The following is a 68675-nucleotide window of genomic DNA, read 5'->3' as shown; positions in this document are numbered from 1 at the left end:
CTCTAAATTAATTCATACATTCTTATTTCAACACCAGTCAAAATTCCAATCAGTTTTCCCCCCACAGGGCGAGGGAGAACTGAACCAAATTATTCTAAAGTTCATGTGGCAGAAAACACACTTGGGAGTTGACGGGATTTTTGAAATCCTTTTTTTTTTAGATTTTATTTATTTATTGGACAGACAGAGATCACAAGCAGACAGAGAGGCAGACAGAGAGAGAGAGGGGGAAGCAGGCTCCCTGCCGAGCAGAGAGCCCGATGCGGGGCTCGATCCCAGGACCCTGGGATCAGGACCTGAGCCGAAGGCAGAGGCTTAACCCACCGAGCCACCCAGGCGCCCTGAGTTGACGGGATTTTAAGAGCCATGTGATGTTGGGGGCAATATTTTCTGCAGAAAACAAAGAAGAAGAAAATATTGTGAAATTGCAATAACCACAGAGCCACACTCCGACCTAACAGCAAAGCAAAGCGTGCGTCAGTCTCACGGGAACTGGGGGGTCTTCTCGCTGTCCGTGGCGAGGCCACACGGGGAGGGCGCGCGTGGAGAGAACGAGGCGGAGGTCTGTTTCCTTCATGACGCGGAAGAAAACCCATTCCCGAGGGTGTGGAAGTCTCTCGCGACCGTACACTGCTGTCAGATGTTCTTAAAGAGTACAAGCCTCTGCGCCCCTTAGGGTCTCCACCCCAGCAAGCCGGCCGGAGAACAGGCGTGACCTTCGGATTCTGTTTTGAGAGAGCTTTGTGGGGACAGGGACGGCTGCTGGCCCGCCCCTGGGCTCCGCTCCCTGCTCCTCCTGCCTACCCACCTCCTCCCAGTTCCTGTTGGCAGAGTTCAGTTCCTTGCGGCCGCGGGAGCCCCCACAGAGGGCTTCTTCAAACCCAGCAACCAGGACAGAATCTCAGTCTGGGATTTAAGGAACACCTGGACCCTCTTTGCAGTCTGGCTCCTGATTAGGTCAGGCCCGCCCAGGGTAATCTTCCATTTCATTAATTAAGTCAACTGAGTGGGGACCTTCAGGACGTCTGCCTTTTCCACATTCTGTGTGTGGAAAGCCCGTCCCAGGTCATGGTGCATTCAAGGGGAGGGATCTAGACAAGGCCAGGACTCCCGGGGAACCAGCCTAGGGTGTGTCTGCCCCAGCAGGCCACCTCTGGTTTCAGGAGCCGGCCGTACCGTCACCCCAGTCCGTCCCGTCTGTGGCAGCTGACAGCACAGAGGAGCTCCACAAACCAAGCAGTCTCGTGAGCAGTGCACGTCATGTACATCAGTGTAGTGCACACACAGACCTGTGCACGGAGGCCCGTGTCATGTGGCATCATTAAGGCTCCTGAGGACCAGCAGGTCCTGCCCCGAGCGTCTCTGCTCGGGGGAGATGCCGCACACACACGAAGAAATGGAGGCACGTTCACTAGGGATCACTGTTGTTCAGTCCTTGCGTTTTACAAAGGTTTGGGTGACGTGAGAAGCCACGAGGGTCCATCCTTGAACTCCTCCTTCCACCCCCCAATCTCCTGCAAGAGCTCCTTGATGGCCAAACCCCTCACGGGAACCAGGGAGCGTGAAGGCACGTGGCTCAGCCTCGCAGGGCGCAGAGTGGGAGGGCAGGGGAGCGCAGGAGGAGACGTTACCTGTCGAGGAGGACATCTGCCATCAAAATGGCTGCGCTCCCAGGAGGGCATCCGCTTGCACATGCACACGCACACGCACACGCACACGGACTATTCTAGAGTCTCTGAGAAGAGTGGGGCTGCCTTACCTATGCCTGGACCTAGGAAGCTGCCTGGGATCGGCTGCCACGGGAACAAAGCAGGATGTGAAGCCGCGTGTGTGTGAGGCTCCTACGCGTGTGACGTCCTGCACATCCATATCCTCTCCTTAGCTGGGGGTAGGAGTGAGCGTGGACGGACGGAAAGCTCGGCACGGCCCACCTGGGGTCAGTGCCCAGCGCCCTGCGAACCGGCTGTGTGAGCTCCCGCACACTGTGCCTCGACGTGCAGATGGGCAAGTTCCTGAGCCCCGGCCAGGGCGTCGCTGGGAGGATGACAGGACATGCTCCGGCTCCGCAGCGGGGCGCGCAGTCCTGCGAGCTTCCTGCTTACCGAATGCACTTCTTTCTGTGTTGTTTGGATTCTTTGATGAGAAGCACGCAAGAGACAACGATGGGAGATAAGTAAATCCCAGGCGGAGTCAAATTTCAGACCTATGTCGTGAAAGCACTGCCACCCAGAGAGGACAGGCGGTGGTTTGAGGGTAACCGAATGTCAGTGATTTGCGGGTGGAGGGAGACTTTGATAGCAGGAGACCGAAGGCAGACAGTTTCAAGCGGAAAATTAAAAATTCCGTGACAGATTTAAGCAAAAAATAGCAGCGAATGATAAACCAAAAAAATGATAAAAGATACGTGTTTAAAACTCAATGGCCAAGTTCATATCCTCAAAAACAAAGAGATTCTCTACAATAAGAAAAAAACAAAGCACCCCCGATGAAAAATGGGCAAAACATCAGCACAAGCAATTCACAAAGGCACTGACGAGTGGCCCCGATGAGATAAGATGATAAAGCTGAGGACAAGGTCCGCAGAACGGAACAGAGTAACGACACCCATGCACTGGTGTCGCCTGAGCTTGGGTGAGCGGGGGAACCCACAGCCCCGGGAGCCGCTTTGGAACCCATTCTCAGAAGACCTCTTCTCACTCGCCGACGCGGTAATTTGCAGCCGTCAGAGGAGATGTAGTACAAGGATGTTCATCCGGGCGCTCCACTCAGTGAGAAAACCGTGGGGACTTCCATGATAGCTGCCTGCACATGGCACCCGGGACGTTCGGTTAACCAGAGAGTCACCGTCTGGCCGGCAAACCCACACGGAGGCGTAGACCCCAAGTCATCGAAAACAGATTCCACACAAGTATGTGCATGCACATACTCATAGACGCAGGACTCCCAAGAGTCAAAACGCGGAAGGGACCCAATTCCCCTCCACAGCTGGACGGAGACCCACGGCGTGGCCCACGCACGCAGCGGAGCACTCGATGGCTGCAGGCAGGAGTGAGGCTCTGACATGTGCTCATGTGTACACACGACGCGCAGGGAGGGAACCAGACGCAGGAGGCCACGCGGGGTGTGGGTCGACGCGTGTGACCCGCCCAGGCCAGGCTCCTCCAGGGACAGGAAGGGGCTGGAGAGAGAGTAGGGAGAGACTGCCGACCGGCACAGAGCATTTTTCTGGGGTTTGATGATGGACACGACTGCATGACTTTGTGACTTTGATAGAAACCATTTAATGGCACACTGTATTTATTTTTAGATTTTATTTATTTATTTGACAGACGGAGATCACAAGCAGGCACAGAGGTAGGCAGAGAGAGAGAGGGGGAAGCAGGCTCCCGGCTGAGCAGAGAGCCCAATGCAGGGCTCGATCCTGAGCCGAAGGCAGAGGCTTAACCCACTGAGCACCCCCGGCGCCCCTATGGCACACTTTAAAAAGCTTAATTTTGGGGTGCCTGGGTGACTCAGTGGATTAAGCCGCTGCCTTCGGCTCCGGTCATGATCTCAGGGTCCTGGGATCGAGCCCCGCATCGGGCTCTCTGCTCAGCGGGGAGGCTGCTTCCCTCTCTCTCTCTCTCTCTGCCTGCTTCTCTGTCTGCTTGTGATCTCTCTGTCTAATAAATGAATAAAATCTTTTAAAAAAATCTTCCTTTAAAAAAATAAAGTTTAATTTTATGATATGTGAATTTCACCTCAATCTTTAAAAAAAAAAAGGAAAAGAGAAATAAATAAACTGGGTTATATTGGCAGACACAGTACAGCTATCGGAAGCTGTGAGAAAGATGTTTGCCTACTGGCCTAAAGATGTTCACAATATTACACTAATTAGAAAAAAAAAAAGAGGTCGCAAAACAGCATTTCGATGACCTATTTACAAGATGGACACATTCATACCCCCGCGTGTACCTGCATGAGAAAAGCCCTACCCATCCCGGTGCAGTGCCCTGTGGCGTCCTGCACGGGTTCTGAGAAACCTGGCAAAATGGAGACCAACTTGTTGCCCCTGTGGCTGACTCGCCGAGGGTCGTGGGTCGTGGAGACCCTCGCGCCAGGGGAGGCTGGGCGGGGCGGGGCTCTGCCTTGTCCTCGAACCTTTTCCGTACGCCTGGAATTACTCCAGAATACAACGTTTATTGGAGGAAAACCCAGAACGGCCGGCCCCAAGAAACGAAATGATCACTGATCGCATTTTTTCCGTGAAACTTTTCGGTATTTGCCGACCGTTGCTGATGCCGGTGATGTGTTTTTAATCAGAAAGACCTGCCAACCTCTGACACGGGTCGGGCTGTGTGAAGCCATGTTTGTAATGTCCTTTAACATCCAAGTACAGTTGCGCGACACCAACGTGCACGCCTGCGGGAGAGAGGTCCCAGGGTTTCTCCCCGGAACGGCAGGACGGATTTTCTGCGTGTTCACTGGTTCCTTATCAACATTTTTGCTACAGCGTTGGTGCCGTGGACCGGCAGTGTTTATGGAATAAAAACTAATAACGAGATTTATTTCTTCTAACCCCGAAACGTCCCCCACGGCCTGGTGGGGGATTTGGCCAATGACCTTTCCCGATACCCGCAATAATTGATCCTTAATCAAATATGCAAATGGGCGCTTCAGGGAAAGACAGTGATTCGGCAACTTTGCTGATAAATAATATTTCTCGGCCTCGCTCCCTGCCCCCACCCGCTGTCCCCCCCCCAAACCCCCCCTTCTGTAGTCCGGCCTGACATGCCCCCCCCCGCCCCACTGGACTCCTGCAAATATCTTTGGGCTTTAAGAGCTCCCCGGGGAAGCCTTGTTCTAAATGAGGAGTAAAAATCTAAGCGGCACAAAAAAAATAGCGTGAGGCTGGAATCAATATTCTGTTCACAGTTCCATCGATTAACAACCATATTCTTCATTTATTAATTATGAAAGGGGGTTTCAGAGCCGCCGCCTCCTTCTTTCCCTGTGACATGGCAGCTGCCCCCCATCCCCGCTTCCCCCTGGCTGCGTCCCGGCTCTGGGGCCTGGGGGACCCCGGGTTCAGCATCCTCCAGGGCCGGGAGAGGACGAAGTGGGCCGGCACCCGTCCCCAGGTGCCCGTCCACCGGGAGCAGAGGCCTCTGGGATCCGCCTGGCGGCAAGTTATTCTATTCCTTTGCTTCCTTGCTGGCTTCTGCCGCCGCCCCGGCTAGAGCACAAGCTCCTTGTGGGGCCTCACCTGCCTTCCCCTGCGGAGTCTGAGCGCAGACCTACTGGGGGCGAGGGCAGGCAGAGACAAAGGAGCGGGGCAGCCCCGGGGAGGCACCGCAGAGAGGCAGAGCCAGAGAGTGAGCTTTGGCCAAGGTCAGGTCTTGTGGGGTGGCCCCAGAAGCCTTGCTGTGACCCCCACAAAGGTGGTAGCTGGCATCCCCCTCCCTGCCCGGGCAGGTTTCCATGGGCTCAGCTGTAAAACGGGGCCTCCTTCCACTGAGGGGATGGGTCATGTCAGCCCTCGTTGGGGGGGAACCTGGTTCTCCAGGTGTGGGTGCAATGACCTTGGTCTGGGAATACAGGGGTGGAACCAGGTCACACGCACCTTGACCCCCAGAGAGCAGTATCCGGACGGCCCGGAAATGGGCACGGAAAATGCTCGTGGCAGGCGTGAATGGACAGGCGAGTGTGAAGCAGGTGGGCGGGTGGCTGGGTGGACGGATGGGCTACCGGACGGACAGGCGGAAGGACAGATGGACGGACGGTGAATGACTCAGTAGATGTATCCGAGGGCGGCCGGCTGGGTGGTTGAGAAGCCGGGGTGAGAGGGAAAGGGGCGTGCGGAGGAGCGGGCCCCGAGCTGGTGCGCGGACACGGACACGCGGGGGGCGGGGACAACGGACGGGTGGACGGATGAGGGATCGGACGGACGGACGCACTTGTGGCTGAGCCCCGGGGTGTCGGCGGATGCAGGCTGGCGGCTGTGGGGGTGACGGCTGAGGGGACGAACTCATGGAGGCATGAACCGTGGGTGTTGGTGAGGGCGGGGGTCGCTGCGTGACGGCCGGTGGGTGTCGGGACGGTGGGGGCGGGCGGGGAGCTGAGTGCGGCAGGAGAGTGGACGGCTGTGCGCGGGAACGGACGTGCCGATCGCTGTGTGGGACCGACGGACCGACGGACGGTAAGAGTTTGGAAGCGCGAATCAATGCATGAGTGGACGGACGGACGGATGGACGGATGGGTAGTTGGCCAAAAGGCCACGTGAACAGGGAGGTGAACGGGTTGGAGGGACGGAGAACCGGGAGTAGGCGAGTGACGACCACGGCTGAGTCGTGGCCCGCGGTGCTGAGCGCGCCTCCGTGGGCCTGTGTGGGCGATGGCGACACGATGGCCGAACAGGTGCGTCCCGGCGACGAGGCAGGTGTACGGGCCGCGCGGGAGCCGGTGGGCAGGTGGGCGGACGGGTGAAGGCCCGGAGGGACGCGTTGGTGAACGGGGCGCGTGCGGGTCGGAGGCGGAGGGACAAAGCCGCTTCGGGGGATTATTCTGCCCAGGTTCCTGGGCAACCCCCACGCGCTGTGGGAACCCCCTCGCAGGCTGGGGGCGGAAATCTCGTGCTGGCTCAGGAGCGGCCAGTGCTGTCGGCAGACAACGGCGCTCGGTCCAAGAGGACGGGGAGACCTCGAGGCCAGAACCACAAGAAGCAGAAACAGCCCCGGGTTTGGAGCTGCAGCCAGGCCTGGTCCGGGGGGACCAAGAGTGGGGTTCCAGGCAGGGAGCGCGCCTCTACCCAGAGACCCAGCCTCTGCCCTCTCCCAGCCCGGCCTCCTTCCTGAGGGACCCTCTGACACCTCGGGCTGGCCACGGCCCCCTGCCCCCACCTTCCGCCTCCCCCACCCCATGCCTGCCCGGCTCTGCCTGCACTGACCCTCCCCCGCTTTGGCCAGTGCACACCCCCCCAGTCTTTCTCTCTGTGTGGGGTGCTGGGGCGCAGGCGGGGCAGCCGGAGCTGTCAGCGCCAGATCGCAAGGAGGGGCGCCTCCGCCCGAGGTCGATGGGAGAGGGGGCCCAGGCTGCGGTTTACACTGAATCCACGAAAATCACCGAAGCTTGAAAAGTGCTCAATACGCCATCGATCGCTCTGTGCTGATCAGGCGCCGCCGAGCGAGCCTGGAGGAAGGGCGGGCGGCTGCCCGGGCCCCACGCGGGACCGCGCCGTGCACCTGCCCCACACCCGCAGGCTCCAGCCTCAGCGCCCCACTGTGCGCCTGCAGAGCTGCTCCCCCCGCTCCGTGCCCCTCCACCGCCCTCGGAGCCGCTCGGACCCCCCCCCCCTGCCGGCCCAGTGTGTAGCTGTCCGGACTGCAAACCCTGCTCCAGGGGTTTGGGGTGACACGGAATGAAGACAGGAACCCCGCTCCTCCACTTCAGGCTGTGTGACCCGCAGTGCGTTTCTTAGCCTCTCTGGGCCTCGGTTGCGTTCTCTGTAAAATGGGCCCCGTAGCCGGGCCGGTGGGGAAGCCGGGCACCTTAGCGCTGACCGCTTCTGCCTCTCCTTTGACCCTTTCCCTCTCAGCCGGGGCAAGGGTCCCAGGCGGAGGGCAAAGCCTGCTCAGGCTTGCAGGCCGGACGCACCCTGGGGCACTCAGGAGACCCCGAGGACGGCGGGCAGTGACCAGTCCTTGAATGGGAGGTGAGTGGGCATGAGTGAGGTCTGGTTTTCAATGCCGGAGTAACGCAAGCCTCGGGGCAGGGAGTGGCAGCGGTGACTTAGCATCCTTCCCTCCCAGCTCTGCCTGGTGCGGACCCCCACATGGCCTGGCCTCTTCTGCCCCCCCCTCCCCCCGTGCCCACCGACCCCCTTCCTCAGGAGGCCCTCCCGGCTGACCGCACCCTGGCTCCCCAGGGACCTTTCTCTTCTTTTTTCTTGTTTCTTCTCCCCCTAGGGACATTTCAAGTCCAATCTGAACCACCCCTCCCTGCCCGAAGTCCCCCCATAGCTCCCTATCCCCCATGGCCCCTCCAGCTGCAAATCTAGCCTCACCAGCCATCCCACCGAGCCCTGCCCCAGACTCCAGCACCGCGCGGCTGTCCTCGCTGCGCTCTGTCCTCCTGCCAGGGGTCTGTCCCCACCCTACACGCCCGAACCCTTCAGACCCAGGTGTGTCTGCGGGCATGTCCCCCAGGCCAGGACTGGGGGCCTCCCGGGGGGCTTTGGCACGGGGGAGGGTCTGCCGCGGGCTGTAAAGAAGAAGGAGGTAGGAGGTGAGGAGTGAGACATTTGTGGCCGAGACCAGGGTGCTCTGGAGGGGACGGCGGGAGGCCGAGGCAGAATCTGCCTCCAGCAGCTCGGAAACTGAAGCTGGGGGTCCTGCCCCCCCCAGATCCCTCACCCACGTGCTGCATGACCCTGCACCCCTCTGGCCCCTAAGAGGGAAGGAGGAAAGGGAAGTTAGAGCCTCTCCAGCTCCCTTCTCCAGACCCTGGAGTCTCAGGCCACAGCCCAGGACCCCATGGGACCTCTGCTGGAGCAGGGGCTGCCCCTTCCCCACCCCTGTGTCCTTCCCCCCAAAGGTCAGGGAGCTAATTTCATTCCTCGGTATCTCTCACACCTCGATGATTAATAATTGAAGAAAATGTATTTCTTCGGGGGCCCGGGATAAATCAGAAACAACGACAGCATTCGTGTGCTGTCTGCCGCGGGAGGCTGGAGCTGCCCGAAGGGAGGCGAGAGGCAGGAGAGGGCACGCAGGCTTGCCAGGGCCCGGCGGTCAGAATACCACGCTGTTTTGTTTCAAAAACATCATGATGGCAGCGGCAGCAAAAATCCTTTACTGAGGATGGCCTCGGCGTCGCGGAGAGACTGTGCCGGGGTTTTCGAGGTAAAGGATCTCGCGCCTTCCGTCTTATAGATGAGGAAACTGGGGCCCAAACCACGGGAACTGGTTTGCCCCGGCCGCGTGGCTGGGGCTCAGAGTCAGGAGGTCCTTCCGCACACCCGGGACCCTGCCCAGGACCCCCGCCGGCATCTTCCCTTCAACTGGGGTCTCCAGGCTCAGTCCCATGTGGGGTGGGGTGTCCGACCCCACGTGGAAGCTGTTCGCCCCCGCACCTGCAGCATAGAGGCTCGCTGAGACACATCGTGTTCCCAGCAGCACGATTCACAACGGCTAAATGGTGAAAACACTCCAGTGTCCATCCACGGATGGAGGGTACACACCATCCATCCCCACGTGGGAACACGGTCCAGCCTCAGGAGGGAGGGACCCCGAGGACACGGGGCTCAGCGAGAGGAGCCAGACCCAGAAGGACCCGTCCCGCAGGTCCCCACTCCCAGGAGGGCCCAGAGGAGTCTCGTCCGCACACACAGAGGGGAGAGCGTGGGAGCCGGGGCTGGGGCAGGCATGGGGAGTCCGTGCTTCGTAGGGACAGAGTCTCCGTGTGAGAGGAGGTGGGGGTGGCCGCAGGACAGGGTGAGCGTGCTTCCCACCGCTGAGCCGTGTGCTTAGAGACGGCTAAAAGGTGAATTTAGATTTAAAAAAAAATGTTTTTTTAAATTTATCTAACAGAGAGAGCGAGATCACAAGCAGGCAGAGAGGCGGGGAAGCAGGCTCCCCGCTGAGCAGAGAGCCCGATGCGGGGCTCGATCCCAGGACCCTGGGACCATGACCGGAGCCGAAGGCAGAGGCTTTAACCCACTGAGCCACCCAGGCTCCCCTAAAAGGTGAATTTAATGTTACGTATACTTTACCACAATTAAAAAATTCTTTTCTTAAAGATCGAGGTTTTATTTTCAAGTGCTCTCTGCATTCAGTGTGGGGCTCGAACGCACAGCCCTGGGATCAACGGTCGCTCGGCCGACCAAGCCAGCCAGGCGCCCCCAAACATAGCTGCAGTTCCGCTACGAGCCTGGGGTGCGTGGGCCGTGAGAACAGGCGCGCTCAGGGAGGGAACCCAACACAGAAGGCCGCCCGGCGAGTGACTCCACGTGCGCGACACGTCCACGCTCGTCCACAGAAAGTGGGGCAGCGGTCGCCAGGAGCCAGGGGCCCGGGCGGGGATGGCTCGCGAGGGGAACAGTTTGGTCTGGGGGGGATGAGACGTTGGGTCATGGTGACGCCTGTAGCTCCTGCGAACATCCCGGGCTCCGCCAAATCGTGCCCTGGAGAAGGGCCAGTTCCCTGCGGTGTGTTTTCACCCGAACCGAAGAGAAAACCAGACACGGGGGAAGCAGCCCATCCCCCCCCCCCCCGGGCCTGCCTGAGGTAGGGCGAGGCTGGCTCCCCACGGCGCAGGCACCCCCCCGTGCTGGATCCCCAGTCTGAGACGCCCAGGTCCGGGGGTCTCGAATCCCCACGCGCTCCCCCCACGCGAGGTCAACCTGCTTTGCTCAGCGGACGCCATTTCGCCATTTCCCATGGCGAAGGGCGCTGGGCCTGGCCTTGCTGCCCCGGGGCGGTGGACAAGCAGCCATGCCTCTTGCGCGGCTGGGATGCTGGTGCCTGTCGAAGACAGCGGGGGAGAAATACCCGGGTAAAGAGCCAGGCACAGGCCACGTGACCGCTGGAGGTCACCCGAGCCCCCGGCCTGCCGGCGTCCTCCCCGCGTCCCCGCCCAGACCCAGGTGTGCCCAAGAGCTTCTGGGACCCTGGAGAGGACCACCCCGGCGGCCCCCTCCCCCGGGGCCCACCTGCAGCGAGCTGAATCACGTGTCCCCCAAACTCACATCCACCTGGAGCCTGAGAACATGGATTTAGTTGGAAACACCGTCAGCACCTGTAACCAAGTCCAGAGGGCGTCATCCGCGCCAGGGGGACCCCAAAGTCCAGCGAGTGATGTCATTACAGGAAGAGGAGAGACGCACAGCGACACGGACGGAGGACGACCATGGATGGTGGAGAAAGGGCTCCGGTGAGTCTCGACAAGCCGACGGCTGCTCAGAGCTGCCAAGGACCCCGAGAAGCGGGAAGAGGCTGGAAGGAGCCTTCCCTGGGCGGGGTGGGGGGGGGTGGGGGTGTCCCAGCCCTGGGTCTCAGCCAGATACATCTCCGCTGGGCAAGCCACTGAGACTGCGACACCTCACGGCAGCCGCCCCAAGAAAACCCCACGGACCTCGGGAGAGGGAAGAGAAGGTGGACGGTGCGGGGAAGGGCTGTGGTGGCCCAGGGGCTCGGAGCGCCGGGAGCTGGGTGCCCCGGGTGCTGGGTGCCGGCCTCCTTGTGCTTCCACCACACTCATGCCTCCCGGAACTCTTCATTCAACACCATGACGGACCTGCCTTTAAAGATAGAGGCCAGGGGGCCTGGGTGGCTCAGTGGGTTAAAGCCTCTGCCTTTGGCTCTGGTCATGATCCCAGGGTCCTGGGATCGAGCCCCGCATGGGGCTCTCTGCTCAGCGGGGAGCCTGCCTCCCCCTCTCTGTGCCTGCCTCTCTGCCTCCTTTTTATCTTAAAAAAAAAATAATAATAAAGATAGAAGCCAAATGGTGAATCGTAAGGGGCAGATCAGCAGCTCCACGCACCACCGAAGGCCTGCAGGCCAGTTTGGAGGACCTCTGTCACGGGAGAGGACGTGCGGGCTTGGGACAGTAAGGCCCTAGGGCCCTCGGCTGACCCTGTACTTCCTCCCCAGCCTCAGCCCCACTCATGCGAGGGCGCGTGGAGTCTGGCAATGGATTCGAAGACCCTCTTTTATGCCCGTGTCCAGAAGCCCTCGGAAGACTGGGAAGGAGAAAGGCAGGCGGAGGAGGAGGGGAAGGAAGCGCCTCGGCTGTCCCCACACGCTGGCCTCGTCTTTCCTGTTTCTCGTCTGTGAAATGGGCATGCCTTGCCCGACGCATGGGGTGTGCGAGACCCAACACGGTCAACACGCGCAAAGCGCTGAGCCGCATGCGCAGGTCCGCCAACACCCGGCAGAAGGCGAATCCGAGGCGGAGAGGAGGGAGCGCGGACCCGTTCTGCGGCAGCCGCTGTCCCTGAGCCAGCGACTCCCCCTCGCTGGGCCTCGGCCTCCCCACCGGATGTCCACTGAGTCCCCACGGAGCCCCCCAGGGCGACCCCACGCAGGGTGAACCGGGAGGCCCGAGCCACTCAGCTGGTGGGCGGGGGGGACAGGATGCCGGCGCGGGCGACCTCCGGGGTGAAGCCGGGCGCCGAGGGACCCCCCGGATGGGCTGTTGGGACGGGGGAGGGTCCAGCAGGCGGCGGGCGCGGGGTGGGGGGAGCCGCCCTCGCTGTTGTTGTTATTATTACTGACGGCGGCGGGAGGGGAGGCGGTGGCGGCCGGCGGGGGCACCCGGGCCCCTCCCTGAAGCCCTTCTCCGAGCTTATTAAGCGCCTCGGGCCGCGGCGATCGATGGCCACTGGGCGCCGGCTGCAGGCCCCCTCCCGGCCGCGGGCCGCGCATGCGCGCGGGCGCCCGATTGATCGCGGCCGCCCCGGCTCCCTCGCCGCGCCGGCCCCGCCCCTCCTCCCGCGTTGCCCGGCAACCGCGGCTCGGCGCGCTCCCATTGGCCGGCGGCGCGCCGGGCTCCCGGGCGGCGCGTGGTCAGTCGGTCAGCGCGGCCGCGGCGTGGCCGGGGGCCCGGCTGCGGGCGCGGGTCGATGCCGCCTCCCGTCTGACCTTTCCCGGCGCGCGGAGGGGGCTGCGGGCGGGAAGGGGGCCGGGGAGGACGCCGCGGCCCGGCCGCCTCGGAAAGAAAGTTTATTGACCCGTTTCTTATCTCGGGGCCGCACGGCCTCCCGCGGTGGGGGCGAGGCGGGGGCCGAGGCGGGGCGAGGACCCCCGCCCGGACATCTCCCCGCGCCGGCCGGCCCCTGCCGGAGCTGGCCTAGGCGCTGGTCCCTGTCCCCGCGACCCGAGGCCGGGGGTGGACAGTCCCCGAGAAGAGTGGCCGGGCCTCGGAGCCCCCGCCCAGCCCGCGCCCCCAGAAAGCCAGCACGCGAGTCCACGCACTCGCCGCCCCGCGGCCCCGTGCGGGGGGACGGCGGCCTCCAGCCCAGCGTGGCCTGGCGGTCAAAGGGCACCAGCCCCGCTCGGAAGTCCGGGAGGGCGAGGCCCAAGCTCCCCGCTGCAGACTTCAGGGAAGACCTTGGTTTGGGGCGGGGGTGCCCTAAACCTTCCAGCTCCGTCCCAACACAAAATCCCAAAGCCTCCAGCCCCTAGCTGGGTTTTCCAAAAATGAACACGGGACTGTGGCCCAAGGAAAGTCTATCGCAAAGATGAAGATGCCGTTTTTAAAACACCAGGGTTTCCTGTGTGGGGGAAACAGTGCTTCTTTCCTCGGGGCGGAAGGAGACCGAATTACTCGCCATGAATGGGTGTCGTTGTTTTAATCAGTGCACACAGCGGTTTGGATGCCGCGGAGAGATGCACTTACCGGGCCCCAGTTCCCCCCACTCACACACCGCGCACACCTGTGGGTTTCGCGGAGGGGCACCTCGCGGGGCATGGCTGGCACCGCACCGAAGGCCAAGGCCGCCGGCTGAACTCAGCGGGGCTCCTTCCGTTCCGGGCGGGGTGTCCCCTGGCCTTGGTGCCCCCTTGCAAACTGTGCAGAGCTGGAGCCCCCAGGTCACCCCCGCCAGCATTCTGCACTTCCCCTGTTTTATTTCCATGCAAGCGGCACCGGAGGAGCGTGCAGCGGCCTTCGGCGGCCTTCGCATTTCTAATTCTTAACAGCTGAGGAAGGCTGCATTGACCGGTGGATGGGGGGGGGGGGATTTTTGAAAGCAGATGCTGGAATTCAATTTTTATTTTAACCTGGTTATTGAGTGGGGAGGGGGAGGGAGGCGGAGGTTAGCCAATTCGTGTGCAAGAGGGAAACGCTGAGATTTATCAAAGGACGAGCCGTTTTGAAAATGGCCGCTTGGGTCTGTAACATGGGAAGGGCTCGACGTGGGTCTGAGCGAACGTGAGTGAGTGTGTCCGAGCGGGACTGTGACTCCGTGTGCGTCTCCGTGTAGGACTGCGCCAGCGGACTGCGAGTGTGAGGGGTGCACATGTGCGTGCGTGCGCGGGAGTGGGGGCCTGCGTGCGTGTGGGCAAACGGGCCCGAGTGGGGGTGCATGCATTGTGTCTGGGAGTGGGGGGGGAGCGGAAGCTGCATGCACCTGTGTGTGTGTTAGGTGTGTGTGCGTGTTTGTGCGTGTGTAACGTGTAAGTGTAAGGTGTGACTGGGTGCGTGTGTGTGGCCCGGATGCCTCCGTATTTATCTTTGGTGTTCGCAGGTGTGTGTGTGTGTGCGTGAACATGGAAGGGTGTGTGTGAGTGTGGCACAAACGTGAGAGAGCATGGGTGGGGCACACGCTGGTGTAGACATCTGTGTGCGTGCGTGTGCACGTATGTGAGAACACGTGTGTGTTTGCACATGTGTGTGAGTGTGCCTGAGCTCCCCACTTCCTGCAGCTGCTGTCCCCACCGGGGGGACTGTGGCCCTTCCCTGCCCACCTCACCTGCCCACCTGCCCTCGGACCCCAGCTTCAGCTTCGCGGGTCCCCCGGCGCCTCTCCTGGAGAACTCTCCGCGGTTCTGCTCCGACGTTCATGTGGTGAATGCTGCCTGAGGAAGCCCGGGACAGGACAGCGGGACAGGCGTCCCCGGGCCGTGAGCTACCCGCCCAGGCCGCCTGTGCCCAGCACCCTGACACCATTACCAGTGTGGAGGCCCCCTTGGTGGAAGGAGCCGAGGCCTAGACAGCAGGCGCCCCCACCCCAGGGTGTGTCTCTCAAACCATCACCATGCCAGCCAAGATGGGGGGTCAGCTGCCCTCGGACGCTGTCCCCGTTGGACACGGCTGGGCGCATGGATTTCCGAAGTCATCTCCCCATCTGGCTGCTTTATTAACCCAATTCGACGGATCGAGTGATTGACATGTTTGTTGATTGGCTTCTCCTGTCCCTCCAGGGACCTGGGCCCGGTGCCCCCACCCCTACCTCCATCAGTCGAGGAGGAGAGGGGACCCTGGGACCCCCTCAGAGCCCTGTGTCTCACACACACAGTCACAATTACAACGATACGCTTTTGGTGACTGTGTCAGTAGGAGTGGAACTTTCCGGGAGGCACATGTGCCAACACCTCACACACCTCACGGGCACATGCAAGACGCCAGGTTGGTGAGGACAAGAGCATTCCCTCCTCCGCCTTCCCCATGGGGCCCCGAGTCCCTTAGAACCGGCCGAGCACACAGTAGGTGCTCAAGAAAAGGTAAATGAATTCCCCCGGCCCGTGTGTTCCACTAGAAATTATCCCACGGGTACACGCACGGAAGAGCACGTCCCCGCGGTGTTCGCGGTCCAGCAACCGTCTGGAACACCCCGAAGCGCCAGCAACAGGGCGTCGGGGAGGGCAGCCACAGGCCGGGCACAGCACAGAGGCGAAGCCCTATATATTCCAAAGCCTACCTGGTGAAAAGCCCACCAGTCCCAAAGGAGTCCCTGCAAACCTGCCCCAGAGGCTTAGAGCGGCACTTATTGACTTGGCTGCCCGCAAAGGAGAGGTTGAAGCAACAGAAACCCCCTCTCCCAGCTCTGCGGTCGTGAGTCCCGGGCCGGGCTCAGGTTCCTCCGAGGCCTGGGGGAGACTCCGTCCCAGGCTCGCCCAGCTTCTGGGGTTTGCTGGCCACCTTCGGTATCCCCCGGTCTGCGGACGCGTCCCCCAGTCTCTGTCCACATGGTCACATGGCTTCTCCCCAGGTGTGCATCTGCGTCCAAACATCCCCTTCTTACCAGGACACCAGGCCTGTCACATTAAGACCCACCCAAATGGCCTCGTCCTAACCCGGTCAGATACAAAGTCCTTCTTTCTAAATCAGGCTGCGTTGGCAGGTTCTGTGGGGGACACAATTCACACCATAACCATGAATAATGTCGTGTAATAGTGGTTCCTGAATTACGACAAGTGCGCCACACCGTTAGCAATGGAGGAAAGTGGGGGACAGCGTGAGAGAGCCCCCACACGCCGCCAGCCCGAAGCTGTTCTCAAAGGAAGAGTCTTTTAAAAAAATTAAAAAGAGGGGCGCCTGGGGGGCTCCGTGGGTCAAAGCCTCTGCCTTCGGCTCCGGTCATGATCCCAGGGTCCTGGGATCAAGCCCCATATCGGGCTCTCTGCTCAGCAGGGAGCCTGCTTCCCCCTCTCTCTCTGCCTGCCTCTCGGCCTACTTGCGATCTCTGTCTGTCAAATAAATAAAATCTTTAAAAAGAAAGAAAGAAAGAAATGGAGGAAGGAAGAAATGAAAGGAAAGAAACGAAACGAAACCAGGCACAGGTGCCCAAAAGCATGTGGAGAATGCCGGGATCTGAGAGTGGGCACAGCGGCCCGTGCGCTCGTCCTCCTCGCGGGAACGGGGTGGCCGAGGAGGGGGAGGCGCAGGGGAGGCTTCCTTCTCCCTGTGTGATTGTTGTCATGGTTTACATTTTGTCCCCCGTGCACCGATCACTTGCTCAAAAACAGAAGATGTAACCAAAGGTGCAGATCCCTATTTTGTGATTCGGCTTTCCTGACGGTGACAGGGAAGGCCGGTCATCACCCCATCTTGGCTTTGGGTGACCCTGTCGGAGGCTCTCCTGTCCCCTGAGACCCCTGACCACTGGCCTCCGCTCCTCTTAGTTCAACATCTTTGGGCGGGAAGGAGGCAGGGGCAGCTCATAGCTACAGCTTAGTTCCCCTCTGTCGGGGATGTGATCATCTGCTTCTCCTGAAAACAGTGCTTGTTTTCACTAGGAAATAATAGTAACTCACCCCTGTCCTGGCAGCCCCTCCCTCTCAATAGTGCAGCCCCTCTTAACCCCGAGCTCCTCCAACCACTGGGCCTTTGCACATGCTGTTGCCACCACCTAGAATGCTGTTTCCACTTCTCTTCACTTAATTAACGCCTGCTCCACCTGCGGATTTCAGGGCAAAGGTTGACTTCTTAGGGAACCCCCCCCACCTCTCCGGCCCCCAGCCCCACCCTTAGCCCCTGTTATTGTGGGTCGTGCTGTAAGCTCTGCCGCCGCAGTCTGTGAGCTCCCCTGTGCCCTGTGTGCACAGCAGGCGCAGCGAGGATCCTTGGAGCAATCTCGCAGAGGATGAAACCAAACGGAGGCTACAGCCGTCTGGAGCCCCCTCCCTGAGCCCCCAAGCCCGGGGAGGGGGAGCAGAGGCCCCACAAGCGCCCAGCGCCACCTTCTTTTCTCAGCCTCCCGGCACCCACCCACCTGAGTGAGGCTCAAGCAGCCCATTAAGCGATTTTTTCCCTCCACTTACAGCTACCGGCATCGACAGGGATACTCAATATCTGAGAGGCCACTGGCCTTGGAAGAGAGATCGCAGCCGCCTCGATAAAATATTCTCTCCCGTCGGTGCCTCCCCCCCCCCCGCCCCCGCCGGAGCTGCGCGCGACGTCCCTCCTCTAACGAGCTCCGCTCTTTCCTCCCCAGTGCGGATGAGACGCTGCCCCCTCCTCAGGCTTCCCAGCTCAGCTCAAGGGTGGGGGGTGGGGGGTGGAAGGTAAATCAGTCCCCCTTGCTCCCTGTCTAGGTTCCGGCGGGGCCACTTCTCTCAGGAAGTCCTCCCAGATGACTGGAGCCCCGGCTCTAGCTCCTCCAAAGCGTGAGGTTGGAGGTGGGGGACAGGAGTACACAGAGGGCCCGGGGGGCTGTGCGGGTCCCACGGTAATGTCCAGATGCAGAGACCCCCCTCTGTTTGCCCAGCTGGGGGAGAGGGAGAGATCGTCTCAGGGATCCCCAGCCCTGTGGGGCCAGGGCTGAGCCCGTGCGAGGGGCCGGGCAGGATCCGGTGAGGGCACAGAAGCCGTAGGGATGGGGTGGGACGAGCCTGCGTGCAGGGCTGGAGGGAGCCCCTCGGCATGCAGTAGGCATGACCTGGACTGCAGACAGGCCCCAAGTGACTGCACTGGGCCGTCCCGCCTGCCCAGGGAGGTGGCCATGCAGTCTGAGTCCCGTGGCGAGAGGGGGAACCTCCAACGTCCAGGCCCGGAGCCTCTGATTCTGGCTTCAGCACCAAGAACAGCTTCCCGCTCCTTCCGTCACTCTGGAGGGGTCCCCATTGGTCAGGGAGTCCACAACAGGACCCACCCCCTCAGTTGTCCCTTGGATAGACCCCACTGCTCCCTGCGGGGTCCGCAGGGTCCTCCTGGGCCTCAGTGTCCTCACTGAAGTCCAAACACTGCCTCGTCCCCAGGAGCTGGGGAGGATGCCGGAGCAGCCCAGATCAACGCTCTTTGTGAACGGAGTCTCCGGGTGTGGGCGGCGATTTTCCTCCGCGTGGCCAGCCCTGCAAAGTCTGCACGGGGAAGGGGCTCAGGCCCGGGCCGGCCGAAGGCACAAGGGCATGATGTTTCCAAAATGTCGAATCGGATCCCAACCTTCTGTTACAAAAGGGGAAACTAGACTGGAGAAGAATGCGGCCAGATTCCAGAACCTTCTCTCCAGGCCCGAGGGCCTCCTGGGCAGGGGGAGGCGGGGAGGGAAGAAGGCCTCTGGTGGGGCAGCACTGTCACCCGCGATGGTCCAAGGACTGACCCACCCTGCGGGGCAGAGGGGGGCAATGCCATGGTCCCAGAGCCCCAGCTCTGGCCCGGCTCTCGGAAGCCCCAGGCTGGGGGGGGGTCCCTGGAGGGGAGTGACGGCGCAGGGGTTGGGGTGGGACGGGCAGCAGGGGCCCCATCTGGGAGGGGAGGGGGAGGTACACAGAGGAAGGGCCGTGGGTCTGGGCTCTGCAGGTGGGGTAAGAGTCTCCTGGGGCAGGTGGGGGACGAGGGAACAGCAGCCGCCTGGACAGAGATGAAGAGCGTGGCCCACTTGGGAAGAGCCGGGAGGGCTCCCCGCTCCAGGGGAGGAAGGAGGTGCACGGAGGGCCAGGCTTGCGGCCGGGCTCAGCCATGAGGATGAGGAGTGGGCGGGGGTCGCCTGGGGGAAGGGCTGCACAGACGGACCCAGGCACCCGCTGGGGGGGGACCAAAGCGTCACCCTCCCTCCGTTCACCAGACATCAAACCCAGCCTCCCCCCTTCCAGGATATTAATTTTTCAGAGAAGAAAATGCTTTTTGTATTTTTTCCAGGCAAAATATTGATAATGGGCTTAATGTGCCTTTCCTGCTTTTGTGTGTCGAGAGGGCTTTTCCAGCCTGGCTGCTGTGCAAGCCGCACACCAGCCCCCCAGCCCCCAGCGCCAGACCCTGCAGAGAGTGGGGGGGCGTGGGCGCCGCCGAGCGGGTGGGCGCAGCCCCCGCCCCCCGCGAGCCCCCCACCTCCTCCTGCACAAAGCCAGACACTCGCTGCCCTCGGTGGGTCGATCCGCCCCGCGGGGGGAGCTGGTGTTGCCAGCGGCTCCAGGCTGAGATACATTTCAGGTGGTTTGAAACGGGCCTTCCTTTCTCTCCCGGAGACTGAGAGGCAGGGAGGTAGGGAGGCCCGTCCGTCTGTCCGTCCGTCCTCTCACTGTGCGTCACCCGGTGACGACACACACTACCACATACCAGGCCGGGTGCCATTCATCGGGGCCACTGCCACCACTTGTGCATACCCCAGCCTCTGTCCCCTTGGGGCTCACAGACTGGTGGGAGCGAAGGGTGCTGAGCAAAATACTGCCGGGACAAAAGTACAGCAGCACAAGTCGCGATAAGACCACTGTAGGAGAAACACGGAAGGCTGAGATCATAAAACAGCGAAGGGCTGGTTGACTAGGGGAGCCAGAGGGCTTCCCTGAGGTGGTGATGGCAAACGGGACCCAGAGGATCAGGGCAAGTGGCCTCTGCTAAGAGGGACAGTGAGGAGCTCAGCCTTCCTCTGGAAGGAGCAGCCTGTGCAAAGGTCCTGAGGCATGACAGAGCAGAATGTGCTCTCTCCGTGGTTCTCAAATGTAAGCATGTGGGGATCCCCTGGACGGCTCACGGAAGGCCATACAGCCAGTCCCCCACACCTGGACATACCCCACACGGAGGCGCACTGATTCAGCAGGTGGGGTTCTTACTCTGAGAGCCCCTGCGTCAAGGGAAGCTGGCCAATTGTCTGCTGAGATGCAGACATGACCCAAACCTCCAGGGGAGGGCCGCCGGGGGCTCGGGAGCCACACGAGTCCCCGCCCCACTTACTCTCTGTGCTCTGGGAAGGCTCCTTGAAACCTCCGCCTCAGTCTCTCCATCTGGATAATCAGCACGATAGACATCCCAGCTTCCTGCAGCTGGAGAGGAGTGAGCCGAGAAGACCCAGGTCAAAAGCTTGGTGCAGAGCCCAGCACACAGTAGGCACTCACTGAATGTAGGAGTCCATAAAGAACATCTGTGTGATTGACTGAGGAGCAGGAGGCCTTGGCTGGGCCACCGGCAGACCACACGCAGCCAGCAAGAACCGGGCCCATGTGCTCGCTAGCGCCTGCTGCATAAGAAACACATACGCCTCTCCCGGCGTCAAGCCACACGCACCTATCGTGGCTTAGTTTCCAGATGTCGGTGGTCTGGGCATGGTCTGGGGCTCCTCTGCTTGGCTCACCGTCCGCAGTCAGGTGCCAGTCCAGCGGAAACCCTTTCCAGAGCTCCAGGGCCTTGTCCACGCTCACATCGTGGCCGGCGGTGTTCAGCTCCCGTGGCTGTAGGATTGAAGTCGCCGTTTCCTTCCGGGCTGTTGTCTGGGAGTGGGGCGCTCTCGGTCACGGGGACGCGCCAGCCATCTCCCACCGTGTGGCTCCCTCCAGACCCCGAATACCACGGCAGCTTACCTCTGCAAGGCCAGCAAGAGAGATTCCGCTGGGAAGAACCCTACCTCGACACACGACACACGACCATGGGAGAGATACCTATCACCTTTGCCGTACTTGAGTGGCTACAGGAGGGCTTTCTTTATACAGGACACTACGATGCCATCAGTCGGAGATCTCGGGGACCATGCTAGCCTTCTGCTCACCACCCAGGACCATGACCGTGCCTTCTGAAGGCTACGAAAGTGTGATTGGCCATGGAAATGTACGCATTTGCAAGTGTTTCTCTTTTTGCTTTGCCCGCCGGGAAGCTCAGAGCCAATGCCGTGGCCCACCTGTGGCAAGGGTTTAACACCACCTGATGTGGGTTTAGTGGACTAACTTGTCTCCACCTGTGGCAAGGGTTTAACACCACCCGATGTGGGTTTAGCGGACTAACTTGTCTCCACCTGTGGCAAGGGTTTAACGCCACCCAATGTGGGTTTAGTGGACTAATTTGTCTCCCCATGTCTCGTCTCCTTTGTTTCTCAGGCTCCCTCGCCTCTCTGTGTCTCCACCTCAACTCTCCGGACCCCAAGCAGGCCGAGAAGGACGCTTGCTGAACCCTCCCTGGTGTGGACAGGGCGATGCCACCCAGAGCAGTTGTGAGAACAAGCCCAGGAACCCAGCAAATGCACGGAGTAGAGAACCAGGACAGAAGCCGGTCTGGACTCCAGATGACCGGGTTTGAGAGCTCGGGCTACGGGCACTGGACGCCTTCAGTGAAAACACCCGCGGAGACAAAGGGGCCCGGAGCAGGTTGCTGGGAGCAGCAGGAAGATGGCAGGGCAGCGGCCCCTCCCCTGTCCTGAACCCAGAGCTGGGTCGTGGGATGTGGCATGAATGACCGTCCACAACGGGCCTCTGCCCACACGCCGACCCGCGGCGGGGAGGGTGATGCCGCTTCAGGGAAACGCAGGATGAGAAGGCCTGGGAAGTCCACGCACCAGCCCGCCCAGGACGCTCGGCTGTGGAACCGGCTGGCTTGGCCCAGCAGCCCTCCCGAGTCCCGGGGGGAAAGGGACAGCCGCAGCCTGTGCTTTCTCACGCTGTGTGGTCAGCTGCCCTCGTGAACTGGATGGGCCCTGACCCAGCGCCCCGGGTGCAATTGAGCGGACCTCCCAGGCACATGCCCCCGCCATGTGGGGGACACCGGGGCACCCCAAACCCTCGGAGCCTGGTCCAGGGACTCCCAGGCTGGGGAGAGAAACCACAGGCCACTGGAGGGGAGCCGCAGTGCTGGGAGCAGAGGAGACCTCACGGGACAGGGTGGGGTCAGCACAGGGCCGACTTGGGGTGCTGTCCGCAGACTCCCCGAGCACCCCCTTCGGAGCACCCCCTTCGGAGCCTCTTTCCTGAGCTGCGTCTTTGTGGCCCAGCGCACCCTTCCACACTCAGACCCAGGTTTGCATCAGAACGACTAAGGCGTGTGAGCCCTTAGCATACCCCAGGGCCGGGTCCGTGCGCCTAATTGTAGGGTTCACAACAGTTCAACGTGATCCCCGTTTTCCAGATGGGGAAACTGAGGCACGACACTCTGAGTGCATAGCTCAGAGGCCATCAGCAGGAGGAGCTCCTCTGCCTGTCCCCGCCCCTGCCCACCGCCCAGGCCCAGGCCCAGCTGGTACCCCAGGCTCGGGCCCTGGTCCTTCGGGTCCCTCTGCCCTCACCGCCCACCTGGTTTCGCTCCCTCGGTCTGGGCCAAGGACACAGCTCGGTGGCTTGCCTGTCACAGGCGTTTTCTAATCATCCAGCAGGTGCGCTCGGGTTCACGCCATGTGGTTTATGCCCATTTCACAGCTAAACGGAGCCTCTGGACGGTCAGGCATGCGTGTAAGGGCTGCTGCTCCGGGACCCACAACGTGCCCCGGACTGTGCAGGGGCGAAGGCTGTGGAACCAAAAGGTGCTCGGCTACGCGCCCTTCATCCCCGGGCAACACGGCACCTGCAGGAGGATGGCACCCCCAAGGTTAGGGGTCAGCGGCCCCACAAAACAGCCGAGGTGGGACTCAGTCTCCCCACGCAGGAGATGGGGGAGGGAAGGAAGCCCCTGGCCAGCCGGGGGGCCGCGGGGCCAGGGCTCGGCCGACGCACACCCACCTGCACCCCACCTCTCCTTCCGCACCTGGGCTCCGACGGTCTTCGGTCTTCCCTGTTGTCCCGCGCAGCTGAGGGGCACCTGCTCTGAGAGGTTTTCCCACTGGATGGCGAGCGAGGGGTCCGCCAGGGGACCCTCGACCCTTCCCAGCCCCTCTCCTTCCAGCAGGTGCTGCGACCACCCCCCCCGCCCCGTCGCGGGACCCTCCTGACGGCCGGGCCTGTGCCCGAAGGATGCCCCCAGTTTCTCACTCCACTGGGTAATCCTGCTGTCTCTCCCCTCTGGGCAGGGGTGAGGGGGGCAGGGGCTGGAGGAAGTTCTCTCTGCCAGGTCCCCGGAGAGGCTGCTGAGAGAGGCCTGTCTTCACGCCTCTGAGGCCCCGCGAGTTCGATAATAACAGAATGTTGTGTTGTGTTTGTGTTTTTTAAAAGTGAGGGGGAGGAAGACAGGGAAGCCCCCTCCCCGTTCCTGCCACCGAAGTGCGGGATTTACTACGGAGGCAATTACAGAGGGAGGCCGCAGGACGGCTCTGGGGGGCCCGGTGCTCGTTAGGGAGGTGGGCGGCCCCACAGTTACAGCTGTCTGCCGCGGAGGGAGGGGGAGGGCGAGGAAGAAGGGGGGAGGCCAGAGAGGAGGCGAGAGTGGGGGAGGGGAGGGGCAAGGGAGGGAACAGGAGGAGCCTCAAGGCTCCCCCTCCCCTACCGGTGGGAGAAACTGAGGCCACCCTCGGCTTCTCCGCCGCCTGGGGCTCCCCCAAGGATCGGGCTGGAGCGTTCACGGTGTGGCGGGGGAGGTGGGGGTGGCCTTTTCCAGGAGGAAAAGGGGAGGGGAGGCTGACCCTTGCCTTTCTGGGTCCCTTCCACATGGCACTGGCTGGTGAGGGGCAGGGGAGGCTCCAGGACCTCCGCAGACCCCCCCCCACCTTCATCCGGGCAGGGGGCAGCCCAGTCCTGGAGAGGGGACCCCCGCAAGGTTGGGAGGGCTGTCCCTTCTGGTCTCTTGCTGTTGCCCCCCACACTTGTGGGGCATGGGGGTCTCTGAGATTGTCCAAAGGACTAGGTCAGAGGGATGTTCTGTGTAGCTGGAACCCACAAGGCCAGCCGGGACAGCAGCCGGGCCCCCCAGTCCTGCAGACTGTGCCTGGGTCATGGCTGGCGGGGGGGCTCAGGCGGATCCCAGAACCCCCAGGCTCCTGTTTCCTCATCTGGAAAGTGGGTATAATTAGAGTGGCTGCCGCAGAGCTCCAGCTCCCCCAGCCTGCAGAAGTCACAATGGGGAAGGGGCAGGCAGCGGACCTGGGGCTCTGCCGGGTGCGTTACTCCCCAGGGGAATCCGGGACACGCTCCAGCTCCTGGGCAGGAAGGAGCGCGGCAGCTGCGGTTGAAGGGAGAAGGGCCTCCTCCCCTCAGTGGGACGCACCTGCCGGGCTCAGGAGTAAACAGTTCGCCCCCCCAACCGCACCCCCTCATGGCATGAGGTCAGGTTCATTCTCTCCCCACCGCATCTATCATGAGCTCCATTTGTGCCAGCCGAGTGTGGAAGGAGCTGTTCTCAAGGCTTCCCGGCCCTCTTCTGCTTGGCCTCCCCTGGCTGGCACTGAAGGCTCGGTCCGACACCAGCCCCCACTCTGCTCCCGCTTTATCTCATTGACTCATTCAACAAATACTTCCTTAATGCAGGAAACCTGGCCTGTGAGGAACCGGGGGACGGGTAAGGCCAAGCTCCCAGCTCCAGCCACTTCTTCCCCAGATCCCAAGGGGGCTTTCGTTCCTTGACTCACCTACCTGACAGGACTCCTACACACCCCACAAAACCCAGCATCCAAGTCCTCCAGCTGGGAAGGCTGCTGCACTCCCCCCAGCCCTTACTCAGAAGGAAGGAGGGCCCTGTAGTCTGCCCCCTCCCCAAGCCCAGGAGATCCACAGGGTGGGTGGTGGGTCTGCACTGCCAGGTCTGCTCAGCAGGGAGCGGCCCAGTTGCCCGCCACCAGCTTGGACTCATAGGTTCTGCCTGGTGGGTGTGCCCCCCGGGACCCCAGTCTCAACTTCCCAGGATCCCTCTGAGAGGGATCCCCCAACACCCAGGGAGGCAGCAAGGGTGTTGGGGGCAGCCAGCCCTGCGGGGATGGTGGTGCGGAGTCCTGGCCTCCCCTGACTTCCTGGCCAAGCGGAAAGGTGCCATGTGTTCAGATAAATGGTGCGTTAATGGGGCGCCAGGTCAGGGCGAGGCTCCGCAGCCGGATGCCGCCCGGGGTTACCTGGGGCGGAGCCCCCCCCTCCTGGAGCAGGAAGGTGGGCGCTCTCCCAGGCCGGTCCTGCCGGCCTCCGCGTGGGGAGCCGGGGCGGGGTGGGGGGGTCCTGAGGCCGCATACTCCCGGGGTGTCGAAGACGGCCTGCTGGGGTCCGCAGAGCCAGCGCCGCGACCCCAGACAAGGCCACTCCTGAAAGCGTCCCGAGGGCGGCCCAGGCGCAGCCCGGCCTGAGCCCCCTCCGGCCCCCAGCCTCCGCCAACCCACCCGCCGCGCCCCGCGCGCCCCCGGCTCCGGGATCCGCGCACCCCTTTCTGCAAGGCAGAGAGCGTCGTGGATTAAGTCTACATACATATTTACATTTTTAATTGTTGAAGGAACCTCCCTTCCGGCAAGAACCGGAGGGCGCTGAGGGCTGCGAGGGGGCGGGGGTCTCCCTTAGGGGCCGAGGCCCGGAGCTTGGCGGCGGGGGTGGCGCGTGGGCCTCTCTGGAGCCGCGCGCCCGACGCGGGTTTCGTTGCGCCGGGGAAGTCCTCCGCCGGCCGAGCCCGGGCCCCCAGCGGTCGGCGCAGCGGGGCGGTGGGGCGCCCTCGAGCTCCCCGGCCCTCCCTGTCCCCTCCTTCTTCCTCCTGGAGGCCTCCACCCGCGTCCAGCGGGCCTGGCCTCAGTTTCCCCGACTGCTCAATGCTGGGCAGACCCGCAGACTCCTCTCTAGCTCCTGAAGAAGGAGGGGCGATCTCCACAGACCCGAGAGAAGCGGGGTCGGGGCCTGACGGCGGGTGGGGCGCGTTCGTCTCCCGGCCTCCTCTCCAACTGGGCCTTACCCTATCTACAAGGGAGGCGCCCCAGGCTCTGTCCCCCGGCCGGACTGGGGACCCGCGCGGCGCAGGCTGCGCTCGGAGGAAGCGAAAGCAAGTGGAGGCGGAGGGCAGAGAGCGGGCAGACCTCAGGCGCCCTGGGATCCCTGAGCCCCTGCGGGTCACTCTCCAGATGGGGAAACCGAGGCAGGGACGGAGGTCGGGGCGCCCTGCGGCTCCTCCGCGTCCGGGTCGACCGCCCACCCCAGAGTATAGTGTGATGCTGTGGGGGGAGGGAGTCCCTCCTCTAACTGTGTTCTTGTAACTCCTGGGCCGGCAGGGGAGGGGACGAGGACCCGGGGCCCCAGGGACACACACACGTCCCTGCGCCCCGCGAACGCCCAGCTCGGGGGCCCCCCCGCGCAAACAAGAGCGATGTTTGCCGAGAGCGCGGCGGGCGGTGCGGCCCGGGAGCAATGAGGATTCGATGGAGCCGCTGCTGCGGCGGGGGCAGCGGGCCGGGCCGGCGCGGGGATCGATCGAGCGCAGCTGTCCCTGACACGCCCGCGGGAGCATCCACCCCGGGGGCCAGCGCCCTCGGGCGCCGCCGGCTGCGGGCGAGAAGCTCGGGACGTCCGGCCCGCCAGGGGCGAAGCCCCAGCGTCGTGGCGCCCCAGGGCCGGCCCTCGGAATGTCCCCGCGCCCAGTGTCCGAAATTGGAACCTCCCCACGCCGGCGCGCACAGCCCCTCCAGGACCCCCGGCCAGGCCTGAAAAGCCCAGCACCCTCCCCCCAAAATCTAAATGAAGTCCAATGACCCCGCCCGAACGAAGGCGCCAAAGTCCGGCGGGAGGGTGCCGGCCTACAGGTGCGCCGGCCAGGAGTTGGGGGTGCCCGCAGGTTTGCGGGACTGGAACTAGGTGCGGGCACGGATGTCAGGCTCGGGCGCGGCTGGAGGGGGATATTCATAGCCTCTATTTATTAAGATCTTACTCTAATAAAAACAGGAGTGCGCCGATGACCTCCATTTCCGTGGGGACAAATCAAATCGCAAAATTAGCCTCGGACCATGGAGGGATCTAGGGGAGCCTCTGCAAGGGAAAATCTTGGGTACACCCCCCTCCAATTTGTGGCCTCAATGTTGAGCCAGAACCAGAGGAGAGGAGGTGGACGGAGTTTTGAGCTTGGGAGGGGGGTGTGGTTGGAGCCGCGACATGGCTGGGCTCTCCCGGTGGGGAGAAGGTCCGAACTGGGCACAGAGAGGGTGGCCGTCGGCGGGGGGGCAGCCCAGCGCCAGCACACGCGATGTCCCAGAGTCCATCTCCAATTTTCCCGGGGGGGGGGGGCGGATACTGAGAGCATCCCCGAGGTGGCTAAGGTCCCTGTAGGAGCGAGAACGGGGGTCTCCCCGCCCCCATCCGGCCCACCCCTCCCCCGCCGCAATTTGCCTAATGACCCAAGATCGATCAGGGCCCGAGCCACCCTCCTGCCCCGAAGCCGGCTCAATTCTATTTTACTAATTACTAAAAGGCCGCTGGTGGGGGACGCCGGTTCAGGGGTTCCAGGGGGCCTCCTCCCTCGCTGGATGCCGGCAAATTTTTGTTCAGTCTCCCGGTAGGAGCGCAGCCTCTGTGGGGAGCGAGATCCCTGTTCCCCGAGGGAGTCCAAGTCCAGGCCAGCGTGAAGGAGGCGGGCAGGGGTGGGGGGGCTGCCTGCGCGGGGTCCGCCGCCCTGCCCCTGGCCCTGCGGAGTCCTGGGTGTCCGGAGGCCGCAGAGCCGAGGGGGCTCAGTCTCCAAGCCACTGGCTGGCGTCTTTTCTTTCAAAATGGACGCTTTCTTCGTTACAAAAGCCACACATGCTTGTTATTAAGAAAAAAAAAAAAGCAGTGATCCTCGAGCCGGAGAAGGAAGCAAAAGGCCCCGCGGCCAGGCCCCCCGAGGAGCATCCCTGGGCGCGCCTTGGGGGCTCCTGCCTTCCACCTTTGTATTCCCCGCCCCGACTCCTCCGCCCGGCCTGGTCTGCCACTTGGGCCTGGGATGCGATCATTTTATGGAAGCTGATTGATTTTTAGATCCCACGATTATTTTTAATTATCTGTGATTGTTGGAGGGTAGGACTGGGGGGCTCAGGCTGGGGCTCAGCCCTGTGGAACCCGGCTCCTAGACTCCATCTGCGTGGGGTGGGGGATGTCAAGTTGTCTGGACCTGTCCCTCTCCCTGTCTTCCCACCCAGAAGATGGGTGTGACGATGTGTAACCTGGAATCCCACAGAAACCCCAGGATGGAGAAGCCCATGGACTTGGACCCCAGGCCATGCTAGCGCTTGCACAACACGGGGGAACCAAGGCCAATCCAGGCCATGGTGCTCTCTACCTCGGGCCTGAGGCACACGGAGAATGGTGGCTTGACACCGGCTCAGGGCGGATGAGGAAAGAGTGCGTGCCTGGTAAACAGTAGGTGGCTACTAAATGCTGAGTCCTAAGCGCGAAGCACTGATGGGTCCCCTTTAGCCCTATCCCACCCCAGGACGTGGATCAGGCCATCCCACTGTCTGATCCCTGCAATCTGGGTCGCAGTCACCCAGGCCCCCCAACACCCCTCCCTCCCCCACGATGGTGGCCAGGAGAGCCCTCTCCTCCCCATGGAGGAAGGAAAGTAGACACAGAAAGGGCTCTGCATTGGGGGGGGGACAAGCTCAGCGGCTGGTCCACATCCACAGGGGAGGGGTGGGGGAGGGTCGAGCGGGTTTTCTGGGTGGGGGGCTCCCTGCTGGGGTGTTCTTTCCCCTGGAAGCTTACAGCCCACATCCTTCCCACCAAAATGGGAGTGGGAGGTGCTCAGCAGAGGCCTCACTAGTCCCCCCCCAAGGTAACCAGGAGGTTACCTTGTGTGGCAGATGATCTGGGGAAGGAGGAAGGGGGGGTTGATTCGGGATTCCGTCCCCCACTCTGGCCTCGAGACAGGGGTGCCCTTTGGGGTCTGGCCTGGTCACAGGGATGCATCTTAGCCCAGCAGAGGGACCATGGAAGGGGACTTCTCTCTGAGTGTGGGAGGCTCCCTGTTCCCCCTGGTTCCCAGGGGTCCCTGGGTCTCAAGTGTCTCCAGGGGGTGAGGAAAAGGAGCGCCTTCGCCCCCCAACCACAAGAGAAAACCTGGCGTTGGAAGCTGGGGCTTCTTAAGAACTGGAGAGGACACATCCTCTGTCCACGGGCTCTGGAAGAGGACGCGGACCCTTTAAGGGTCACCCCCTGAGCTGCTGCCACACTGGGGATGGAGGAAACTAGAAGAACTTGGAAGCGGGAGGTGTCTCTGGCCCCCTGAGGACAGGTGCTCCAGTGTGCAGCTGGGCAAACTGAGGGCCAGGAGCCCACATCTGGACGCAGATCCGGACATGCAAACAGGGGGGACCCAGCCCCAGGACCCCGCTTTCCAGCCCCAGACCCCCCAGAGAGGTGGGAAGGGGCCTGTGGCTCCCGGAGAGTGTTCGGACAGGGGAGCTGAGCCTGCAGGGGCCCTGCCTTCGGGGGTCAGTGTGCTGGGGGGGGTTACAGGTGGACCCTGGGCCCTCACCCTGCCACATTCCTACGGGCTCCCTGGAGACGGACTGGGGGGCGTCAGGCAGGAAAGTAACCTTCCTGACCCTCTGGGGAGAGACACAGAAAAAGAGAGGCAGAGATGAGGGCCCCAGCCCACCTCGGGGGAGTCTGCCCTAGGAACCCCGCCTGCTGTGCCCGGTGCACGGCTGGCCCTGGGGAGGCACGGGCAGGCGCAGAGGCAGGGGAGCCCCAGAAGCCCGATTCCGGCCCACTCCGGCCAGCCGGGCGCTCGAGGGGGCCGGAGCGGGCGGAGAGCGAGGCGGCGGGAGGCGGCGGCCAGGGGAGCGGGTGGGCGGGGGTGCTGACGTCAGACCCGGGCCCGGGCGCCGGCGGCCGCTCCCCCGCCACATCCTGGTGGCCGCGCTCGCAGCCGGGCCGGGCGGTGCGCCGCGCAGCCGGGCAGCCTCGCGCGCAGCCACCGGGGAGCGGGCGGGGGCCATGCGGCGGCCTTGAGCGCGCCGGGCCGGCGCCGAGGAGCGCGCGCGGCAGGCGAGCGGCCGAGCATGGAGCTGAGCCTGGAGAGCCTGGGGGGCCTGCACGGCGTGGCCCACGCGCAGGCGGGCGAGCTGCTGAGCCCGGGCCACGCGCGCTCGGCGGCGGCGCAGCACCGCGGCCTGGTGGCGCCCGGGCGCCCGGGCCTGGTGGCGGGCATGGCGAGCCTCCTGGACGGCGGCGGCGGCGGCGGGGGCGCCGGGGGCGCGGGCGCCACGGGCGGCGCGAGCGGCGGCGCTGACTTCCGCGGGGAGCTGGCGGGTCCGCTCCACCCGGCCATGGGCATGGCCTGCGAGGCGCCCGGCCTGGGCGGCACCTACACGACGCTCACGCCCCTGCAGCACCTGCCGCCTCTCGCGGCCGTGGCTGACAAGTTCCACCAGCACGCGGCGGCCGCGGCGGTGGCCGGGGCGCACGGCGGCCACCCCCACGCCCACCCGCACCCGGCGGCTGCGCCGCCCCCCCGCCCCCCCGCCGCAGCGCCTGGCGGCCAGCGTGAGCGGCAGCTTCACCCTCATGCGCGACGAGCGCGCGGCGCTCGCCTCCGTGGGCCACCTCTACGGGCCCTACGGCAAGGAGCTGCCCGCCATGGGGTCACCGCTGTCGCCTCTGCCCAACGCGCTGCCGCCCGCCCTGCACGGCGCCCCGCAGCCCCCGCCGCCGCCGCCGCCGCCGCTGGCTGCCTACGGCGCGCCGGGCCACCTGGCCGGGGACAAGCTGCTGCCGCCCGCCGCCTTCGAACCGCACGCCGCGCTGCTGGGGCGCGCCGAGGACGCGCTGGCTCGCGGGCTGCCCGGAGGCGGCGGCGGCGGCGGCGGCGGGGGCGCGGGCGGCGGGGGCACCGCGGGGCTGCTGGCGCCGCTGGGCGGGCTGGCGGCCGCCGGGGCACACGGGTCCCACGCGGGCGGCGGCGGCCCGGGCGCGGGAGGCGGCGGCCCCGGGGCGGGCGCCGCGGCGGAGGAGATCAACACCAAGGAGGTGGCGCAGCGCATCACTGCCGAGCTGAAGCGCTACAGTATCCCGCAGGCCATCTTCGCGCAGCGCATCCTGTGCCGCTCCCAGGGCACGCTCTCCGACCTCCTGCGCAACCCCAAGCCCTGGAGCAAGCTCAAGTCTGGCCGGGAGACCTTCCGCAGGATGTGGAAGTGGCTGCAGGAGCCCGAGTTCCAGCGCATGTCGGCGCTGCGCCTCGCAGGTAGGAGCGCGGCGCGCAGCGGCGAGCCTCGGGCTCCAGCTCAGGGCTCCCCGGCGCCCAGCCGAGTGGCCGCGGGGAACCCCAGCCCCTTCTCAGGCCGGGGCCGCGCGCCCGGCCGCTGGCTCAGGACTCCCTGGCGGGAGGCTGGAGCGTGATCTGTGCCCCGGCCCCGTTAGTACTGTCACCAAAAGGGAGAAAAGGATCGTGCCGCCTCCCCCCCCCCCCCCGACCACCACCAACAGCCCGCCCGACCCCTTCGGGATCGGGGACGGGTCCCTGGTTCCTTTTACACTGCGGGGAGGATCCCCGAAGCAGCCTGCAAGGTCGCTCATTGTGTGTGTGGCGCGGGGGTGCTGTGCCCCAGACGCGCCGCTGCTGTCCCCTCCGGGAGCCACTCCCCTCCTCCCGAGGAGCCCCGGGCTGCGCTCCCAGCTCCCCGCAGAGAGCCCGGACCGCGCACCGGGCGCGGGCCGAGGCGGCCAGGGCCGGGCCCGCGCTCAGCCCTCGGCCCCAGCGCGCGCTTCTTTGTAGCTCGGCCTCAGCGATCGATAGCCCCCTCCCCCGCTCCGGCCGCTGGCAAAGGTCACCCGAGAACGGGCGGGGGAGGGGCGGCCCCGGGGACCCTCGCCCCCGCGGCCTGGAGGCCTTCACACCCGGGCCGGCTGCCCTGCGCGCGCGGTTGCTTCTGGCTCGGGAGCGCGCCCTCCTGCCTGGCTTTTCCGTTTTGTGTCTCCCTCATTTCTGCCTGTCTGTCGGGACAGGCCACTGTCTGTCTGTCATTCCCTCGCTCTGGTTCTGCTCCTGCTCCTCGTCCTTTCTTCTACTCTCCGGTGCTCTGTCCGTCTCTCTCCGGCTGGCTCTCAGCCCCTGGCCCCCTGGGGACCGCGCTCCCTCCCCCCTCCCAGCTGACAACAGCTGGGTCCACACCTGCCCTCAGCGAGGCCGCCTGGCCAGGCCCCCCTCTCCCGGGTGCCTGTGGGGTGCAGGAGAGCCCCTGCCGCCGTCCCCACAATGGGCCTGACCTGGAGGGGGGTGTCTCTCCCTGGCCGCTGGGGGAGGGGGCTGCGGCTGCCCCAGCCATGGGGACAATAGCCGGCTCGGTGGCCGGATCGATCGCTTCTGTGCGCACAGGGGCAAGAGGAGCTGGAGTGCTGCCTCTCAAACCGGGCGCCGCGCCCCCCCCCCCAGCGAGCGGGGAGGCAGGGACGGATCGGAGCCTGGAGTCCACCCAGGGAGCGGGTGGCGCGGGGAAGAGGACCCGCGAGGGAGGCAGACGGGTCTGTGCCGTTTCCTCCCCTCCCCCACGCATACCGGACAACCAGGGGGGAGCCTGCGCTCACACACAGCCTCAGTTTCCCCCGTGTGCCGTTGGGGTGACCAGCGGAGCCTCCTATAAGCTTCTCCCTCCTATGTGGCAGCTGACCCAGGGTGACAAGCTAGAAATGGCGTGAGGAACCTAGACAGGGCTTGTGTGAGGGCAAAACCTGTTCTGTCCTGCCCCTCCCCCCCAGTCTCAGGACCTGGGTGTGCTCCCAGGGGTCTCTCAGTCACAGCAGCACACGCGGCCACAGCCTGCTGTGGGCAACACAGGTGACATCAGGGACCGGAACACACACCCCTGTACTCTGGCCACGGCCAGAGCTGGAAGGTTGGTGCGCTAAGTGGCACTCTTCGAGACCACTGCAGCCACCTTCTGCCTAGTCCCCAGTGTAGGTACCGAAGGGGGCAGGGTGTCTGACTTGGGCGCCCCGCAGAGAACACAGGCCACTTTCCATTTTTCTCACCGCCCTCCCCTTCAGTAACTTCACGGCCCATTCACGCGCTCAGCCGCACCTTCCGGGGCTCCAGAAGGACAGACGGCAGGCGGGGAGTCCCGAGCGGGGGGCCGCGGCGGGCTGAGTGGTGCCAGCGGGCACGGACGCACTTGGGGCGTCCCTTCTGACGCACCTGCTCCGCGCCCCGGGCCCTGCGTGCCCCCCGCAACTCGCCGGCGCTCCGGGCCACGGCTGCACCATGGGGCTGGGCCTGGGAGGCAGGGGCGGCGGGCGGCGGCAGGGGAGCGGTAATTAGGCGCCAGGCAGCGCGGAGGCCTTTAGTTCCGGTCGCTGCGCAAATGAAAAGCAGTTAAGTGGCGGCAAATCGTAGTGCTTACGCGGGGGGGGGGGGGGGGGGGGGGGGGGGGGGGTGGGGGGGGGGGGGGGGGGGGGGGGGGGGGGGGGGGGGGGGGGGGGGGGGCGGGGCGCATCCATCCCCCCTCCCCAATGCTGTGCCCCACACCGTGGCCTGGCGCGCCCCCAGGCTCCCCGACCCCCGTCGTGCCCCCCCCCCACGCCCGCGGCAGGGCTCCTTGCTCACCCTCCGCGGCTGCTGAGCCCTGGCCCTGGCCCAGCCCTCGCCCGCCGCCGGCCTGCCCGCTCCCTGCTCCGGGACCGGCCACGGGGCTGAGCGCGCGCGCTGGGGCCCGGAGACAGAAGGACACAGACAGAGAGACGGACTGGGAGAAGCAGGGGTCCGCAGGGCGGGAGAGAGCGACACAAACAGAGAAAGGCAAAGGACCAAACTGGAGGCAGAGAAACACAGAAACAAAGCTGGGGACAGAAAGAGAAGCCGCAGCAGGAACGGAGAAAGACAAAGACGGACGGGGAGAGACACGGCGACAGAGAAGGGCGGGCGCCGGAGGGAAGAGCCGGGCCACCTCCGGGCCGCGGAGTGGGGTCCCCCAGCCTGGGTCCCCCCCCACCCCCGCCTCTCTCCTTCCCTAGTCCGGGGCTCAGGGGCAAGGGGCGGCTTTATTTCCTGTGAAGCACCTGAGGAATCTGGCTGGGCAGACCTCAGGGTCCACCCCACGGCCCTGTGCCTGCCTGGTCTCCGTGCCTCAGTTTACCCATCTGTAAACGGTTGGGGAGGCGGCAGGAGCCGGGTTCCGGGTCTAACATTCTGAGATTCTGGGACCTGCTAATCGGGCCCGTCCTGCGGCCCTGCCCCCCCCCACCACTGGGGGCCTCCGCTTCCCACCCCACTCCAGGGTCCCGGGAGTGTAAGGTTTGCCAGCCGCCTCCTCCCGGAAGCCTCTCTGGCTCGAGCTCAAGCAGGAATTGTGGGAGAGGGGCTGGGGGAGCGGAGGGGGGACTCGGCTGGGGCGGGGCGGTCGATGAATTCGAATTACCGTCTCTAATTCATCACTGCCGCTGGTCGATCGCTTTGGCCGTCTTCAAATATTGTTTAAATTGCAACTCTGGAGGAAAAGTATTTTTTGTAACTGATCAGAAAATATATATAAAATTAATACCAGGTGGAGGCAGTTGTCTTCCTCCTCCTCGTCTCGCTGGGGAGTCATGGAAACTGAGGCACGGAGGGAACTATCTCCGGGTTCAAGATACTGCAGGCCGGGCTGGGGGCTCTGGAAGGGACAGGAAGGAGCAGGAAAGGCAAACCAGCCCCTCACCCAGGGTCAGGCCGGCACTGCCTGCCTCTGGCCGCTTCCTCACTCTGCAGTCACCATCCCAGGGGGCAGGGGCAGCGGCTGTGTCTGAGCGTGAAGGGGCCCAGCCCACAGGGTCAACCCAGCCCCCTGGGAGGGCTCGGTGTGCAGCTTCCCTAAGGCCCGCCCAGGGGCCCCTGAACTCCGTAAAAACCTCACTTGGAGCGGCAGGGGGCCCTCGCACCTTACAGATCCCCCCAGGACGTCCCACCAGGGGACTTGACCACATGGGCCTCACCGAGGCTCCCTCACTCACTGGTGGGGTGGGAAGTGAGGGTCTGAGTCTCACTTTTCTCATCTGAGAAATGGACCCAGTTAGATGCCCCCTAGTAGGTGCCTATGGAGGTCTTCTGGTCACCTACTTCCTTCAGGGCACAGTCCCAGACCCTGCACCCTGAGGCCACCTCGCTTAACCACCACCCCCCACGCACCTCTCCTCATCTTCAGGGGGTCCCCCAGGGCAGCCGGGATCTGAGAGATGCCTGGAGAGTGGACAGGGGGTCCGGTGGCCCCACAGCGACGCATGGGGTGAGGTGGACCAGGTCTGGGATTGTGTGTGTCCCAGCCCTGTGAGCTCTGCAGACACTCAGAGTGACCCTGGGTCCCCCCACTCCCAAACCGGGCCCTCCCTCCAAACTGCAAAACCGGGCTGGGACAACCCCAGGACCCTGCCCAGGTTCAGGGATTCTGTGCTGCGCCCGTGCAGACAGGGAGATGGGGAGGGGCAGGCTCTGAGATGGGGACCGGGCTGGCTGGGGTGCCCGAAGCCCCCCCTTCCTTGGCTCAGCCACCAGGAATGAGAGATGGAATCATCTGGAACGACCACTGAAGCTAGATGTGATTATTGTGCCCACTTTACAGACCAGCAAGCTGAGACCAAGACAACGGAGAGCAGTTCCCAAAGCCCCCACAGTGTGAGACAGAGCCAGTTCCAGCGGGAGAGAGAACAGACTCAGTTTCCCCAGTGAGAAACAGCGTGCCCCAGGGGAGGGGGATGCAGGCCCCATAGGCTGAGTCTGGAGGGGTTCCCACCTCCGGCAAACGGGGGACCGTCCAGGCGAGTGGTCCAGCAGGGACAAAGGCTGGAAGAGGCCTCAGGGGACTGAGGCCAAGGACAGGAAGATGTCTCAAGGTCATGGCTAGTTCCAGTTTATAAGCAGCTTGGACCCTCAGGCAGGTGGACTGTGGGGGCTGGCTGGCAAGGCCTGCTTGTCTCCCCTGGGGCTCCTCGGAGGGTTACAGGATCCTGGGCCCACGTGAGCCCCCCCAGGGAGCGGGTGTGGGGACCAGGTCCCGGCTTCAGGCATCTGACTCAGGGCCACCAGCATCCCTGCCCCTGCTTTCCCTGGACAACCACCTCCTCACTGAAGCTGCCCTCAGGGTCAGCCTGGGCTCAGCATTGGATTTCCAGCCCTCCCTGAGCCCCACACCCAGCAGCCCCTTCCCGTCTGTGTCTGCAAGACAGGGACAGTCACCCGCCCCCCCAGCACAGGTAAGCACCTGGACAGGTGCGCACAGTGAGGGGCCGATGCTGGTTTTCTTTGATTCCCAAGTCCCCTTAGCCTAACACCCCAGAACTGGGCGGCGCTCTGCTCCCTAACTTCTCTCCTGTTCCGGCTGCTTCTGGCAGCCGTCACCACGCTAGTGAGTGACCTCTGGTGCTGCTTCCCTCTCCCCCTCCTCCTCCCCCTCCTCCTCCTCCTCCAGGCTCCACTCCCACCCCGTGCCCTCTCCTTCAAAGCCGGAGGGCGGGCGGAGGGCTCTTACGGTCACTTTGGAGCTCGTCACACCCGTGCTTAGCATCCTGCCACCGCGTAGCCTCCCTAGATCCTAAGAGGCAGAGGAAGCTTCCTGCCCACAGCTCCAGATGCCCTAGGTCCTGGCTGGTGGACCCCTGAGCACAGAGGATGGGAGGTGGGGAAGCCCAGAGCGACTAAGAGGAGCTATGCGCCCCTGCGGCTGGCCTGCGCCTTTGTGTGTAGCAGCAAGCTCAGCTTAACCAGGGGAGCTCAAGCTGGTTTGAATCCAGTTTTTAATTAAATAGGGCCCTTGATCAATAAGGAAGGCAGTGCTAGCGGGGGAGGGGAGAGGCTAGGCCTGGAGCCAGGGGCTGCCGTGGGACCCTGGGCAGTGTGCGGCAGCTGCGGCCTCAGTTTCCCCTCTGCTAAGTAGGCGTAGGTGTGGGTGGGTTTAGGAAACCGCCCTGCCCGTAGACTTGTCCCCGGCAGGCAGATGTGGGGAGGCTTAGACCCAACAAGTCACAGATTCGCAGCAGATGGAAACAGGGACAAGGAGATGGGTCCATGACGGGTGACCGAGGAAGGGACCTGCAGGGGAGCAAAGCCAGGTGCGCCCGGACCTGCAGGGGAGCAAAGCCAGGTGCGCCCGGGGCGGTGGCGTTTCCCTGCGGCTGCACCCGCAGACGCACCCGCGTTCGCTCTCGGACACGCGGGCGCAGGCTCTGGCTCAGGAAGCCCATCCGTTGTGCTCGGATCTGGATCTGGCGTGTTGGGGGCCGGGCCCCCCCTCTCCCCCAGACCCGGGCAGGCGACTGGGTCATCCCTGCGCCCCCAGCTGGGCCCGCCGGAACACCTGTCTCGCGCGCCTCTAGTTACTGTCCGACTCCACTCCCCGGTGCTTGCGGTGGAGAAAGGGTCGCACCCAACCACGGTGACTGGGGAGCCCGAACCGCGCTTCTCCGAACGCCAGGCGCATCCGCCCGCGAGCTCGGGAAGCGTCAGGGCCTCGGTTTCTCCCAAAAGGCGAGCGCCGCCGGGCATTGCCGTGGAGACCGGCCACGGAGATGTGCCGCACTCCGCGCCTGTGTCCTCCGCGGGCGTGCGGATCCCCTAAACCCGAGAGGAGGCAGCAGTGCGCTCGCCGTCCGCAGCCTGGCTGGACGTGCGGAGACCGCAGGCCCCTGTAGGGCACACGCGCGGGGGCGGCGGGGGAGCGCCGGGGTGTGCGCTCCGCGCCTCGTGGGCGCAGCGCTGGGAGCGCGGACACCAAGCGCGGGCTCCCCGGGACTGCGGCGGGGGTGCTTCGCGTGAGCCTGGGGTGGTGGCGGCGTCGGAGGCCTGCGACCAACGCTTCCCCCTCTCCCCGCGCGGGTCCCTTCCCCAGATGGAGACTAGAAGCCCCAGCCTAGTGGGAGCGCAGGGACTGGAGAGAGAAACAGGCCCCCAGCAGCAGGGGCGCCCAGGCCAAGCCGCTGCCTCCGTAGACAAGGCTGCGTTATCACCCCCAGTGCTGGACACATTCGCCTCCTTCCAGATTTAAGGGGAGCAAGACCCCGGCCTCCAGGACCCTCCTTCCTGCCGCCCGGCTCCTGTCCTACGAGCCGGAGCCGCCGCAACTTAACTGGGCAGCTAGAGTCACCGTTCCTTCTGCTTTCCTTCTCCTCTTTGTAAAAACAACGTCTCGGGAAGCCTGTTCTGTTTTGCTTCCTTCTCACCCAGAACATTCCACATCAGGAAAGAGAGTGCCTCCAGGGTCATTTGTGCTGGCTACGTCCTGTTCTTGTGGGCCGTTTCCCTCTTACCCCGGCCGTCTCCTAGCCAGAGGACAGTCAGGCTGTTCCAGACGGTTCCGGGCCAGCCCCTGACCACCTGCCCGGGAATACCCGAGTTCTGTGAGTTGATCTGTTGATTGGTTTTTCCTCATCACTGAGGTGCTGGGTCACGCCCCCCTTTCTGGGTTGGCCTCTCTGTTCTTTTCTTATCACGGTTCCTTTCCGGTCATCTTTTTCAAATCCATTTCCAGCCCCTGGCCGCGGTGGCTTCTTAATAGGTTTTTAAAAAGAAACGCTGTGTGCAGGTTGGGGATGGGTGTGTCCGTGCACCGGCTCCGCTTCCCCGTGCGAGGGTGTCCGAATGGGGGGGTCTCCACGGCCCACAGTCCGAGTGGGAGCCACCCCGACGACACCCCAGTCCCCTACCCTCAGGCACTGCAGCCCCCAAATGGAGTCCCGGAGGGGTTCCTGCGGAAACGTTCATTTTCCGCTAAGTCTTTGAAAGGCTCAGAACTAATTTGAAAACGTGGCCATTAAGATCCCATCTGGGGAGCAGTGGAGGGGGGGGGAAGGCCGGCCACTGGCTGGGGGAGAGGTGGGGGGGCAGGCAGGGCAGGGGATGGGGACGGAGAGCGGCCGGCCGAGGGCACATGAGGAGGCTGAGGCCTGAGGGTCCTCGCCTGGGGGCAGGGGTCTGTCTGTGCACCTGTCTCCTTGGAGATGACTCCGCGCCCACCATGGGGACCCCTTTGGGCTCCCCCAGGGGTACAGGGTATAGATAAAGAGGGTCCATGTAGCGACTCCAGGTCCCCTTAGGGACTAGCTGTGTGACCTTGGGCAAGTCACCCACCATCTCTGGGCTGCGGAGGCCATAGGGCAGGCTTCAGGGCAGCTCAGGCCAGTGGGGACAAGCCATCAGGGTGGGGGCATCAGGGCTCCCCACATCTGGGCCTGGGCAGCTGGTGGCTGGGGCAGGACGTGTCGCCAAGGAAACCAGTCATCATCCCAGCCGGAGACCAGGCTCCGTATTGAATTGTCTGCTCCTCAAAGCCTAAGTTGAGCACAGGAGGTGGCCCAAAGGGGAGGGGCAGCGGCTCCAGCTCCAGCGCCGCCCACACCCCCCATCCTGAGCCCAGGTGCAGGGGTGCAGGGGAGAGGGCAAGCAGAGGGGCCGAGGTGTTGCCCTGGGCATGGCACAGATGGAGGGACACAGAGGGACAGGTGCCCCCATGGCTGAATTCTGCTGCTGCGGCCCAGCTCCTGTCCCTCCATGTCAAACCCAGCCCTGAGCCGCTCTGGCTCATTCCTCTTGCCCTCCGGGCATCACTAGACACCCTCCCCCGCCCCGTCCAAGACCTGGGCTAGATAGCCAGGCCCACCCTGCACTCCTAGCTCTGTCCCCTGCTGGAGCGTCCCACATGGGCTCCCGGCTGCCCCTCCCAGCCCCCCCCCCAGCCACCGCACACCTCCACCTCCACCTCCACCGCTCCCTGCTCCAAGCCGGGTCAGCCCCGGCTTTCCCTCGTCCCTGGGATCATTAGTGACCCCTCTCAGACACCAGAGCTCGGCTGGCAAGTGAGGTCGCCCTGCCCCCAGCTGTCCCCAGCAGCCCCTGGCACACAGCAGCTGCTTGACAAAAGCATGAAGCAGGCCTGGAGGAAGGGACGGGGGCCCAGGGTCCCACCTGGGTGCTCCTCTGGAAGGCAACTCGATGCTCCAACCCCCTGCCCCGGGGCTCCCTCCTGCCCACAGACAGGGACCTCGGGGTCACGGGGTCCCCGTGCTCACCCGATAAAGCACGAAACCAGTGTGCACAGTGTGCGTGCAAGACCCCAAGCCAAGACCCTGTGTCCGCACGGACGGGGCAGGCAGCCAGGAGCCGGAGGGTCCGCATGGTCCCCGGGCCACAGGCCCCGCTCAGACACAGTGAGCCAGGAGGGGGCCGGGCACATCTCTGCTGCCACCAGCCTCTTCACATCACACCGCCAGGTTTTCCTGCGCCTCCTGGACATGCAGAAGTCTGCCGGGCCCCCGGGCCTTCCCACACACCCTCAGGGCTCTCCCCTCCTCACCCCTCCAGACACCCGCGCCACTGCGCACAGCCCAGCCCTTCACGTGCACCGATGGCTCTCGCTGGGGTGGCACAGGATGTCCCAGTTGCTTGCCTCAATCACACATCACCCTCCACCCCGCCAGGTGTTTGTGGTGGCCCCACGTGGACACCCCACAGGATGAGGGGGACAGGAAGATGCCCGCGTGGGCAGCCCACTGGAGCGGCACTGCCCCGCCCCCAGGCACCTGCTCCTGCCTGGTTCTGTGGCCCAGACAGTGTACCTCTGGGAGCCAGGATGGGAGGGGGGGGGGGGGAGGGGGAGGAGAGGGAGATGGGAGTGGGGGAGGGAGGAGGCCATTAGGTGACCTTGGGGGAACAGGTGCAACCGGCTCCCTCCCAGGGACCTGATCCTCTTCATCCGCGGAGGTGAGTGGCCTGGAGGCCCCGGCTGCTCCCTCCCTGACATCAGGTGGACTCCCTGACCCCCTGCTGGGGGTGCTCGGGGGTCCGCTCCCCTGAGCGGCCCACCCACGGGCCAGTGGCTGGCTGTGTCTCCCTGGGCGAGTCTGGGCTGAACCCCCTCCCTGCTCCCACCCCCTCCCAGGAGGGCGGGGAGACGTGCCAGTCACTGGACAAACGGAGAAACGCTGCCAGCCAGCTGTCTCCTGGGGCCCACCCCGCGCTGGGCAGCAGAGGGGACTCAGGCTCAGGCTTGAGCCCAGGAGGTCAGGACTGGGGGCTCCCGGGGAGCAGCGAGCCAGGCTCCTCTGGGGTGACCGCTGCGGGGACCTTGAGAGGTGGGTCGGACTTCTCGGGCTGGGGCAGGGTCTCCATCTGTGCCTCTCTGGGAAGATTCTGGGAGAGATGCAGAGGCCTGAGGCCAGACCTGAGGTGGGGGTGGGGACCTCATGGCCCTGTGACCCTCCATGGGTCTCAACACCTCATCTCAGCCCCACCATGACATTCAAGACTTTTCTGGCTCAATCCCTTCCCGTAGCTGGGAAGGCCCAGGCCATGCGAAGGTTTCCATCTGGAGCCTGAGGCCCCCCCAGTGCACCTCCGCCCTCCTGCCTGGACCCCTGCCCAGGGCCGGGGTGGCCAGCTGGCCGGGGCCCTTCGTGGCTCCCTTGCCGGTGCCCATCAGGGGCTTGGCCCCGGGAGGGGGGGACCCGGGTCTCCTCTGGAGCACCTGGGATCTTATCCCAGGGCCTCTGAGAACCCCCCCAGGACCCAGCCGCACCCCAGACCCTCTTCATCCCCGGACTCCAGAAAGAGCTAGAGCGGTAGGAGTGTGGGGCGCTAGTTGTTCTAGGATCAGAACATCTCAGAATCAGTGGGGTGTTGTTTTTTTTGTTTTTAGATTCTATTTACTTATTTGTGGGAGCACAAGCAGGGGAGGGGCAGGCAGAGTGAGAGGGAGCAGCAGACTCCCTGCTGGGTGCATCCCAACACCCCGATCATGACCCAGCCAACGGCAGACTCCTCACCCACGGAGTCCCCCAGGCTTCCCAGAGTCAGTGGGTTTTAGTCCCTGGAGGCCTAGAGGGCGAACCCAGACCCACAGTCCGCGGGGCCCCTGGACGGAGGGGTCACTGCGGTGCTCCATCAACATAAAGAAAAGAAAGGAAGCAGCGTCCCAGGCCGGAGGACCTGTTGGGGGGCACTGACTTGCCCCTGGTCCCCCAAGCTTGTCTGGTAGCTCCCCCAGGGGCCGTGGCAACCCTGGTGGGTGGCGAGGGTCTGTGTCTGGGGCCACTCCCCGCCCCCCAACCACAGGCTGGGAGCCCCTGGTGAGGGACACAGGGTTGAGTCCTCCTGAGCTGGGCACATAGGTGGTGGCCCTGCGGCAGGCCCCGCGGTGTGGACCCGGTTACTGGAGGAGGTGCTGGGTGCGGGCGAGGCCAACAGGAGGCGGGACGGATGGGGGAGGCCATAGGGAGAGGCGATATGGAGGTGGTGGCAGGGGAGGGGGGACGGAGGTGGTGGGGGTGTGGCGAGGGGGGCCCAGGCGGGGGCGGGGGCGGTGTGGGCAGAAGCAATACTGATGGAGGAGGCCCTGCCGGTAGAAGGGGGCGCGGGGAAGGGATGGCGGAGCGGGGGAGGGAGGGGGAAGCCACAGGGGCAGTCCCCAGTGGAGGTCTTCCTGGAAGAGGTGGCCACGGCGGCATCGCAGTAGGAGGCTGGTGGCTGGCACTGTGGGTGAGTGCAGGCTTCCCCGCGAGGCGCTCTTCCAGCCCCGCTCTGGGTCAGTCCCTGTCTGCCAGCCTGGGCTGTCAGTTCTGTAAAGGGGCCCAGGGGACACAAAGACCGCCGCGCTGGGCCCGTGGGAGTGCGCTTGGGCACCAGCCAGGATGCTCTTGAGGGGAAGGTGGCCATGCTGATGGGGGAGGGTTGGGGCCGCCCCCCTCCGACTGGCACTCACACCCCTGGGCCTCCAGGCTGGGCTCCGGGGGGCTGTGGGGGATGGAAACCAGGACAAAAGCTCCTCCGGTAAACAGCTCTGACGGGGCCCAGATCGATTCGGGCTGTGAGGAGCTGTAATTAGATTGAACACGGGCATGGGGGTGGGGGGAGCCTCTTTTTGCTGTGATCGACAAAACACCAAGTTTTTTCATGACTCTGCTTGGCCCGGCCCCTCCCCCAGCCCCTGCCTCTGGGGCCCCCATTAGGCTCTTGATTGGAGAAGCGGAAGCAGTGGGAGAGAGGGGAACCTGGTCTTCACGCCCTCCCATTCCGGCCCATCGCTGTGGCTCTTGCACTGGCCCCGGCTGGACTTGGGCAAGGGCCTTACCCTCTCTGAGTGAACTAGGACAACACCTGCCTACTGGGTCGACAAGAGACACGCAAGGCTCTTGTGAGCTTGCTTTCTTTTCTTTTTTCTTACATAAGCTCTACGCCCAGTGGGTCTTGAACTCAGGACCCCGAGGTGGAGAGTTCCTGCTCTGTGCACCGAGCCAGCCAGGCGTCCCTCTGGTATCTCGGTCCCCACTGCAGACGTGCGATGAATTGGGGAGTAAAGTGAAGGAACAAGGGATGTGCACATTAGCCGAAGATGACAGCTGCTGGGCAGGCAGGGCCTCTGCTGAAATTCAAAGCCTAGGCCTGAGTCTTGACTCCTGCCCTGGACTTGATGCCGGAGACTCCACTTTCTCTTTGAAAGAATGGGGGACCTCGCCCCTTCCCTGCCCCCCCCCAAGGTGGCCAAGTTCCAAAGAGATGGGAGATCAGGCCCCTTCCTGGCCCTCCCTTCCAGGGTCTCTCTCTCTCTTTTTTTTTTTAAGATTTATTTATTTATTTGACAGAGAGATAGGCAGAGGCAGGCAGAGAGAGAGAGAGGGAGAAGCAGGCTCCCCGCTGACCAGAGAGCCCGATGCGGGGCTCGATGCCAGGACCCTGGGACCAGGACCTGAGGCCCAGCCCACTGAGCCACCCAAGTGCCCCAACTTCCAGCGTCTCTTAACGCAGACAAAATAGAGCTCAGGTCCTTGTCCCCTCTTCTGCACACGAAGGGCCCCCTGGAGCACAGCTCCCTGCCCGCTCCCCTGGCCATCCTTCCGGACGCCCACCTCACCCCACCACACCCTTCCCTCCGTGGGCTTCTCGGTGTCGAGAGGAACACAGTCTTTTGGCTGAACCCGTATTCAGCTTACATTATTATGCTTTTGGCGAACGCTGCCCACCTCCGAGTCACACAGAGTGCTCAGAGGCGTCTTTCTTTCGTGTACAACTCTTTGTTTTTCCAGGAGTTAGTAGTCGCCGATTACTGGTTCTTCCCACGCTCCCCAGCAAGACACAGAAAGACTCACCATGACCTTCCACACGTTAGGCCGTGTCCCCTTGCCCCTTGGCTTGGTGCTGGGTGGGGCAGACCCCCGGGGCCATCCCGGTCTTTGAGGCTCGGCCCTCCCCATCACCTGGAGGATCCGCTCCTTTTCCTATAAGGAAATCACACCTCCTGAAGTCACAATTGCCTTTTTTAATTTACCTCCTCGTTTTGCTGAAACACATCCTCCAGGAGTCTTCTGAGAAAGGGTGCCCAGGAGTCAACTTTTGGAGACTTTCATCAGTCTGACTCGGTCTCCAGGCCGCCCTCCTGCTTGACGCCCGGCGAGCACACGATTCCAGCTGAACCGAATCTCCCTCAGAATTTCGAAGACATTGTTTCCCTGCCTCCTAGTTTTTGAGAAGCCAAAGCCACCAGGACTCTTAGGCCCTCCCGGGACGTCTGGCTTTCCTCTCTGGGAACTTTTAGTTTCCTCTCTTTATTGTACGTCTCAGAAATCTCACAAGGACGAGCCTCAGGGAATATCTTTGTTCACCCATTCAGCCGCACGCCATTGGCTCTTAAGCGGGACTCTCGCGTGTCCTTCAAACATGGATTTTTTTTTTTTCATTATTTACTTGGGAATCTCTTCCTCCAGTTTTCGAATCGGAGGACAGGCCCGGCCAGTCCACACTCCGTTGTTCCCTTTCTCGCGTCTCCCATCTCAGCACCTGCCTTGCCCCGCTGCCGGGGATACTCGCTCAGTGCCGGATCCTGTTCTTGTTTCGTGGGTACAGCCCTCCTCCGCTCCGGGAGAGTCTGCTACAGCTTCCCCGCCTGCTTTTCCTCCTACGGGTCCTCGCACTGTCCCTCCCCTCCCCCTCCCTCCCTCCCCCTCCCTCCCCCTCCCCCTCCCTCCCCCTCCCTTCCCTCCCCTCCCCCTTCCCCCTCCCCACCCCTCCCTCTTTCCCTCCCCTTTTCCCCCTCCCCACCCTTCCTTCTTTCTCTATCTCCTTCTGTCTCGCCCCCTCTTCCCTCTCTCTCTCTCTCATTAGAGGCTTTTCTAAACTGTCCAGTAATCTCCAAATATCACCTTTATTTAATCATAAAACCTGAAAGCCCTGAAGCGCCATGTGTTTCAGGTCAGGGGGAGACAGGGCGTGAAGTGGGGTGTCGGCCCTCTCCTCCCGGGAGAACCCCTTGTCCCTGAGAAATGAGCCACAATACAGGGAACATTAATCTATTTCTGCAGACCTGTGTGGACATTGATCTGGCACGCCATCTGGCTCAGACTCTTCTGGAACCAAAAAAAAGCCCGTTTGGTGTGTAGTCCCAGTGGGTCACCAGGGCTGGGGGCAGGGCTCTCCTGGTGTAGCTCACAGCACCAGCGACTTGTGGACTTGTAGGGGTGACAGACTAGCGGCCGAGGAGGAGCTGGGGTGGGGAGGCACGGGAGCGTGGGCTCTCTACCTCCTGCAGTCCCTGACTAGTACCTGGCGGGGAAGCGGAGACCCTGAGAGATCCCTGGAGGGGCGTGGCCGGTGCTGGCTGGGGAGCTCATTTTTCCCACCCACTGGCCCCACTGTCTCCAGGGCAGGGGTCCACTCTGGAGCTGGGGCCCCGTGGAGCAGCCTGGGGTCCTGCCGGGTGCCCTGAGGTGCCGCCAGCTCCCTTTTGCCAGCCACCGCCAGCTGGGGGCATTGGGGCAGCCTCCTGAAGCCTTCTCCCCGCTCCCAGTGCAAGGTGGGGGGGGGGGGTCGGTCCTGCCGCCGCGGTCTTAGATCCTGCCGGCTCCAGGGGGTCCCTTGGGCAAGTGAGGGCCTCAGCCTGGGGGGGGGGTGTGGAGGTGGGGGGGAGCTGGGTCTCAGAGTCACATCAGCCTCAAGACACGGGGTCCCTAAGTGGGTCAGGCCTGCCCGACAGCCCCCGGGAAGGAGGCAAGGACCAGTACTCCCGTCGCCGGGGAGGGGGGCTGGTTCCGGGGGTGACTCACACGCCCCAGTCGTTCCCAGCCTCTCCCACCCCGTCTACCTTGAGCCACAGAACTCGCGCGTCCTTTCCCGCAGCATCCCGCAGCATCCAGGCGGCTGCGAGGCGCGCCCGCGGGGCGCCCGGGGCCCTGGGGGCGGGCCGGGCGCGGGGGTGCCGGCCGGTGGAGCAGTGCTCACGCCGCGCCCCGTCTTTGTCTCCCGTCCGCCGGCGCAGCGTGCAAGCGCAAGGAGCAGGAGCAGCGGCAGGAGCGCGCGCTGCAGCCCAAGAAGCAGCGCCTGGTGTTCACCGACCTGCAGCGCCGCACGCTCGTCGCCATTTTCAAGGAGAACAAGCGGCCGTCCAAGGAGATGCAGCTCACCATCTCGCAGCAGCTCGGCCTGGAGCTCAACACCGTCAGCAACTTCTTCATGAACGCGCGGCGCCGCTGCGTGAACCGCTGGGCCGAGGAGCCGGGCGCCGCCCCCGCGGGCCCCGCCGCCGCCGCCACCTTCTCCAAGGCCTGAGCCCGCGCCACCACCCCCCGCCCCGGCCCGGCCCGCGGGGGGCCCCCGCCGGAGGGGTGCAGCCCGCGCCCCCCAGCCCAGTGCACAAGAAGGGCCCCTCCTCCCCCGCCTCCCGTCCCCCCCAGGCCAAAGGGAGCCCTCCACCCCCCCAGACGGGAGGGGGTGGCCGAAGGGGCTCCCCAGCTCCCTGCGTCCGGGACGCCCGGAGGGCCCCGGAGAGAACCAGGGCTCGCTGCGGCGTCCCCGAACGCGGGTCAAGAAGCACATACGAGAAATCTAAACCGGGTATTTGACAGAAGGAATTCGGAGCGCAAGCCCTTTGGCGGGAGCCCTCCTCCCCCGGCCCTGCCCGCCCCGAAGTCGCCAAAGCCTCCGCGTCGCGCGGGTCCTCGCCGCGCCCGCCCGCACCGCGACCAGCCCCGCCGGCAGAGCCGCCCCGGGCCGCCAGGCCTCCTCGTGCCAAGAGCCGCCTGCCTTAACGTCCGGCGCGGGGCCGCCGGGGACGCGCGGGGCCGCCGTCCGTCCGCTCTACCTGTAGGCACCTCGACGGCACCCCGGGGAGAGACACGGCCCGGGAAGCAGAGAAGCAAACCCGAAAGCCCGTCCGGATGCCGCGCGCAGAAACCAGCACCGGGAGCGCGCGGGGGGCGCCCCCATCCCTGCGTGCCGGGGCCACGGCGGTGCCACCTGCGAGGAACCTTCTGGAACTCCCCCAACACCTCCCGGCGCTCGGGGCTGCGGCTCTGGGCCGGAGGAGACGCCGGGGGGCGAGCCTGGGCGGCGACTCTAGTCTACGAAGGGGGAGAGAAGACGCTGACGGCGCGGGATCCGCTTGCTCTTCTTTTGCCAAAAAAAAAAAAAAAAAAAAAAAACCCAAAAACTGACGAGGGGGAAGGAAGGGTTGGAAATGAAGATGAGCAGCCCGCGCACCCCTGCTCGCCTCTCCTCCCTTCCTGGGGACCTCCAAGGTGACCTCCAGGGCTGGCCGGCGGCTGGATCCTGAGAACCCCCTTCCCGCGGTTCAAGGTCTGGAGGCTCGAAGGAACCTCACCCCCCAGCCCCTGCGCGCCCGCTGCCTCCCAGGGAGGTAGTCACCCCTGCCCCCTCGAGAATGCAAAAGACATTTCTAGTGAAATGCCCCCCCCCCCCAGGTAAAGGCTACCTCACGCAAACGTTCTTGTCTGTGATTGGATAAATCACGCCCGATACCAAAGATTTCCCCCCAGGACCTGTGCTGGAGGCTGAGTTCCCTCGCCCGCGACCAGGGGCGCTGGCCCTGCCCTGCAGAGAGAGAGAGAGAGAGAGAGGGAGAGAGAGAGAGAGAGAGAGGGAGAGAGGATACTGAGGTCGATGAGTGCCTTTTTCTGGAACCAAAGATGCGTGTGGAATGTTCTCTTGTCCTTATCGACTCGCTGTTCTCCCAGCTTCCTAAGCAGCCGATCTGAGTGATGCTTCTAGAACCTTTGGGTGTTGGGACAGAGTCCTAAGAGTCCCTGTTCCCGCTCAGCAACCAGCCCCCACCCCAGCTCACACACACACACACTCACACGCAGGCACACTCACACACTCACACACTCTGCTGTCCTTGCTGGGCGCAGGAGCCCGGCTGGCTGGACCCCTTCCTTCCGCCTCCCAGGGTCACCTGGCCCCACTGGACTGAGTGCCCGCTTGCAGGGGTGGGGCTTTGGGGACACCCCCTGCTGGGTAAGTCCCTTGCTCTCTCCAGCATTTGAGGTCCAAGGGTCAGAGGCCAGAGATCTCCACTCTGTCCCATGCTGGATAGTTAGGAATTGGCTTGGGACCGATCTGGTTGTGGAACTTTCTAGTTATGGTGACCTGTGGGCAGATGGGGTCAAGCCCCACCAGCCAGAGTCACAGCCGCATTCCCGGATTCCGGGGTCCCTTTCAAACACACACACACACACACCAGCTCCAGTCCCCCCCCCCCCAGGGGCCCTTAACCCCCCCATCTCCCCCCACTGCCCCCCCCCACCCAGCTGGTTGTCACATACCAAAGACCGTTCTCCACGCAGGGACTGACACCTCCAGCACAGCTCCTTCGAGCCTTTGACAATTTTCTCTGAAATACCTCAAAATATTTAATGTATAGTTTATGTGATAAAAAAAAAAAATCCTTAGCTAGTTTTTGGAATACGTGACTTGAAGCTTTATACCGTTAAATTATAATTTTGCAGACGATGGTATGTCATTTCTTTGAGGAGTTCCGTGGGAGACACATTGAATGTCAGGGCAGTGAGAGCCCCGTGTCAGAGGCCAAGGGCAAGGCAGCGGAGCGAGAGGCAGAGCGCAGACCGGCGTTTACAGATTTCTTACTCAAACGAGTCCTTTAGGAAAGACAGGAAGAGAGAGAGTGTACCTTTCTGTTCTCTGGCGTGTTCTGTCCCTTGTTTTTTGGAGTCATGTCTAATAAGAGTATTTATTATTCTATGTGTTCTGTGTTCAAATGTAATTTAAGAAAAAAAGTAAGAAAAAATCCAAAAAAAAAAGGACAATGGAATTTGATTTGATGCATGACTAATGTGCTAGGCGGGCGGGGGGTGGGGGGCGGGCCAGGTCAGAGCCCAGGTTCCGTGTCGCATGGCTGTGTTTCGTGCCTGAGTTCGGTCGGTGCTCCTTCTCGCCGAGCCGTGTTCCTTCCCCCCTTTCTAAGGTCCGGCGGCGGGAGGGGGACGGGGCCTTGGGTGGCCAGGAAGATGGAGGAGGCCGCAGGGCCCGGTACCCAGAGCCCGGTCTGCACCTCCCGGTGTCCCTGCGCCTCCCGCCTGTGCCGACCGGGTGGGAGATCCAGGGCCTCCTGCTCCCGGTCTTGGGTGCAAGTGGGTGTCGCTGCCACCTCGGACCCCCGACCCCACCCCAGCTGGTTTCACGAGAGCATGAATTCCCAAGTGTCTTGTTCAGAGGAGAGAGACAATCAGCCAATTCGAGTCTTGTCGCCCAGGGTGGTGGGGCTAGGGTGTGCCCCAACTTCCCCCAGGTCAGGAGGGCCCTCCTGAGACACCCCCAACACCCCCCGCCCCCACAGGCACCCAGCCAAGCGCCACCCACACGGTCAGCCTCCCTGGCCCTGGGCTGGAAGGGAGCTCCCCTGTCGGGCCTGGGGTGTGGGGGGCAGGACCCCAGAGAACAGAGAGCTCCCCAAGTGCCCATCACCGGGGGCTCCGGGCCGTGTCCCTGCTGCTGAGCTCCCGCAGGCCCCAGGAACGGGGTCGCGGTGTGGAAGGGAGGCCCTGGCCCTGAAGAAGGAGGCCCCGGATCGGGGGCAGAGGGGGGGCAGAGGGGGGCATGTTCCAGGACCTGCCCCCACGCCCAGCCCATCATTGGCCCGGATGGGGGCCGCTCCACTCCTGAAACCAAAGCAGTGTGAGCCACGCCAACCCGCCAGATCCCTGGGCTCTGCAGCCCAGGTGAGGGAAGACCAAGGCGCCGTGTGGCCCTGAGTGTTTCATCAGTTCTGGACACTAGGGCTGTTTTCTGGGGAGACACAAAGTCCGGGTCATGCAAAGTCCCCCCCCGAATGCTAGAGGGCGCAGAAGCCCTCTCCCTCCCACCCTCAGGTGACAGGCTGAAAAGTTAAAAAATATATCTCTATCATCGTCATTGTTAACCATTGCTGTGCTGGATTTGTTGTTCCGTTTTTCTCCAATAAATTATTTTCTACTCAGTCACCTGGGCTTGTGTGCTGGCGGAAGGGGGGGGGGGGGCGGTGCGCGGAGGGTGGGGGGTGGGAGTGGGCCTGGGGCGGAGGGTGGGGCTTTGGGGGAAGCGGGGGACCGGGCGGGAGGGGGTGGGGGCAGCCTGGTGGGGACGAGGTTGCGCGGGCCAGAGCTGGACCTGACCGGTGCCCTGGAGGGCCTCCCCTGCCCGCCCCAGAAAGGCTGGGGTGGGGGCGGGGCTCCCCCTGCGAGGCCCCATCGGGCCACCAGACGGCGGTGTTTGGGGCCCCAAGCCGAGGCCGGTCCCGGTTCAGGAACACGCGGAGCCGAGAGCAGGCCAAGGGGCGGCGCGCCCCGCTTTATTGGCGAGCGCGGGGCGCAGAGCCCGGCGTTCGGGGAGGGCCGCGCGCGCGGGTGGCCGGTGCCGGGGCTCCCGCGGCCGCTACAGCGAGGACAGCGTCGTCCCCGGCGGGGGACGGACTCCGCGGGCGCGCGCGGGCCTCCGGGGGGCGGCGGGCGCGCGGCGGGCGCGGGGCTCGGGCCGGGGAGGGACGCCGCGCGCCGCCTGGGGCCCTGCAGCCGCTGCCGCCAGCCGGAGGACCAGCTCCTCCAGGACGCGAACGGGGCCTTCCACGGGGCCTCCCTGTCCTCCTGGCCCGCGGGCGGCGGCTCCCGGCGGGACCCGGACGGCCGGGCCTCGGGGGCGCCCGGGCTCGGCGCGTCCTCCGCGGACGCCGGGTCCTGGGGCGGCGGCCGCCTCCTCCCCGGGGCCCACGTGTTCGCGCGCGGCCGGAGCGACTCCCTGGCGCCCGGCTCTGGCTCGGGGGTCCCCGCGCGCGCCCCCAGCACGTCTCCGCCGAGCGCGGGCGCCTTGCGCAGGCTGGTGCCCTGCGTGATGAGGTCCGCGTAGCCCTCGCGGTGGGAGAAGGCGTAGCTGGAGCGGCGGCCGCGCGACCCCCGCTGCGGGTAGGGCCCGGGCTCCACCGCCGCGACCTCCTCGCTGGGGGCCTCCTCCCGCTCCTGCGGAACGGAGCCCGAGGTCACCGGCTGCCCCCGCTCTCGGGGCACCTGTCCGCAGCCCGTGCCACTCACAGCCCTTCCGTGGCCGCCACCGACTGACCCTTCCCTACCCGGAGAGCCCTGAGACTGACCGCGGTGCACCCCGTGTCCTTCCCTGGGACCGAACCCCGACCGGCCTCCAGCGGCCTGGGGTGCCCTCTGGTGGCAAAGCCAAGACAGGGGCGCCTGGGGCAGCCACGTGGCCAGCCCCCCGGGCAGAGGATGGCAGGTTCTGGCCACGTCTGGGTCCGTTTTTCCAGGCAATTCTAGGGCCCATCGCAGCTGCAACCCGCCCTTCTAGATCTGGGGGTTTTCCTCTGGGGCTCTCCTGGGAGTGGGGTCCTGCGGGTCGGGTCCTTCTGGGTCTGGCTGCTCTCCTTGAACCCCGTGTCCTTGGGGTCCCTCTGCGTGTGGCAGGGTCAGGGTCCCTCCCTTCCTGAGGCTGGACCGTGTTCCTGCGTGGGACAGACCCTGCCGTGTGTCCTCCATCTGTGCATGGACACTGGGGCACTTCTATGTCCCTTCTCTTCCCTAAACCATTTCCAAGTTGCTCTGTCACCTGGACCCCCAAACCCCCATCCTCTGGGGGTGGGTCTTGTTATTGGTGCCCCGAGGGTCCTGGGCGTGTGCCTGGGTCTCCATCCCTCCCACTCCCAGCCCCTTGTCTTGGAGTTATGGCTCCCAGCACAGGCTCTGGCTGAGGGGACCCCCGCCCCCCCCTCACCTTGGGGCCCGCCTTCTTGAGGGCCTGGCAAATGACGCGCAGGGCCAGTGTGGGCAGGGTGTTCAGGGACACATTCAGCAGAACGACCAGCAGGATGGAGGGCCGGGACAGCACGTTGCGGTCAGCATCTGGCAACAGGTCAGGGTCACAGCCCAGCCCCGGGTGGAGCCTCGCCAGAGCCTGTCGTGTGCCCCCTCCTGCTGACAGCCCGCCTGCCCCCTCTCCCTCTGCCCCCAGGACACCTCTGTGCCAACTCCTAGAAGGCACCGACCCCCCTCCAGGGCACCACTGCGTGCCCCGTGAGAACACAGAAGCTCGGAGAGGGGCACGGCGGTGCACAGACGGGGATGTACCCGTCTCCAGGGCCCGCCACCCCGTCCCCTCCTGGGGGCTCACACAGAAACGGGAAGGTCTTGGGGGAGATCTGGAAGAGCCAGAGGCTCTGGCTGAGCGAAGTCGCAAGCACGTAGAAGAGGAGACTGAGGAAGACGGCGAGCACGGACAGCGCCGTCCAGTATCTGATGGCGAGTACGACCTGAAGGGGCAGGAGGGGCGGGTCGGGGCAGGGCTCCATGGAGGTGCCCCGGGGCCACGGATGGCACCTGCTAAGGCCCCCCCGGTAGGGTCACTGAGCGGGCACTCCTCAGTGGCTCGCATCTGAGGCCCCCCTGGGGCTGGACTGGCTGGGGTCCTGCCTACCTCCATGGTGATGGACAGCAGGCCCGACATGGCCACGACCACAGCGAAAGACTGATAGTCGCTGAAGCTGACGGGCCCGGCCGAGTCGTGGCTGACCCACAGGGGCACGAAGAAGTTGACCAGGGAGGTGACCGTGCCGTGGGCAAGGGCCTGGAGAAAGACCCAGTAGTTAAAGAGCTCGTCCTTCTGGCCGGCGATGTACAGCTCGGGCAGCTCCAGGCTCTGCTCGGCACTCACGTCCTGGGGGTGGGTGGGGCGGGGGGGAAGTGGCGGGCTCTTGGGACCAGGTGGGGAGAGGGGCACAGCCCCATTCCCGCACCAGGCCCCCAGGACAGACACGGGAGCATCTCCGGGGAAGGAGGAGACAAGGCGCTGCTCACCTGCTCGAAGAGCCCGATGTAGAGGATGGGGAGCGTGCTGTACAACAGGTTGAAGAGGGCGAGGAACCAGCCTTCATACAGAGGCTGGCAGAGAGGACATGGAGCGCGGTCAGCCAGGGGAGAGGAGCAAGACTTTACCCGAGGGCACCACCCAAACCAGCTGGACCCCTGGGGAGGCTTCCAGGCGCACAGGGAAGTGGAGCTACGAGGAAGGCTGGTGTTGGACCAGGGCTGGGCTGTCTGAGGCCGGATGAAGACGGGAAGGTGAGAGGCAGAGTGGAAAAGCAGGGTCTAACTATTGCAAAACTGCACCTTTGGGTCCTTGTTTTAATGGGCTGGCTCCAGTGTAGAAATATGGGGGGGCGGGTTGGCTAGACGATGTGGGGTTTTCGGGTCATTTTAGGGTTGGGGGAACCCGGTGTGGAAGAGGCCTTCCGACGACAAAGCCGATCCGGTTACCAGAACACGAGCTCTGGAAACCCCTGATGGGCCTTCTGGTTTGGAACAAGTAAGTAAAAACAAGAAAATTTACGAGAACCAAGTTCCTCACTGTTGGAGAAAAGAACCCGCAGTGAGTCCATGGGAAAGGCTAGGCTGGGCCTCGTCCCTCGGGCCCGGAATCAGATGGACGGCCGGGGGCTCGCAGTGTTCAAAGTACACACACAGAGAGGACAGACAGACACGGAGAAGACACGGGACAGGTGTGTGTCTCCACGGGGGCGACACCCGTGCACTAGCAGCTCCTGCCGACCGCACAGTCCAGAAGCGGCCAGTCCCAGCAAGCGCACCCGGCACGTCGAGTCTGCGGTCTGACCACCAGGACCCAGGTCTCCCTATGGGAAATGCAGCAGGAGTGTGGGGCCTCCCATGGCCCCTGAAAGCGGGGCTGTACTCGGAAAAGAGCAGGCACGTGTCAAAGCGACAAATCAGGGACGATCGGAGCCACAACGGATGCAGTAGGAGAAACAGCCACGCGTCTACACTGATAGAAATCGACATGGGAAAATAAAGAGAAGAGTAAGCGGCAGTCCTTCCCGTTAACAAATGTGAGAAACAACAGCTCAACGCCGGGCAAAGATCCTGCTTTCCTCACTGCACTGGAAGTCGTCGCCAGAGCAATTAGGGAAGAAAAAGAAATAATTGCTATTTAACTAGAAAAGGAAGAAGGAAAACTATCTGTGTTTGCAGAGGACGTAATTCTATATGTAGAGAAGTCCCAAAAGGGTCCCCAGAAGTTTATGAAAGGCAGTAACCCGATTCAGCAAAGCTGCCGGGCACAGACCGAAAATCAAAACCTCACTCCTGTTTCTAGACACCGGCAAGGAACAATCCCAAAAACAAATTAAGAAAAGAATGCCACTCATAGAAACATCTGAAAAATACCTATAAGTAAAACAGTAAAAGGAACAGACAATACATCTTTATCCAGGGTGCGCCTGTGAAGCCCCCCAAACCCCTGGGTTTCAGTGACGGGGAGCTTACCCCCTCACAGCTGGCCCTTCGAAGACACGTCCTTTTATGCGGGGCGAATCCGTGCCAGAGAGCCTCGTAGAGCTCCAGAGGGCACCTGTCTTGTTCGCCTGATACCGCCTAGAGCCTCACAGTCAGCGGCCCAGCCCCCACACTGTTCTCCGGGGCCCCAGCTCTCCCCTTGGGTCCCCTAGACGGATGGACACGGGGGCATCTGCCCTGCCCCCACTTCAAAGCTCCAATTTGCCAAGACCCCTGCAAACGCTGGGCCCAGAGGGGGCGTGTGGCCGCTGCCCCGGCGGGGCCTACACAAAGCACACCTGGGCAGAGAAGCCGTTGTAGAAGGAGAACCAGATCTGCACCATCATGCTGGCCGCCGTCTTGTAGATGAAATAGCGCAGGAACTTGCAGACCCGCATGTAGGACCAGCGCCCGTGCACCAGCAGCAGCCGCTTCAGGAAGCAGAACTGGGCCAGCACGTAGTCGCTGTTCTGCACGGCCTGCAGGCCCTCCTGCCCCGCCAGCCCCACGCCGATGTCCGCGGCTGCGGGGACATGTGGCTGGTCAGCCTCCCGCCAGCCCCGGCCGGCCGCCCCGACCCCCGCCACCCCGGCTGCCCCCACCCCCCCCCCCGCCGCCCCGACCCCCCCTGACCCCCCCCCACTCTTGATCATGTTGATGTCGTTGGCGCCGTCCCCGATGGCCAGGGTCACCACGCGCTGGTATTTCTTGACCAGCGCCACGATCGAAGCCTTCTGCTTGGGCGTCACCCGGCAGCAGATGACCGCCTGGCACTGGGACGCCAGCTCCACGAAGGCCCGCTCCCGCCGCACCTCGGGGCTCTCGCTGGTGCTGCTGCTGGAGCCTGTGACCTGCGGCGTGACCGTGGCCCTCAGCTGGACGCCGAGGATCCGCCACATCAGGGACAGGCGTCGGTCCTGCTGGACGTCCTCCGTCTGCGCGTCCGGTTCCTGCCACGACGCATCCCCGTCTTCGTTCACGTTGTGGACCAGCGCCCGGGGCTCCTTGCGCAGGGACAGCAGGAGGTGGTCCTGGCCATGGAGGGGGCATGCAGGGGGCTCATCACTCTCCGCGCACCCCTCCGCTCCGGGGGCGCCCCACACGGGCCCTCCTCCCAGGCCAGACGGTGACCCTCCGAGAACCGCCTCTCGGCGGCTCCTGCCGGCCCCCTCCCCAGTCCCGGGGGCTGACCAGTAACTCCCCGCTGATGACCATGGCCACTTTGACGCGTGGCAGGAACAGGTGCTTCCGACGGCCTTTGCCGCGCGGCGCGCTGTTGTCCGTCTCCCAGTAGGCCTCCAGGATGCGGCTGCAGGGGCCCAGCTGGGCTCAGCCACGCGGCGGGCGCAGGCTTCCCTGCGCCCCCTTCCCGCTGGGCCTGGGTCTCCCCCTCTGGGAGTCCAGCCAGGCAAGGCTGAGGGCGGCCTGCAGACCCCGGGAGCCCCGCTTCTGCCCTGGCCCAGCCCCTTGTCTTACAGGATCTCCTTCTCCTCCAGGATGAGCATGTTCTCTGAGAGGAGCTGGCAGGCAAACCCGATGTTCACCGCGGTCTCTGCAAACCAGCCTGGCTCAGCACCACTGGGCCCCGCTCGCCGGTCATGCCCACCCTGCGGTGGAGACCCAGCCCCCCCCCCATCATGCCCCTGCCCAGGCCCCCCTTGAGGACTGGCTCAGAGGGAGGCACGGACTCGGGCCGCCAACGGCCGCCGGCCCTGATGGTTTGGCCGCAGCTGGGAGCAAAGGGGCCCCCACTCCGGTCCTCCGGCGGGATCCTGGGGGCCAGGGCCAAGCGGTCACTGGATGGGGCATGCCTAGGCCCCCGGCACTTCTTGGAACCCACAAAGATGGTTTAATTTCTTTTAAAATTAGAAGGAAAAAAAGCAGCAGCAGCTTGGCTATGTTTGTCTTTATAGGACCACGGACGCGAACTGACATCTTTTGACTATTTTGTCCGTCTGCGCCACGTCCAGTGCCCACGAGAGCCCTGACGCCGCCTGGCCGCGTGCACGCCCAGCGGGCCCCAAAGAACCCGCAGGGGAGAGTAGGGGATCCGGGGCTCTCAGGACCCGAGCCCTGCGCAACCTCCAGCATGCCCCAAGTTCTCGGAGCCCTGCCCGGCCCAAGGGGGTGGGGCATGGAGATCAAACGCGCAGGAGGGCTCCGCACAGTGCAGGGCCTCCCGGCGGGACAGGGGGACCCCGGCACTTTGAACAGTTCCCCTTTCTCCCTTCCCCAGATGAGGTGGGGGGCCGGGCTGGGCCCGGCTGTGGGACAGGCTGTCGGGGGCGCTCCGGTCAGGGGAGGAGCTCCTGCCCACCAGGCCCCCCTCTCTGCGCGGGGCCGGGCCGCCCTGGGACCCACCTTGCTTATCCCCCGTGAGTACCCACACTTTGATGTTCCCCTGCTTGAGGCACTTGATGGTGTCACAGACGCCGTCCTGCAGTCTGTCCTCAATGGCCGTGGCTCCCAGCAGCTGGGGGGCGGGGGCAGCCTGAGCGGGAACCCGGCCCCCGGCAGAGGAGGGGGCGCCGCCCGGCCGCCCACGCCCCGCGCACCTGGAGGTCCTGCTCCATGTCCTCGTACACCTGGTGCAGCGCGTGGGCCCGGTTCTGCAGCAGGACGCTGGCCTCCTGGTGCCGCTGGCGCCACTCCTCGTACGCGTCCTCCCCTACCTGCTTGTAGGCCAGGCACAGGGTCCGCAGCGTCTGCTCAGCGAAGGACTGGGGGCCGGGGGCCGGCACCGCCCCGTCACCACCCTTCTCCCCCAAACCGCCCCCCATGCTCCGCTCCACTGGCCTGCGCACTGCCCCTTCCCTCTCCCGTGCTGGGAGCCCCTCCCTTCGCCTCCTACGGCAACTTCTGAACATTCCTAAGACCCTCCCTGCCCCCCGCCTCGGTCAGCCCCAGGCCCTCCCTCCCTGCTTAGGAGTGTCTGGACTCCCACCCCCGGCCCCAGGCTTTCTGCCCCAGTGGGCATTTGTTCTTGACTAGAAGTGGGTCTGAGAGGCCGGCTGGGGCGCGACAGGGGCTCCCCGCACATCACAAGGCAGCGGTGCGAGGGCGTCACTGTTCTGCGTGTGCTTCCCCGGCTTGGAGTCAGAGATCAGAGGCCCCCCCAACTCCCTCCCCCAGCAGAGCTCCACACTGCCCCCCACTCCCAGCAGACAGGGCTCTGTGGGAAGCCCCCAGCGGAGGGACACATGACGTTCTTTCCATAAACACCCCCACTGGCCCCTGCACCAGGTGATGCCGCAGACCTAGCAAAGCCCTTAGGGAGCCCTACAGGGTCAGGGCCAGAGAGAGGAAACCTGACGTGACAGGTCAGCCTTGTTAGGACTGGGGCAGGAAAATCCCCCTGGAGGTAATCACGTCTGAGACTTGAGGACTAGAAGATCCTGAGCCACAGAGTGGAGGAAGGCATTCTAAGCAGAGGGGTTAGGTGTGCAAAGGTCCTGAGGTATCATCTCAGCAAGGGGAAAAACTGTAAGCCAGAAACCGGGGTCCTGGGAAACCCCCTGGGGACAAGGAGATACCAGGCTAGAGAGACCAGCAGGCAACAGGCAGAGCCTCATCGGCTGGGCGGTGGAGTTTGGTCATCACCCATGGAGCAAAAGCCTCGAGGCAAGGAGAGCTGCGCATGTCTTGGACCCCAGCCTTGGCTAGGAGAAGGGAGGCAGTGTCCAGTCTAAAACCCAACCACAGGGTGTCCTTGTGTGACTTAGAAAAACATGTCCCCTCTGGACAGATAGAGCTGAGAGTTCAGGTCCTTCCCAGTCCGTGTGTGTGCAGGCCTACATGTGCACGCTCACACTGGGGGGAGGTTGGGAAGTGTGCAACCTGGACAACTGTACACGGCCAGCAAGGGTACTTTCCATTCCTCTACACACTCTCTCCTCTGTTCTTGTCCCCTCACGCCCCCCCACAGCCCCTCCTCCCACGGGGACTCACAGCCAAGGCCTCCTCCGTGGCCCACTCTTTCACGCCTCTCTTGTGCAAGCGCTCAAAGATAACCACGTCAGCGCCTTTGGTGTAGAGGTAGATGGAGCCCTCGGGGCTGCGGACTGCAGAGGGAGAGGCCCGGCTGCCACACGCTCTCCCCTGTGGCCCGCCGCCCCCGGGGCGCCGGCACTCACCCAGCACGGACATGCGCTTGCGTATGCTGTTGAAGTCCATCATGGCCAGAACTTTGTACACCCGCTTCTCCCCCAGCTCCAACACTGTGATGCTGTCCTGTGTGCGTGCCACGAACACGTACCCGAAGTTCCGGGCCGCCGTGACCAGTGCCTCCTCGTCGGGGGATGCCGCCTGGTACACCAGCTGGCCTGGTCAGGGAGGGAACCACGCGCTGGGCAGGGCGCCGTCCCCGGGAGCCTGCCCTCCACCAGGACCCGCCACCCCTACAGCGGGTCCCGCCGGTGTCTCCAGAGCGCGGGGCCCAGAAGGCGGTCACAGACGTCTCCCGGGCTCATGTGACCATGGACAGCAAGCACAGCTCTCAAGTCACAGCCTGGACACCCCGTGATCCCGAAGACAGGGGAAGGGGGCCTGGCGGTGGGGCCGGGCCATCTCTCAGGCCGGGGGAGTGGGCCGGGGGAGCGGGCGGGCGCACTCACGGTCCTCCTCCTGTACCATCACGGTGTGGCAGATGGCCAGCAGGCGCCAGAACTCGCGCACCGTGTCTTGTCCTCGTTGTCCCGGACGGCGCCCAGGAGCGCAGCGTTTTGGTAAAGCAACTTCCCATCAGCAAATTCGTTCCAGAGGTAGGGGTTCTCCTGCGGAGCCGGAGCGCGGCGCGTGGGCTCTGGGCGCATCCCTGCCCCCGCCGCTGCACCCCCCACCCCCGCGTGACCCGGCGGCCAGGGCTCACCTTATGTGGGGTGTCCTCCTCTTCATCGGGGCCTGGGGAAAGACCCCCTCGTCAGGCCTCAGCTCCCCCAGATCCACGGGGACCCCACAGCCCCCAGCCTCATAGTCAGGCTTCCTGGGGCCACCAGATACAGCGGACAAGCTGGGCCTGAGGCTCTGGACCCCACACTCCAAGCCACCAAGGACCCCCAGCCTCTGCTCTGCCTTCTGTATGAAGGAGGCCAAGACACAGCCACAGTTTCTGGGGATCCCAGAGGGCAGCCGGAGCACACAGCTGCACGGAGGGCCCTCCGTGGTCTCTCCTTACAACTTGGACTCGGCTGCTGATTTGGAAAAACTCAGCGGTTCCACACGAAAACCTGGGTCCGCGGCCCTTCTAGAAACATCTGAAGACCTAGCAGGGGGTAGATACTGCCCACGGCCGACCCCGCTGCTCCCTCTCGCCCCTTGGGCCCAGGCTGAAGGTGGGGTGCGGTTTCTAGCTCTGTCTCCCATGGACCACCCGGGCGGGTCCTCTGTCACCTCCCCAGTGCCACCCCCGGGCCCTGGTTTCCGGAGAGGACAGATGAGCCCCGCCTGGCACGGTCCCCGCGGTCTGTGAGCTGAGAACGACGCTCCTGTTTCCAGAGCCCAGGGAAGACTCGGACCTCGTGGGACCCCTGGAGCAGCCCGTGACCGTCTGCACCAGCTCTGGCCGCGAAGACCCAGAGCGGAGCCCCGTCCCGGCGCGGGGGCGGGGGCACCCACCATAGGTGACGCCCCCGATGCAGCATTTCTTGAAGGTCATGATGTTCTGGGTGAGCGTGCCGGTCTTGTCCGAGAAGACGTACTGCACCTGGCCTAGCTGGTCATTGAGGCTGGTGCTGCGGGCCCTGGCGGGCTGGTCCTGCGGGGCGTAGTACATCTCCACGTCCCAGTTGATGAACATGCTGTTCCCCAGGTAGATGAACTCGACCCTGCAAGGCACGCGGGGTCACGCTCCAGCCCCCGTGCCGGCGGGCGGGGGGTGCGGGGGCGGCGGCCGGACCCACATGATGAACATGGCCATGGGCACCATGACACTCAGCAGGATGAGGAAGCCCCAGAAGATGAAGAAGGTCTCTGCGGCCACACTGTACAGGTACCGGGAGGACACGTAGTAGTGCCTGGCCTTGAACTCCGTCACCTTGAACCAGAAGCCCAAGCTCAGGGCCATGGAGACCAGCACCAGAGAGACGAAGATCTGCAGGGAGGGACGGAGGGGGGTGGTGGAGCCCCGGGCAGCTCACGGGTCCCCCCGGAGACCCACCAGCAGGGACAGGGGGATGGCCCCCTCCCCAGCCAGCCCTGCCTGCGGGCCCAGCAGAGGGGCCCGGAGGGCGGGGGGCAGGGAAGGGGTCCGCTGGGCAGCTCTCATCTGACCCTGTGGCTGTGGTTTCATTTTTCTTCTAAAGATTTTATTTATTGGGGCGCCTGCATGGCTCAGTGGGTTAAAGCCTCTGCCTTCGGCTCAGGTCAGGATCTCAGGGTCCTGGGATCGAGCCCCGCATCGGGCTCTCTGCTCGGTGGGGAACCTGCTTCCTCCTCTCTCTCTACCTGCCTCTCCGGCTGCTTGTGATCTCTGTCTGTCAAATAAATAAATAAAGTCTTTTTTAAAAAAAGATTTTATGTATTTATTTGAGAGAGAGAGTGAGACAGGAAACATAAGCAGGGGGAGAGGCAGAGAGAGGAGGAAGCAGGCTCCCAGCTGAACAGAGCCCGATGCGGGGCTCGATCTCGGGATCCCGGGATCATGACTGGAGCCGAAGGCAGAAAGTTCCCTGACCGAGCCCCCCAGGCGCCCTGATTTCTTCAGTTAACTTCAAAAGAGATAATTAAGGAAAAAGTCAGGGCCGTCCGCTGTCAGAGGAGGGAGGCAAGACTATCGCGACCTCCTGCAGGCCTGGAAAACATCGCCATCAGCATTTCCTTCCCAAGGACACTCCTGCTTGGCCCTTCTCTTCCGGGAAGGCTCCGGTCCACAGCCCCGGGCCGGGATCGGGCCGCGGGTCCGCACCCCCCGCCCGCCGGCCGCAGGCTCACCAGCACCACCAGCCGGTTCACCAGCCGGTCGATCTTGGTTCTCTTCAGGCGGATCCTGCCACAGTTCTTCATGATCTTGGTGTCAAAGCCTGCGAGGTCAGCGTCCACTCAGCCCCGCCCGCCTGTCCGCCCGTCCTCTTTCCCTCCAGCCGCCCCCACGTCTGTCCGGGGCACACCCCTCCCGTCTTCAGCCACGGCAAGGGCGCCGGCCGCCTCACACCCTGCTACGCTGCAGGGACCCGGGCCGGGCCGTGCGACCTCCTGCCGGTGCTTCGGGCCCCGCCGGGTGCCGTACCCGCATAGATGACCATCCCGTAGCAGGTGTCCGTGTTGCGAACCCTGCAGCCGCGCAGAAGTATGTTGCCGCTGTCCAGGGGGTGCTTTCTGCCGTCCCAGTCCAGGCACCCCACAAAGTGGTGCAGGCGGCTGCTGGGCTCTTCACACACCACCTTGCCTGGGGGCAGCGGGGGGGCAGGGAGCCGAGGCTCGGCGTGGCCCGGCGGCCCTCCCGCTCTAGCCACCCTCACGGGCCCGGCCCTGCCCCACGCCGCCCCCACAGGACTCACACCCCCTCGCAGAAGCCCTCCCCTTGGAGCCCCCTTGCTCATGGGTAGCACCCTGGGATGTCACGAGACGTCACTCTGGGGCGGGCCCCACTGATGTCTGTGAGCTCCGGGAGGGGGAGAGGGAGGGGGAGGGGGAGGGGGCACCGGCCTCGTCCTGGTCACGTTGGGGTCCCCAGAACCCAGCCCAGCCCCCGGCCTACAACATCCGCTCAGTAAACCTGGAGGGGGAGAAGGAGAGGACACCTCCATCCAGCACCCTGAAACCACAGGGGACAAAGGGGGTCCCGCAGAGTGTTCTCGGTAGTGGGAGAGGGCCGTTCTGTCCCCACCGCCCAGAGACCGGGGCTTCCAGCCCCACTTGTGTTTGAGAAAATAAACTGAGGGTCAAAGGATGGCCCAGGGCAGGGGAAAATGACAATGAGCGGTGGCCTGGGACCCCGGCAGGAGAAAGCGGGGGGGCCACAGGCCTGCTCCAGGACTAGAGCCGGAGCTGGTCCTGAATGGAGACGGGAGCTGTCCACTGGCGGGCCTGGCGGGGGGCAGGGGAGCCAAGGGGCAAGCCTGGGACCCCCTCACCTCTCTGAGCCCAGTCTCCCCGCTCTGAAAGCTGGGCCATGCCTCGCAGGACCCCCCTGGGGCGGCTGGGGCAGGTGGAGGCCCAGAGGGAGGGACGGGGGCAGCCGCCCTCCACACAAGCAAGGCTTTTCCCAGATGCGGTGACCGACCTGCCATGAGCTCAAGACCCAGCTTCTGCTCCGTGACCCGTCAGAGCACCGTGCCTTTCCGGCAAGCCGGGGATAAGCAAAGTCGCCCCTTGCTGGGGTGTGACGAACCCTAACGGTACCCCCAGGGATGAAAGGTCCTGCTTTCCAGGCAGCAAAGGAGACACGCCCAGGACGCCCTGTCCCGTGGGCCCTTCCCACCCACACGCACGTCTTTAGCCCATGTCCACCGGCTGCCTTTTCGCATCAGCAGCCGAACGTGCGGTCATAAGCCCGACCAACGCCACCCTCGTGCCGTCACCACGGGAAACGCCCCGTGCTCGCGCTGATGGCGGGGCCGCGACACCAGCCCGGGGTGAGCGCGCCTCTTGAAGGCTGCTCCGGCCCCCAACATCCCCGAAACCCAGCAAGGTGGGGAACTTGGGCACCCACTGCTTAGGGGGCAGGCGGAGGCCCGGGAGGGGCGGATGGGTCTGTGGCCGCTCACCTCGGAAGGAAGCCATGCTCCTCACACTGGTCAGCTGGAGGTGGGTGACCAGCGGGGCCTGCCGGAACTTCAAGTTGGTCTCCCTGGAGATGAGACGCGGAGCGGGCGGAAGGCGGGGGTCTCGCTAAGCCCCTAGTGGGTGCCGGGCCCGGAGAGCAGGGCCTCGCTGCTTCTCCGTGCGCCGAGGCGGCACGCGGAGCACGCGAGGGCCCCGGGGACGTCGGTGCGAAGGCGGCTGCTTGCCGGCCGCGCTGGCTTGCAGGTGCCCCACACATGCTCGCGGGCAAGCGACCAGCAGGCCCAAGCAGGCGTGCGGTGCCGACTCCCCGGCCACCGGGGCCCGTCTCGCCCCCGGAGCCCCCAACCCCTGCGGTGACCCCTGCTCACCCGTCGATGTCTGCCGTCTCCACGTAGCACAGACTGCTGGGCTCCGTGCTGGCCAGCAGGAGCAGGTCGGCCTGGCGCGGGGCGGGGGAATGAGGCAAACAGAGCTGCGGGGGGGGGGGGCAGGAGGAAAAGGAGCCGGACGCCGCCCCTGCCCCGGCCCTGCCGCCAGCTCACCGGGACGATGTTGTCTCTGTGCAGACAGACCACGTCTCCCACACACAGGTTCGCCCATTTCTTCCACAGGAAGCTGCGGGGGTGGGGGTGGCGGCAGGTGCGCAGGGGCGGGGCTCCCACGCCCAGACTCCACCGCCCCCCCGCTCAGAGAGGTCTTGGCTCCAGCAGGCCTCGGTCCTCCTGGACGGCCAGGCGGCCCTGACCCCCCACTCCCAGGTCCCTCTCAGGCCTCCCCCGCACCGCACCCCTTCAGACCCTCAGCCTCCACCCCTACTGCCGGGCCCACCCAGGCTTGGGGGACAGGAGCTGCCAGGGAAGTTGGGGCTGAGAAGCCACAGAGAAGGCACCACTGGACTCGAGCAGGACGTCCAGGAGCCAAAGCTTCCGGGCGCTCTGCCAGCGGCTCCTCCCTGTCGTGCACCCCCCCAGCGCTGGAAGCCACTGGCCGCCCCCACCGTCCAGCCACCCTCCACCGGGCCGCGGGGCCTCACCTCTTCCCCACCAGGATCTGGCAGGGCCTGTTGTTGATGAGCCTGTCGCTCCTGTGTCGCCCCTGGGCTGACAAGGGCCGGGTCAGAGGGACGGCCCCAACCCCTCCCTACCACCCCTGCCCCCGGCCGCCCGGTAAGGGCCCACGTGCAGAGAAGCCACCCACACAGGCGGCCCCTGGCCAGAGCAGGAAGCGGATTCTGCCCCCCACCCTCTGCCCGCGGGAGTGCCCGCCCCCGCCCCCACCTGCCCCCCCATGCGCCGCGCGCCCCCAGCCACACTCACGATGTCGTCCACCAAGTCGCGGGTGGCCCGGATGACAAGGAGGCACACGAGTGGGGCAAAAAGAGTGAACCAGGGCAGCGTGGAGATCTCAGGGAAGCCCTGCCGTGGAGGGGGGTCATGCCAGCCCGTCCCCCCGGCGCCACCCGGACCGTCTCCCCTGCCCTCACACCCAGCACAGCCAGCCTCTCAACCCGGGCCCCGGGTCCATTTGCTGACCACCCCAGCCAGGGCCAGACCTCAGGACGACCACCTCTGGCCCCTCTGGCCCTTCTCCCGCCCCGAGTGCTCCCCAGAGCGGTCCTTCCCCTCCGTGTCCAGCTGCCCACAGACCAGCCTGGCTGGGCGGTCCCTGTCCCCACCCCTGGCGCCCACCACGTGCTGTGACGTCACCCCCAGTCCCCAGGTGCTGAAGCCACTGCCAGGTCCCCGATGCCTAGCACAGGACCTGCACCCAGTAGGTGCTCAATGAGCTTTTATTGCATCTTTACTCAGAACAAAAGGAGATGACCCTGGTGAGGGTCAGGGTGCTCTGGATACAGGCTACCCTCTGAGAGAGGGAGAGGACCCGGCTGGAAACCAATCCCCCTCGCCAGGACCACCCCGGCAGTGGGAAGTGGCCCAGCAGGTTCTGAGAACATGCACTGGACCCCTGCTTCCTCCTTGCCTTCTGGGGTTGACTAGGAAGGCTGCGGCCAAGAGGTCCGCTGTCCATGGGGGCGGGGGACGTGGCCTCCTTGGACCAGAAGGAGCCACGCAGGCACCCGTCATCATTCAACATACATAGAGCCCCTCCCCTGTGCCAGGCCCCGGGCCGGGTGGTAGGGCCCCAGCGGTGAGTGTGGGGCACAGGACATGGACTCACTAGCCACAGGCAACAGTACAGTTAAACCGCCCTGGGTCTCCAGAACCCTGGGGCAAGGGTGGTCAGGGGCGGCTCCCCAGAGGAGGCAGGGTGAGCCAGGGCTGACCCTGAGGGCTGCCCCCACCCCACCCCACCTGGAGGATGATGATGAGAAGGAAGTAGAGGTTGGAGATGCGGCAGAACTGCTCATACAGGTTCAAAGGCAAGAAGGAGAAGACATTGTACTTGGCCGTGTTGATGACATTGCTCTGGAACGGGAGCCAGCACAGCATTGCCGCCCAGGCCGGGGCCCCCACCTACCCCGCCCGCCCCTTGGCCGCCCCAGCCTCGACCCTGCAGCTGCTGAACACAAGGTCCTGACCCCGAGTTTACTGAGCGCCCAAGGCTGCAGCCGGCGTCTCTGAGCCCCACCGGGTGTGAAGACCCAGGGCGGGATCCACGTCCTTGGGGTTGCCCAGAGTGAGACGCACACAAGGGGCTCGGGGTAGAGCCCCACTGACGCACTGAGTAACTCATGTTAACTCCAGCTGGGACAGGGCGGAGGCGGCCAGGGACAGCGACCCCGGCACAAGGCTCGGAGTGGGGGTGCGGGGTGCCACGGGGGAGGGCGGGAGCCGAGGGCCGGGGCGCGCACCTTATGCTTCTGCCTCTGCCAACACAGGAAGCTCTTCTTGAACTGGTTGTTGTAGGCCCTGCTGTTGGCTTTCACCTCCCAGGTGAACGCTGAAGCCGGAGGGAGCAGCGCGGGGGGGGCGAGGCCTCAGACAAACACAGGCTGACGACACCCCAGGGGACGGATAATGGGCCCCCAGGGCTCCTGGCACGGGGCACACTCCACGGCCAGGGAGCCGGTAAACAAGCAGGACGGCCCCTGCAGTCCCCGACTCGCTCCCTCCTCCAGGAAGCTTGCCAGACGCCAGCCGGGATCCAAGGAGCGGGCCCCGGCCCCACACCCTGGGCCAATCCCTAGGCTACGAGAACAGGCTCCGGGAGACCCCTTCACACCCGCTCCTTCTGCAGAAGGGGTAGACGGAGGCCCAGTGAGGGGCTCCCAGGTGGCGGGCTGCGGCCCTAGGATTCAGTCGTCAGGTGTGGGACCATCTGTAACCCGAGGAGAGCCCCACGCTGGGTCTGTTGTGTCGGTGTGGGGGGCCTCCTCAGTCCCCCACCTCGGCCACTAAGCTCCGTGGAGCCCCTCCCCACTCCCCCAGACCCAGGACGCGCACCTGAGTTCTCCTCCTCCAAGTCCTCTCGGTAGGCGAGACTGCCCATGCTGGTGGGGCTGTGGGGAGAGAGACCAAGGTCACACCAGGGGCCTAGCCCTTGCCGGACGAGCTGGACCACTGCCCCATTCTCTGCCCTCCCAGAACTCCAGGCCTGAGACCGGACCCTCTAAACTGCCCCTTCCCATGACCACCAGCTGTCCCACCGCAGGGCCCTCAAGTCCCAGCCCCTGGCTGTGTCCTTCTTCGGGTATCCTCAGGTCCAGTGGGGCCCAGGCTGACCCCCATACCTGCAACAGCCTCACATCCAGCAGCCCCCGAGCGGGCACTAGAGCCCGGCCCTTAGGAGGCCCCGCCGCCCGCCCTGGCGCGCCCACACCCACCCCTCCCAGGCCGTCCTGCCACCCCCTCCCGCCCCAACCCCCGCTCCCCACATGCCCAGCCCACTTGGGCGCTGCTCCGTTTGCCGACTGACTCCGCGGCCCCAGGGTCCCATGTTGGATCTGGAAGCGTGTCTATGAGGGCTGGGCTACGCAGAGGGTCTGACCGTGGTCTTGGGACAGCTGACCGTGATGGGGGAGATGGGGGCACACACCATGCCTTTCACGGAGCCTGGAATGCTGCCGCCACCCACTTCACGCTGGATTCTTGCCCTCCCATGCCAGGAACTTGAGTCTAACCAGGGGACCCTCAGCAGCTCCCCGAGTGACCCCACCCACCCACCCAGCTCTCGGCACCCCCCACCCGAGCCTTTGCTGGCTGTTTCTTCCACCAGGAGTAGGTAGCTCAGCAGGGCAGCCTGGCCGGGGCCTCCTCACCCTTCTGGTCTCAGCTCATACTTCTCAGACGGACCCCGCTTGTTCAGACGGCTCCTTGGGGCTCCCCCTCTGCCTAGAGCGTCCCCCATCCCAGGGCTGATGCCCCCTCTCTCTGCTTCTCCCCCTGTCTGGGCTGCCTGCTAAATTCAGAAATGTTCAGGGCAGAGACCGCTGGCATCTGAGTCAACAGCGTCCCCAGGCCCCGCGGGGGAGGACCTGGCTCTGAGCCAGCTCCCTGGCTCCCCGGGGCCTGAGCCAGGCCGGTGCCCATTCTCCAGATGAGGAACAGTGAGGTCCAGAGTGAGCGAGGCTTAGCCCAGCGGGACCCAGAGGCGGGGAGGCCCAGCGGGGTTCAGGTGGGCCGCAGAAATGCATAGGTGGCCAGAATGCCCTCCAAGGTCATGCGGGGGCAGGAACTCGCCCCTTGCCCCCTGGGCTGGCTGCCTCCTGCCTTCCCACCCTCCGCTCACCAGAAGACTCGAGCATCCCGCAGCGGCGGTGGCCCAGGCGCTGGACACTCCCTGGACGGGAGACCTGAGTCCACAGCACCCCGGGCGCTGCGGCACCCCCACTGGACTCCGCCCCTCGCGAACCTCCGGCGACGCCCCGCGGCGGCCGCCGCGACCTCACACCTCCAGGCTGGGCGGAGGCCAGAGAGGGTGCGCGGGCGCCCGGGGACGCACAGCAGCGGGGGCGCCGCCGCTCACCTGCGCGGGCCTGGGCGGGCGGTCCGCGGGTGGCCAGGGCGGTGGACGCGGCGCAGCTGTTAGCCCGGTGCCAACCGGCCTGAAACGGGCGGCGCGGGCGCGACCGAGGGGCGGTCCCAGGACGGCCTGGGGGCGGGGCCTTCCAGAGCTGGGCGGGGCCGGGATGACCCTGGGGGTGGGGCCTTGTCAAGCTGGGCGGGATCCGGGCGGGGCCGGGATGGTCCTGGGGGGGTGGGGCCTTGTGGATTTGGGCGGGGCCAGAGCCGCCTGGGCCCCGGGCTTGGCAAATGGGCGGGCCCCAAGGGGCGGGGGCGGGGCGGCCCCGGGAGGGCGGGGGGTGTGGCTTCTCAAGCTGGGCGGGTCCTGGGCGGTCCTCGGGGCGGGGACTTGCTAAGTTTTTCGGGCCCAAGGGGCGGGGCCGGGGCAAGGCAGGGTGGAGTCTCGCCGAGAGCGGCCTGTTCGGGGGCGGAGCCTCACCTAGAGGACCAGGGTAGGGGGCGCCGGTCAGAGGTGGAGGCTGGGGCGGTCTCTGCAATGGTGCGG

At 64.5% G+C, this 68675-nt stretch overlaps 2 protein-coding genes across 2 annotated transcripts; one reads left to right on the top strand and one right to left on the bottom strand.

Moving 5' to 3' along the window:
• Nucleotides 1-29971: 29971 nt before the first annotated feature.
• ONECUT3 (one cut homeobox 3) lies at nt 29972-46458 on the top strand. The gene is given in 3 exon segments (XM_045088921.1): nt 29972-30418; nt 30420-31155; nt 46169-46458. Coding segments are annotated over 3 exon segments (1473 nt in total).
• A 3167-nt stretch (nt 46459-49625) lies between these two features.
• On the bottom strand, nt 49626-68269 carry ATP8B3 (ATPase phospholipid transporting 8B3). The gene is given in 30 exon segments (XM_045088410.1): nt 49626-49712; nt 50400-51152; nt 51916-52043; nt 52312-52450; nt 52615-52854; nt 52995-53078; nt 54785-55008; nt 55129-55516; nt 55677-55794; nt 55962-56037; nt 56847-56958; nt 57041-57205; nt 58434-58546; nt 58619-58807; nt 59099-59162; nt 59165-59257; nt 59353-59384; nt 60099-60307; nt 60383-60573; nt 61413-61501; nt 61708-61866; nt 63188-63270; nt 63575-63645; nt 63749-63821; nt 64240-64301; nt 64523-64621; nt 65519-65632; nt 66019-66107; nt 66611-66666; nt 68133-68269. Coding segments are annotated over 29 exon segments (4290 nt in total). The 5' UTR covers nt 66657-66666; nt 68133-68269.
• Between the last annotated feature and the right edge of the window lie 406 nt (nt 68270-68675).

This window comes from Mustela putorius, unplaced genomic scaffold, assembly GCF_011764305.1.
Source record: "Mustela putorius furo isolate JIRA1106 unplaced genomic scaffold, ASM1176430v1.1 tig00000095_pilon_pilon_pilon, whole genome shotgun sequence".
NCBI classification, from domain to species: Eukaryota; Metazoa; Chordata; class Mammalia; order Carnivora; family Mustelidae; genus Mustela; species Mustela putorius.
This window is presented reverse-complemented; position numbering and strand designations above follow the sequence as displayed.